The 56,216-nt window shown below is 54.5% G+C and overlaps 5 protein-coding genes across 6 annotated transcripts; 2 read left to right on the top strand and 3 right to left on the bottom strand.

The window, feature by feature from the left end:
• Positions 1–14,027: 14,027 nt before the first annotated feature.
• Positions 14,028–17,869, top strand: TYROBP (transmembrane immune signaling adaptor TYROBP). The gene is made up of 5 exons (XM_037518019.2): positions 14,028–14,200; positions 14,568–14,594; positions 14,715–14,849; positions 15,032–15,075; positions 17,654–17,869. The coding sequence occupies exons 1-5, from the start codon at positions 14,140–14,142 to the stop codon at positions 17,717–17,719; spliced, it is 333 nt and encodes a 110-aa protein (XP_037373916.1). The 5' UTR covers positions 14,028–14,139; the 3' UTR covers positions 17,720–17,869.
• A 213-nt stretch (positions 17,870–18,082) lies between these two features.
• On the bottom strand, positions 18,083–19,366 carry HCST (hematopoietic cell signal transducer). Its single transcript, XM_054697136.1, has 4 exons — positions 19,290–19,366; positions 18,847–18,870; positions 18,403–18,534; positions 18,083–18,191 (listed from the first exon to the last, which is right to left on the bottom strand). Exons 1-4 carry the CDS (start codon positions 19,330–19,332, stop codon positions 18,151–18,153), a joined length of 240 nt encoding a protein of 79 aa, XP_054553111.1. The 5' UTR covers positions 19,333–19,366; the 3' UTR covers positions 18,083–18,150.
• A 3,359-nt stretch (positions 19,367–22,725) lies between these two features.
• Positions 22,726–29,659, top strand: NFKBID (NFKB inhibitor delta). The gene is made up of 11 exons (XM_037515498.1): positions 22,726–22,851; positions 23,034–23,094; positions 23,791–24,011; positions 24,312–24,457; positions 24,553–24,658; positions 24,774–24,920; positions 25,036–25,087; positions 25,166–25,314; positions 27,943–28,059; positions 28,383–28,547; positions 29,011–29,659. Exons 1-11 carry the CDS (start codon positions 22,726–22,728, stop codon positions 29,086–29,088), a joined length of 1,368 nt encoding a protein of 455 aa, XP_037371395.1. The 3' UTR covers positions 29,089–29,659.
• Positions 29,660–36,237: 6,578 nt separating this feature from the next.
• APLP1 (amyloid beta precursor like protein 1) lies at positions 36,238–46,261 on the bottom strand. Of its 2 annotated transcripts, XM_037517899.2 has the most exons (17): positions 46,052–46,261; positions 44,994–45,137; positions 44,165–44,297; positions 43,843–43,955; positions 43,486–43,619; positions 43,197–43,378; positions 42,631–42,761; positions 41,914–41,988; positions 40,974–41,132; positions 40,770–40,898; positions 39,340–39,439; positions 37,851–37,958; positions 37,565–37,588; positions 37,305–37,375; positions 37,024–37,086; positions 36,779–36,922; positions 36,238–36,663 (listed from the first exon to the last, which is right to left on the bottom strand). In XM_037517899.2, exons 1-17 carry the CDS (start codon positions 46,196–46,198, stop codon positions 36,565–36,567), a joined length of 1,956 nt encoding a protein of 651 aa, XP_037373796.1. In that variant the 5' UTR covers positions 46,199–46,261; the 3' UTR covers positions 36,238–36,564. The 2 variants fall into 2 exon arrangements, with proteins under 2 accessions (XP_037373796.1, XP_037373797.1); XM_037517900.2 differs by lacking the exon at positions 37,565–37,588 and having other exon boundaries at positions 46,052–46,253.
• Positions 46,262–47,295: 1,034 nt separating this feature from the next.
• On the bottom strand, positions 47,296–55,797 carry KIRREL2 (kirre like nephrin family adhesion molecule 2). Its single transcript, XM_037515497.1, has 15 exons — positions 55,473–55,797; positions 55,109–55,255; positions 54,413–54,562; positions 54,092–54,252; positions 53,533–53,683; positions 53,186–53,291; positions 52,920–53,068; positions 52,499–52,626; positions 52,290–52,422; positions 51,927–52,027; positions 51,568–51,787; positions 51,008–51,112; positions 50,614–50,711; positions 50,196–50,261; positions 47,296–48,411 (listed from the first exon to the last, which is right to left on the bottom strand). Exons 1-15 carry the CDS (start codon positions 55,795–55,797, stop codon positions 48,076–48,078), a joined length of 2,376 nt encoding a protein of 791 aa, XP_037371394.1. The 3' UTR covers positions 47,296–48,075.
• Positions 55,798–56,216: the final 419 nt, after the last annotated feature.

Genomic DNA, 56,216 nt, shown 5'->3' with positions numbered 1-56,216 from the left:
ACCTAAAGGGAGCTGGGCTTTTTGGACTTTTTGGAAAACACCTGTTTACTCTGCATACGGAGTTCCAGAATGTTAGAAGTTCTGAAAACAGAACTTCTTCCCAGAATTGACTCCAGTTCTCTGAGGATGTGTTGGCTTCTGAGCATGTTCCCTACTAACCAGAAAAACTTGTTTTCAGCAGTCACTTATTAATCTGCACAAAACACAGTTGCGTGCTATTTTCTTTTTCCTTTGTTCATATCTTCAAAAAAAGCTTGGGCTGGGAGAGTGAACGGCAGAGCTGCTCTCCATGTCTCTCTCCAGCCTCCCCCCATTGTAAATTCATTTAGACTCCCGAGTCTTCGTTAACAGCAGAGAACACCGGCTGTCCTGTCTGCAGCACATAGGACCAAAACACCTGAATGTCAGTTAGCTTGGTAAAAAAATATGGATGACATGCTGAGATGATAGCATTTGGGATGTATTGCTAATAAGATATATGAGTGACATATTTGATTAAAATGGCTTTGACCTGATTTTACTTTTTAACGGGTGGCTATTAGAAAATTTCAGATCACAAATATGGCTCTCATATTTCTCTTAGAAAGTGTTTTCTACACCACTGTTGTCAAAGTGTGGTCTCTAGGCCCGCAGCTGCCACAGCGGCAGCAACATCACATGACAGCTTGTTAGAAATGCAAATGCTGTCTTGCCCCAGCCCCAGTGAACCAGAATCTCTGGGGACACGACCCAGCAGCCTGCATTTTAACAAGTCCTGCAGACCACGCCCATCTGAAAACTCCCCTCCTGGCTTCCGAACACAGCCCTCTCTCCCAGCCCACCCACGTCTCACGACCTTACTGTTAACACCTCTAATCTTGTGCCCTATTTGTCAGTCCTCTTGCCACAGCTGTGTTCACAAACATAAATCGGATCACGTTATTTCCCTGCTTAGAACCTTTAAATAACTTCTTATTGCTTAGAGTAAAATCCAGACTCCTTCCTGTGGCCCCTGCAGCACCTCTATCACGTGGCCACTGCAGCCATGGTGTCCCCCCCAAGCCTCCTTTACTCTTTTTTTTAAAAGATTTATTTATTTATGGGCCTCCCTGTGGCGCAGGCGGTTGAGCGCAGTGCTGTAAAGCTGTCCGCAGCCTCCTTAGTGCAGGTTCCATCTCAGCCGGCTGGGGAGCTACCAACATGGCACAGCAGACCTCTCCTGTCTCTCCCACTGCACTCCTCAGCAGTGTGTTTCAGTCAGTCTGCCTGTTCTGCTCCCCACACATCTGGCCTGTACCCTGGATCTTGTATGCATGAATAAATAAATCATGCATACAAGAACCGGGGTACAGGCCAGAGGTGCGGGATGGCGGTGGGGTTGAGAGGATTCACTGGAGACAGAGTGGGGAGCAGAACAGGTAGATCCACTGAAATACACTGCTGAGGGGAGCAGCGGGTGAGACAGGAGAGGTCTGCTGCGCCATGTGGGTAGCTCCCTGGCCGTGGATGGAACTGGTGCTGCAGAGGCTGCAGATAGCTTCACAGTGCTGTGCTTAACCCCTTGCGCCACCAGGCAGGTCCCCCAAACCCCCTTTACTCTTTCTGCTCCAACCATGCCACCCTCCCAGGGTGCATGCTACACACACTCCCAGGTCTTCCTGTCCCAAGAACTCTGCCGTGGCTGTCCATTCCTCCCCTGGGAACATAGTTTTCCCAGATCTCCCTTCAGGTCTCAGCTTCAGATGCTCCATCTCTGCCCTGACACATTGACAAAAGCCCGACTTCCCCACATCACCTTCCCAGGGCATTGCCTACCTCTCATTCTCTCCTTGGCACCTGCCCATGCTATTCTTCCTCCTCTTCAGTTTTCTGTCTCCCCGTCTAAGATGCAAGCATGCAAGGACGGGGTCTAATCGCTCTTGCTCACGACTTTGCCTCCGCTCCTCACAGTGACTGCACATCGTAGGTGCTCAGTAAAGGTCTCTGCTGACCCAGCCAGTGAACTGCCCCAGCTGCTCCTCCTCAGTCTCTCTTGCTGCCACCACCTACTCTGAGATGGGAAGATGGTTGGTATCCTCAATGTTGGAAATACCAGAGCATCCGACAGTCCTGATTTTTAGCATCTGCCACATTGGGTGTCTGACACCATGGGAGAGTGACTACCTGGGAAGGACTTCGTGGAGGAGGTGCCCCCAGACCTGTTTTAAAAATGAGTAGAAGACAGTCAGTCAAATGGAAGCATGTGTACCAAGATATGTAGGTCAGAATTCCTAAAGCTCAAATTAGATGACGCTGTAGCCAAATCAGGGTTCGCGTAATGGTGGAGGGGGAGTAACAGAGACCCTGGAAGCCACAGGAAGTCATCCAGCCTTCATCTTGAAGAATGGTGATTCCCAAACAGCAACCAGGAATCAGAATGTCTGATTCCAGATAAGGAATTCTGATTGTAAAGTATCTAAACAACGTAGTGGTGGTGATGGGGATGTCCAGTTGGTAGACATTCTCTACATCCAGAAAGTCTGGGGCCTCCCTGGTGGCCCAAGGGGTTAAGACGCAGCCTATGAAGCTGTTTGCAGCTTCTGCAGCACAAGTTCGCGAGTTCGATCCCCGGCCGGCCAGGGAGCAGCCCACGTGGCACAGCAGACCTCTCCTGTGTCGCCTGCTGCTCCCCTCAGCAGTGTGCTTCGGTCAGTCTGCCTGTTCTGTTCCCCCCTCTGTCTCTGGTGAATCCTCTCACCCTCCTGCACCTCTGGCCTGTACCCCAGCTCTTGTATGCATACATAAATAAATCTTAAGGGAAAAAAAAAAAAAAAAGAAAGTCTGGGCTGCAAATCGGGACTGAAGACGCCATCTTGAATGTTCTAGTCTCCGCTGACTTGGTGGAACTGAGATAAACCATCTCCGCTGTGTCATACCCAAGTTCTTGAAGCACAGGACAGTGAGAAATTAATGAGATAGTTGCTCTTTCAGGACACTGGTTTGGGGGGATTTTGTTCTGCAGTGATAGCTACCTGAGACAGTATGGAGTGAATTGTTTCTTGGAAGAGGAAGCAAGAGAAGATCATTGTTCTCAACATAAAGACACTCACTGCCCTGATCGGGACGGGTGTATTGTTTGCCTTTGTACGTTTCCTCAGTCTTTCATTCACTGTCGTACATTTTTCCACCAGATGTGTGTTGAGGTCCTTCCATGGGCCACTGTCTGTTCCAGGTGTTGTGGAAACACTGGTGACAAGATAGACAGAATTACAGATTTCATATATTTTAAAGTATAGCTTCAGTGTAGGAGCAATCATCCTGAAAACAGAGTGAAGAAAGGAAGACTATATTATCCAACAAGCATAATGTCACCTCAGTTGGATTTATGTCTCAGCCTTTTGGGGGAAAATAGCAGTTCAGAGCCTCATCTTGTATGATAAATGAAAACTAAATTGCAGATGGTCTAGAGTAAAATGTAGGAAGAAAACACACAATGAAAGTTTTAAAGATGAAATAAATATTTAATAACCTTTGGTAGAGAATGACTTTCTGAGCTTCAAAATGGAAAACAAATCAAGGATTTGACTGAGTTAAGAGTTGAATATTCCCTATATTCAAAATGGGCTTGACTGAAATAGTAGAGAAAAATATTTGCAAACGGTGTGATAGAAAGATGGTTTAATCCAGACTTCTTCTAAACTTTTTGTAAGTGGGAGCCATATTGTATATGACTTTTTTCTTTCACTCAGCATTTGTCTGTGAGGTAAATCCACTTCATGGCAAATATCATGACTACTGTTATTTATTCTCTGTGTCTAGTATACTTACTCTCATCACATAACATTCCGTTGTGTAAATTTGCTACAATGCTTGTGTCCATTTTCTTGGGATGGGCTGAGGGAAGGCAGGGAAGAGCCTTATTCCAGTTTCCTGGTGCCCATCCCCCAGTCTCTAGGAGGCAGAGACAGGGACCAAGTTCTGAGTCCCCAGAAGAGGCTGCACCCAGCTCTTCCCAAAGTGGTCAAACCTCTGTGCCCCTTCAGCAGTGTCTGAGATCCTGTTGCTTCACATCTTTTTTTTAAAGATTGATTTATTTATGCATACAAGAACTGGGGTACAGGCCAGAGGTGTGTGTGGGGGTGAGAGGATTCACCAGAGACAGAGTGGGGAGCAGAACAGGCAGACTGACTGAAATACACTGCTGAGGGGAGCAGCGGGCAAGACAGGAGAGGTCTGCTGCGCCATGTGTGTCAGCAGCATTCCCTGGCCAGCTGGGAATCGAACTCAAGTTGCAGAGGCTGAGGGTAGCTTCACAGTGCTGTGCTTAACCCCTTGCACCACCAGGGAGGCCCTTGAACGGAGATTAAACACAACTAGATACAACTGGAAAAAGAAAGGAGGTGGAAAGACACGATCCAGAATTCAGCAGAGACAAAAAATGAGAACTATGAAAAAAAAGAGAGAATTTCTAATTTATTTATTTTATGGTAGTCCCAGAAGAAAGGGGTAGAGGCAATATATGAGTAGAACATGACCAAGGTAGAGTTACAGCAAGAATGGAAAATTGTTGAATATTGGAAACTCAACGTAAATCAGCACATTTACAGGTTAAGAGAAAAAGCATACAACGACCTCAGCAGATACCAAGAAAGCATTTGATGCAACTCAACATCAATTCATGATTAAAATTCTCAGCAAAGTAGGAATAGAATTTTTAAATTTGATGACCAGCACTATCAAAATCTATAGCTAACATCATTTATGATTAAGTATTCAAACATAAAATGGTTAAATATTTAGAACTTTCTCTTTGAAAAGCTGATAAAAATACCCATTGCCACCACTGCGGGTCAATTTTGTCTTGGAGACCTTGATCCTGCGGTAAAGCAGAAAAACAGAAGTCATTAACATCGTTTTTGATAGATGATGAGTCTGGTTACAGAAGATTCAGAAGACTCCATAGACTAAGCTATTGGCATTCCTAACAGAATTTAGCCAGGCTGCTAGATATAAAATCAATCAACAAAAATAAATTTTATAGCTCTCTCCCAGTCATAGATCAAACAAAAGTAATCACTTACATTCATATAAATGGTCAGCCACTTAGTAATAAATCTACTAAAGTAGGTGAATATCCCGCATAGGAAAACTTCATAAAAGACTTTAAAAATCTAAATAAATGGTGTTATCTATAGCATCTCTTGTGATTGGATTGCATGTCAGCTTTCCTCTGAATTTACCTATAATTCAATCCATCCATAATCTGGATTCTAAAAGTTTTTTTTCCCCTGTGGACTTTGCAGGATCCTAATTTTATACAGAAATATAAAAACCCAAGTATAATCAAGATGTACAAAGAGAAGGTCTCACCCAACCTGATATCAAGACTTATCACAAAGCTATGGGAATTAATGACCGGTAAACTAGAATAGATCCAATTCCAGAAATATCCCCATGTTCATACTACCAACTGATTTTCAAATAGAGATTTTACTACAGAGCATGAGAGGAAAAGATGGCCTTTTCAATAAATAGGCTGAGTTATTTATCATCTAAATGAACAAAAATAACATTAGATTCCTACCTCATTATACATGCAACTCTCAGTAGACTGTGGATCTAGACTGAAAGGCAAAACAAAAGTTTTTAAAAGGATAGCATAGAAAAAATTCATAACCTTAAAGAAGGTCTTCATGAAAGACCACCAAAAGCACTAACTACAGATAGGTTGCTGGGGCCTCCCTGGTGGTACAAGGGGTTAAGTGTCAGCACTATGAAGCTATCCAAGGCCACTGCAGCACGAGTTTGATACCCTGCTAGGGAGCTACCCACACAGCGCAGCAGACCTTTCCAGTCTCGCCTGCTGCTCCCCTCAGCAGAGTATTTCAGTCACTCCACCTGTTCTGTTCCCCACTCTGTCTCTGGTGGGTCCTCTCATCACCCTCACCTCTGGCCTGTACCCCAGCTCTTGTAGTATGCATAAATCCATAAATTTTTTTAAAAAAATTCTCTGTTCAAAATATTCACTGGGCCTCCCTGGTGGCACAAGGGGTTGAGCGCCACACTATGAAGCTGTCCGCAGCCTCTGCAACATGAGTTCAATTCCCTGCCGGCCAGGGAGCAACTCACATGGCAAGGCAGACCTCTCCTGTCTCGCCTGCTGCTCCCCTCAGCGGTGTATTTCAGTCAGGCTGCCTGTTCTGTTCCCCACTCTGTTTCTGGTGAATCCTCTCACCACACCCCCACACCTCTGGCCTGTGCCGCAGTTCTTGTATGCATAAATAAATCTTTTTAAAAAATCCACTGAAGTATTTAATTTTAGTGACTGTATTTTTTGCTTCTAGATTGCTTTTTGTTTGGTATTCTAATATTTGTTCTCACTTTTATGGTTGCCGCTTCCCTGATTAAATTTTCAAACTTGACTTTTGTTTCCTTGAATATAGATGTGGTATATAGTCTGGATCCGATCATTCTGGTATCTGAAGCGTTTGTGTCGATGCTGTCCTCTCTGTCCATACTGCTGGTTCTTGTTCATAATGTCTGGGATTTGTAGGAAGAATCCAAAGACCTAATCGGGTATGAAACTCTACAGAGGACATTGGTTGCTTCTGTCAGACACCAGAACAGCCTCTTTTTTTTTTTTTTTAAAGATTTATTTGTTTATGCATACAAGAGAGCTGGGGTACAGGTCAGAGGTGCAGGGGGGTAGGAGGATTCACCAGAGACAGAGTGGGGAACAGAACAGGTGGATTGACTGAAATGCACTGCTGAGAGGAGCAGGGAGAAGTCTGCTGTGCCATGTGGGTAGCTCCTTGGCTGGGGATCAAACTCGTGCTGCAGAGGCTGTGGAAAGCTTCACAGTGCTGAAGCTTAACCCCTTGTGCCACCAGGGAGTCCCCAGGACAGCCTCTTAACCTAGGATGAGACCTCCTGCATTAACCTGTCTCACACAGGCCTACAAGTTTAAGCTGTAAGTTCACATAAAAGCTGGGGGCTTCTGGCTCACTCTTGCCCTGAGTGTTACAGGCCTCCAGATCTGAGCTTAAATGAACAGCCGGTTCCACTGCTCCAGCCTGGCAGACCTGGCCCTTTATTTGTGCTAGCCCACTAGGCAGACTGCTGTCTACTTGGAAAATGCCTTCACAACCAAGTTTGAGTTTGGAAGTTCCTCTCTTGTGCTGTTCTGGATTTGGGGCGCTATTTCTTTACCCTCTTAGTCATACATTGAAGCTTTCAGTAATCCTCCCCCACCCACACACACACACATTGTCATTTATGTGACACCTTCAGTGTTCACCTTCAATGTCATTTGTCAACTGCCCAGTGGAGGGCAGTTCCCAGCTTCTTAGAACACACTTACTGGCAACAAATGTCCTGTATTTTTTTTCTCCAACAAAATTGACATTATTTATTTATTGCGTTTTTCTGAACTGCCTTCATTTCTTCCTGATCATATAGGTTAAAAATGCTTCCTGAAAAAAAATTGAATTTTTTAAATAAAATATAAGTTATTTAATTTTATCACCCAGAGATACCACTTTTGAAATCCTTTTAAAACATTCACACTTTTTTCTATGCAGACCTGCATGGTTTTATATATATTTTATGTAAGTGGCATCATGTTATAGACAACGCTGTTATGTATTTCCTTTATTTTCTAACCTGTTTTGCTCTTATGCTTTCCTATCTCCTGCCCAGACCAGGTCACCAGTATTTTTTTTTTAAAGATTTATTTATTTATTTACACAAGCACTGGGTACAGTCAGAAGCGTGGGAGGGTGAGAAAATTCACCAGAGCCAGAGCGGGGAACAGAACAGGCAGACTGATGAAATACACTGCTGAGGGAAGCAGCAGGTGCGGCAGGAGAGGTCTGTCTCACCACGTGGGACCCTCGGCGGCAGCCGGGGATCGAACCAGCGCTGCAGAGGCTGCGGGCAGCTTCGCAGACAGTGCTCAACTGCTGCACCACCAGGGGAGGCACACTGGGTCACTAGTATTACCAACATTAGCAGCCTGAGGCATATCCTTTCATAGCTTTCTCTGCCATCATTCAAATATGCACAGACACACACATCTGTAAGGAATTCTTACTGGTCATTGTTTGAGACTCTATTATATTCACTTCTCTACATCTTGCTTTTCTCAGTTAAAATTCCCTTATAGAGTTCTAATTCATTTGTAATGACTGCATTCATAGTTCGGATAAACCACAGTTGATAAAGTTATCAAGCATGGCTTTAAATATACTTAAAGGCTTTCATTTTACAAATGAAAAGTCAGCTGTAGTGCTCTAAGATGGTGGCCCACATTCCAGCCAAGAGGCTGGATGGAGAAAGAGAGGGCACACGCTGCCTCTAGGGACACAACCTGGAATATTCCACTGGCCAGTTACAAGTCCTCATCTGACTGCAAAGAGGCCGAGAAACAGTCTTACTAGGGGTCCAGATGCCCAGTTATAAATTCTCTTTCAACAGGAGAGGAGGAGACAGTAATATTGGTGAGTAATGAGCTTTCTGCCGCAATCACCTTCTAGCAAGCTGGCACTTGCTGGCACTTTGCCACAAACCAGAATGGGAAACCCCTGGGTAGTTATCAACATCAAAACTGATAGGAAATAAAGAGAGAGAAATAGAGATGCCTGTTTCTTTGGGACTTACCATTTACATTTAATTAAAACTAATTATTTTTCTTTTGTTCAGGGTGTAATTTACATTGAATTAAGTTCATCCTTTTTAGTGTATTGTTCTGTGACTTTTGCCAAATGCATGCAGTGATGTGATGATTGTCATGATAAAAATAGAGAAGAATTCCATCACCCTGAAGGAGTTCCCTCATTCCCCTTTGCAACCACCATTCCCTTATCTTCCAGCCCCTGAACTGAGGTGGTTCTGTTCTCTGTCCCTATAGTTGGCCCTTTCTAGAATGCCATGTGAATGGAATTGTCTATGAAGACTTTTGAGTCTGGATTCTTCCACTTTGCATGATGTTATTCAGATTCATCTATTTTGCATGCATCAGTAGTTCGTTTCTTTTTCTTTTCTTTTTTTAAAGATTATTTATGCGTACAAGAGCTGGGGTATAGGCTAGAAGTGTAGGGGGGCCTGTGAGAGGATTCACCAGAGACAGAGTGAGGAACAGAACAGGCAGACTGACTGAAATACACTGCTGAGGGGAGCAACTGGCGAGTAAGGAGAGGTTTGCTGCGCCTTGTGGGTGGCTCCCTGGTCGGGGATCGAACTCATGCTGCAGAGGCTGCAGATAGCTTCACAGTGTGGTGCTCAACCCCTTGTGCCACCAGGGAATCCCCCTGATGTAGACATTTCTACATTTCTTTCTATCCAGACATCCAGAGTCTTTAAACCTCATCTCTACATTTTGGGAATTTCTTGCTTATGAGTTTGGCTTCCCTAATCTAGAAAGCAGAAACGTACTTTCCCAGCCTTCCTGTGGCTCAGGCATGTGTCCTGTGCCCTATCAATGAAATGTACCACATGCTGAAAAAAAAAAAAAAAACAAAACACCCTTATTTTGTAAAGAGAGAAAAGCACAAGAGTACAAAGGATCCTCAATAACCATTTATCCCTGAGAACAGTCTGCAGTGGCCTGCTCACCCCCGCTCCTCCATTATTTTGTAGCAAAACCCCAGACATCATATTTCAACTGTAAATATTTTGGTACTCACATCAGAATTTAATTTGAAAGCGAGTGAGGAGAGAGGAGGTTTTAGTGTGTGAGTGAGAGGCACGCTGGGACCCCCCAAACTTGCAGTCTCCAGAGGGGGTCTAGACATCTGTGCGCACAAAGACAAAGCAGACTCCTAGCGTGAAAGAACTGTAACAGAATTAGCATGCATAGAAAGAGAAGAGAAGAAAGGATAATTACCCTTCTGGTAAATGCTCAGCCTGACAGGATCCCCCTGAAGCTTGCCTCAAGCCCAGGGCCCCTTCTGGTGGGGAACCTTAGGAAGGGAGAGAAAGGGGCCAGACAAGTCTGAGACAAAAGGAGCAACACCGAAGTACAAATCAAGGTAACAGCCGCCATTGCCCCTCCCCCCCAGGTCTCTCTCCCATGGGTCTCTCCTCCATATGTCTCCTTCACAGCAGGGTGCAAGGGGGGTCATGAAAGCAAGAGCTTTCCCTTCGCTTCTGTCCCCAGAGCCCACCTGCCTTCTGTGTTCTGTATCACCTGGTCCCTGAGCCCCCTCCATCATATCCATTGAGAGGATATTGGGGGACACCAATATTCTTATATGCCAAGGGGATAATTCAAAAATAAACAGTGAGCAGTCTGGGACACGCTCAGCCTCTGCAGAGGGGAGGGGCCTTGTCTAATCCAGCCTGTTAGCGCTAGTGATCACTTAGTCCACTATCCAAAGAATGTTTATTGAACACCTACTATGTGCACGGGTGATACAACAGCAACCAAGGCAAAAAGGCCCCGACTCTCTTGGAGTTTCCATTCTAGAGGAAGCAGCAGACAATAGAAATGGGAACATGTAAATCAGAATTTCAGGTATGATGAATACAGGAAGAAAATGAAATTGGTGGTGGGAAGTGACCTCAGAGTGGTGTTCTCGGGACACCTCCATGAGGGTGTGACATTTGAGCCGAGACCTGGAGGATGAGAAGGAGCCAGACTTTGGGAACTAGGCAGGGAAAACTGCAGGCCCCAAAATCCCGAGGTAAGAATGAGCCTGACTTCTTGAAGCCACTGCAGCTGGGGCAGGGGAAGCAAGAGAGGCGCTGTGGGAGGGGAGGCCAGTGGGGAGGGCAGGACTTCATGTGAACCCCGGCATTGATTTCTCTTGGGTAAATGCCTGCTTCCGCGGAACTCCTTGGTCTCTGGGTACGTGACTTTCACTTTACAAGAAACGACCCCCCTCTTCTTCCAAGTGGGGGTTTGGTTTCGCACCAGCAGGGCTCGAGATTTTCAGTTGCGCCCACTTTGGCAACGCGTGAGAGGGTCAGTCTTTTTCATTTTACTCACTCCAGTGGTGTGTAGTGGTGTCTCATTGTGGTTTTAATCTGCATTTCCTTAATGACTATGTTATCGTGTTCTTTCTCACACACTTGCTGGTCACGCATGCCTTTTTTTTGTAAAGTGGTCAAATATTTGGCCATTAAAAAAGATTGGGTTCTTTGATTTTTCAAAAAACTGCCACTGACTGCTGTGGGCGTGGCTTAGAGGCAGAAGTGGGAGCAGGGGAGTTTGGGGAGGGGCTGTAGCTTCACACAGAGACTTGTCACAGGCTGGGGAGATGGCCTGCTTCTGGGAAAGTCAATTCCGGCTGCTGCCAGACACTTGACAGATCTAGGGAGGGGGCAGTCCTACTTCCTGGAGTGTGGCGTTGGTTGGGGGGGGGGTGGTGTGGGGGAGGTCCAGTCAGCTGGGTACCCTCCATTTCTTTCTTCACCAGTGGGGAGGACCTCATCCATGCTTAGAGGAGAGACCAGCTCAGGCCAGCACAGTCGTGCCAGTTGCTAAAATATTAAAAAACTTCACTTCTGGGGCCTCCCCTGGTGGCGCAGGTGGTTGAGCGCCGTGTTGTGAAGCTGTCCGTAGCCTCTGCAGCGCCAGTTCAAAACGATCCCCGGCCGGCCGGCAAGGGTCCCACATGGCGTGGCAGACCTCTCCTGTCTGGCCCGCTGCTCCCCTCAGCAGTGTATTTCGTCAGTCTGCCTGTTCTGTTCCCCGCTCTGGCTCTGGTGAATCCTCTCACCCTCCCACACATCTGGTCTGTACCCCAGTTCTTGTATAAATAAATTAATAAATAAATCTAAAAAAAAAAAAAAGAAAAACTTCACTTCTGCTTGGTTAACAGACTGTACCCCATATCCCACAAGCATCTGCCAACACCCAAGTCTGCTCCTTTGGGACATCTTGGACTTCCTGCGTCTCAGCAGTTCGAGGGGAGTCTCGAGCACTATGACCCTGCGCTGTGCCCACGCCTGTTCCTGCTGGGTGGGGCCTGCCAGGACCTGGCTGGAGCGGGGCGGGTCAGATCAGGAGGCTGAGGCTGAGGGGTGTGGGAGGCTTTAAGCACCAATATCACAATAATACGACATCCATTCAGCTTATAGAGTGTGCCGGGCGCGCATTATTTCAATAGACCTCGCAGAAACCTCACCGTGAACTTTCATGGCAGGAGCCCTCCCCTTCTCCCCCTCACATCTCTCCCCTCCCCACCACCCCAGTACCTCAAGTTCCTGGGACCCAGCTAGAAGGAACCTGAGAAACCGCATTCAGGTCAGGGGGCCCTCTGGCCCAGAGCCTCCTCTGGCCTCGGCTCCCAGCTCACTTCTGCTCCCGCAGTTAAGAGGCCTAGAGCGCCTACCAGGGGCGGGGCCTGGCGGTCTGGGGGAGGCTGTTGGTCCTCCAGTGACCAGACCAGACCAGGCCTGGACGAGAGTGGCATTTAGTAGCCAGAGCGTCTGGGCCTGGGCCCTGACCCTCCTGCAGACTCCAACTCCTACCCCCTCGCTCCCAGTATCCAGCCCGTGACCAACATCCAGTTTCCCCTTTTTTCTCCAAAGCCCAGGCCCAGGGAGCTGAGGGGGTGATGGGGGAGGTGGACTTCCTGCTACTGACCCATCCCCCAGGGCCCTAACCTCAGGTTCCTCCTTCCCCAGCCCAGGCGCAGGCTCCAGCTGAGGCTGAGCGTCCCTCTCTCCTCCCCAGTAGCCTCCCTCAGTCCTGCTTCCAGCCACTTCCTCATTTGGTGGGGCAGACAGGCCCGCCCAGCAGTCACCACACTGTCCCTCACCCACCCACCGCCTGTGCTACGCTCTGTGTTGCTGCCTCTGCCTGTTCCTTCTCTCTCTGCCTGCCTGGCCGGTGCTTTCTCCTTCCCTGGCTCTCATTTTGACTCACTTTTCCTTCGTCTCGCAGGGTCACATGTGCGTCTTGGGATCCTGGGTTCCATTTCCACATTTATTTCCGCGCGGCTTTGGCAGGTGTCTTTACCTTTCTGCAAAATGGGATGATTAAGAGCATCTATGTGAGGGGGTCAAATGAGTTAACCAGGGAGGCCTGCCCCTCACTGGTGTCCACACCCTGAGGCTTTCTTAATAGCCGAGGGGCAACAGCACCCATTTCTGATGATCAAATCATTAGTGTAGCTGGTGCTAATCACAAGCTGACAGGTGTCTGACCGTATTCTAGAAATACTAATTCATTTGAGTCCCCAACACCCTACAAAGTAGATACTATTTTAACTCCCGGTTTTACAGGTGAGGAAACTGAGGCCCAGAGAAACTGAGCAACTTGTTCGAGGTTGTCCAGTCAATAAGAGGCAGAGGGCCTACCTGGTGGCGCAAGGGGTTAAGCATAGCACTATGAAGCTATCCGCAGCCTCTGCAGCACGAATTCGATCCCCAGCCAGGGAGCAACCCACATGGTGCAGCAGACCTCTCCTGTCTCGCCCGCTGCTCCCCTCAGCAGTATGTTTCAGTGGATCCGCTTGTTCTGCTCCCCACTCTGTCTCTGGTGAGTCCTCTCACCCCCTCACACCTCTGGCCTGTGCCCCAGGTCTTGTATGAATAAATAAATAAATCTTTAAAAAAAACAAACAAGGGCCTCCCTGGTGGCAGAGGCAGTTGAGCACAGTGCTGTGAAGCTGTCTGCAGCATCTGTAGTGTCGGTTTGATCCCCGCAGGCCGCGGAGCAACACTCATGATGCAGCAGACCTCTCCTGTCTCGCCCGCTGCTCCCCTCAACAGTGTATTTCGGTAGGTCTGCCTGTTCTGCTCCCCACTCTGTCTCTGGTAAATCCTCTCACTCTCCCGCGCATCTGGCCTGTACCCCTGTTCTTGTATAAATAAAATAAATCTTTAAAAAAAAATACAAACAAGGGGGTAAATATTAAAAAGAAGAAGAAGAGGCAGAAATGGCTTTAACTGTGGTCAGTTGCAGCTGTCCTGTGACAGTGATGTCTGACCCCTAATTGGGAATGGAGGTCAAGTTGACGTATTTCCCATTTACCCTTCACATCCACCATTAGTGGCTGCGTCAGGGCTCCTGGGGTGTCTGGGTCTGACTCTTTCTGGTGTTATGTCTCTGTCCCTCCCCTTTGTCCCCTCCTCCCTCCTGCCGGCACCCACGTCAGACTTCCTCCTTCACTTGGCTGGACGCCATATCCCACTGACCCTTAGACTGTGGTGTCCCTCTGCATCGCCTGCGTCATGGGGGGCCGTGGACCCTCCAACCGGCTCCTGATCCTGCCTCTCCTTCTGACTCTGGCTGGTGAGTAGAGGGCTTGGGCTGCTGCCCCTTGAGCCCCTGGACTCCCCTTGGGGTAGGGCGGGGAGCAAGGCGGAAAGAGAGAACCAAAGGTGAGGATCAGGCTGGGAGCAGATCCCCAAACCCCCAAGCCCTGTGGGTCTCTCCCAGAACCTGACCCCCCAAGATTTGGCCTCTGGTAGAAGCAGGGGGAAGAGACGCTGAGGATGTTGCAACAGAACAAGTGGTTTAAGTCACACAGTCCCGCGGCCTAAATGCCGGCCCGCAGGCCCCACCAGACGCAGCTGTGGAGACCCACCCTCCCCAGTGACTACACCCACCTCCCGGTCGGAATCCCCTGCCTCAGCTTACCTTCTTTTTCTCTCCTCAGATCTCAGCCCTGTCCAGGCCATGCAAGGTAGGCTTAGACCCTGCAACTCCCTCCCTACCTCTCAAAGACCTCATCTCTGTCCTCCTGCTCACCCCTCCTCCCAATTCCCCACTTTCACTGACCTCCGCTGACCTGCCACATTCCCAGAATGCAAGTGCTCTGCGGTGAGCCCTGGTGTGCTGGCGGGGATCGTGCTGGGGGACCTGGTGCTGACTCTGCTCATCGCCCTGGCTGTGTACTCCCTGGGCCGGCTGGTCCCGCGGAGGCGAGCGGCCTCGGAGGGTGAGTGAGGCTGGCAGCGATGGCCCAGGACACTCTGAGAACTTGCCTGGCAGGGAGGGGTCTGCTCCCGAGTCACCAGCATACAAAGGGACAGTGATGGGGGGGGGCTTTTGCAATAGCAAAATGGCCCCGACTCATCACCCTGCCTGTCTCTGCACCTTGTCCACCCTTCCCCCCAACAGTGTCCCGGAAACAGCGCATGGCTGAGACAGAGTCGCCATATCAGGTGAGGAAACCAGCTTCTCTCCCTCACATCTCACTCCTGCCCTTTGGGGGGTCTGACCTAAATACTGCTCCCGGGCCCTTCAAACCTAGGCCCTGCAGCCACTTCGCAGGCAGCTCTCCAAACCCTTGAGGACAAGTGGGCCATCTGTCCAGAACTGCGTTCAGGGGCCGCTCCCAACCTGATGCTCCGCTTAAAAAGTGACAGGAAATATAGGGCTTGCTCTGCTTTGCCAGAAGGCAGGCTCCAAATTGTTCTGGAAATGGCTGCCCAGAACAAACCGATTTTGGCAGCAGCTCTCCAAAGGGCAGAGGACGTAATTTAGCCCTAGTTTGCTAACTCTAAAGAGGGGAGGGATCCTTCAGCCCCTGGAGAAAGTGGTGAAAGCTAGGAATTCCTCAAAAACATCCAATCAAGGAATACAAAATTGAGGGCCTCCCTGGTAGCACAGGTGTTAAGTCTCAGCGCTATCAAGCTATCAACAGCCACTGCAGCACGAATTCAATCCCCGGCCAGGGAGCTGACCCACATGGCGCAGCAGACCTCTCCTGTCTCACCCGCTGCTCCCCTCAGCAGTGTATTTCAGTCAGTCTGCCTGATCTGCTCCCCACTCTGTCTCTGGTGAATCCTCTTACCCACCCCACACCTCTGGCCTGCACCCCAGCTCTTGTATGCATAAATAAATCTTTAAAAATAAAAGGAAACACAAAACTGTGCCTATAATCAAGGGGGGGGGGTGCAAGTACCCTTGAAACCGATCTTCAGAACCACAATGCAGATGCAAGTCTAGATGTCAGCCACACCGTCCTTAACACTTTAGGGGGTCATGGGTCTTCTGAGAAGCCAAACAGACCCCTGCCTAGAAAGATGCACACCCAGACTGGTTGTGTGCATGTGTTTCAGGACCCTGTCTGAGGCCTTCCTCTCAGGGCACAGAACCTCCCCACCCCTCCAATCGTGAGCCCCGTTGTGCAAAGTCTGTTTTCTTTATCAGCAGCCGGCTTTGTTTTGCCTCACCTGTGGATAAAATGTCTCTCTGTAAAGTGTAAGGATCCTTTAGGAGTTAGGCCCTGAGGTCTGGAAGACTGAAGGGGCTTTTCAGCTACAGGGAGGCAGTGAGATTTCATTATTCTTTTAATGATTTGTTTATTTGTTTGTTTATGCATACAAGAACTGGGGTGTAGGCCAGAGGTGCAAGGGGTGAGAGGATTCACCAGAGACAGAGTTTGGGGGGCAGAATAGGCGGATCTATTGAAATGCACTGCTGAGGGGAGCAGCGGGCGAGACAGGAGAGGTCTGCTGCACTCTATGGGTCAACTCCCTGGACGGGGATCGAACTCCTGCTGCAGGCGCTGGCAATAGTTTCATAGTGCTGGGACTTAATGCCTGAGCCACCAGGGAGGTCCGGCAGTGATATTTTATTTTTGTTTTTGTTTTAAAGATTTATTTTTTATTTATACAAGAGCTGAGTTATAGGCCAGAGGCGTGGGAGGGTGAGAGGATTCACCAGAGTCAGAGAGGGGAACAGAACAGGCAGACAGACCAAAAAGCACTGCTGAGGGGAGCAGCGGGCATGACAGGAGAGGTCTGCCATGCCATGTGGGAATCTCCCTGGCCGGCTGGGAATTGAACCCGCACTGCAGAGGCTGCGGACAGCTTCACAGAGCAGCGCTCAACCCGCTGCGCCACCAGGGAGGCCCCGGCAGTGATATTTTAAAGACAAATATTACCCCAACTTATTCATTTCTTCAGTGGACTTTGCTGAACATACATATGTGCTAGGCCCTGGAGACACAGCAGCAGAGCTCATGTCCTGGTTGTGGAGACAGACTTGAAGTCGATTGACAAACATGATCATTTGGGAAGGCATCATGAAGGAAATAAAGCTGGCTGATGTGACAGTGACTGGGGTGTGGGGGGCAGAAGCTAGATGGGGAAATCAAGATGCCTCACGGGACTTACAGGGGGAGAAGGAACCATCTGTGGGCAGATCTAGGGAACTAGTGTTCCAGGCAAAGAAAACAGCAGCATGTGCAAAGGCCCTGAGGCTATCATCAAAATGATGACGCCAAGGAGAAAGGGGGACATTGAATGTACTTGAGTAAAATCCAGATCTTTTCCATGGCTACAAGGTTGGAGAAGCTGCCGGGAGACTTGCAGGTCCCTTGGAGAAAACGGTTTTATTTATTTATTTATTTATTTATTTATTTATTTGAAACATTGTAAGATTTGTAAATTACTTTTATTATTTATTTTTAATTTTTTTTTATTTTGTGTGGAAGAGCTGGGGTATAGGCCAGGAGGTGAGAGGATTCACCAGAGTCAGTGGGGAGCAGAACAGGCAGACCTAATACACTGCTGCGGGGAGCAGTGGGCAAGACAGGAGAGGTCTGCTGCCCCATGTGGGTAGCTCCCTGGCCGGGTATCAAACTCGGGCCGTAAAAGTGATGGTGCTGAGACTTTTTGGTGGCCCCTAGGCCACCAAAGAGGCCCTGGATTTAGTTTTTTAAGTATTTTTTGCTGAAACCCTTCTACTTCCGGTCCCCACCCTGACAATGCTGGTTCCTGTCTGCTTGTTTAGGAGCTCCAAGGGCAGAGATCAGATGTCTACAGCGACCTCAATATACAGAGGCAGCAGTACAAGTAAGCCTGAACCACAGCAGTCAACAGCCTAATGCCTGGATGCAGACATTCCTGCTGCCCATCCAGCACCCTATTTTAACCCCCACCAAGATGCGGATCCACAGAGTGTTCCCTAAACATCATACCTCTCCCCACTACTGTTTCCAAATAAACATGGAACACAAAACCACTGTCAAGTTATTCCACACCCTTGGGCTGAGGGAATGGAAATATACAAGGTTGCCGGGGGCGTAGGGGGGAGGTGGGGGGGGGTCTCACGAACTCAGAAACAGCTAAATGGGAGAGAGACTTTAGGGAACAATTCTTTGAAAAATTAGAACCAGAGGTATTTCAACTGGTATTTTATTCCAACACAAGAGTGGGCTTCCCATACCAACATCCACAATCCAGTGTGAGAGGGTCAGAAGTCAAAGGTCCCAGCTACAGGGGGGAGGGTCAGCCCCTGCCAGGCATGTTGATGTAGACTTTGCTTTCTTCTGGAGGCGGGGGAGAGAAATCATGAGGCCTGACCACCCACACTTACACATCGCCCCCTTCCTGGGGACCCCCTGTCTCAGGGGATTCCGCAGGAGTTCCCCTGAGCACCTTCCCCAGGGTTTCCCCAGCACCTCCTCCAGGGCTTCCCCAGGGGCCCCCTCCAAGGGACCCCCCCCTAGGGACACCACTCACCCTCAGACCTGTCCTCACCTTGGGTGGGCCTTGCACGTAGGCGAACATACACAAACACCGCGGCTAGGATCAGCAGCGACACCACCGCATCAGCTGCCACAAGGGCTGCCTGGAGCTTTGGGGACGGGGGCCCACATCCGGGACAGGAACCTGGAGGGGCGGGGACAAGAGAAGCAGGCAGCTGAGGGAGGTGCCAGACCCTAAGGACTGTGCTTTGGGCATAGCAGGGCCTCCCAAAGAGAGGCTGGGGGTCGCTGGCTTCAATTTGGTGATGGGGGTGGTGCTATGGGGAGAGCGTGCCCGGAGAGGGCTGCAGATCCTTTGCGGGCTCTGATTTGGGAGCCAGGGTGAGCGGGTGATCTGGAGAGCCTCTGAGGGTGTTCCAGGACTCCCTGGCCACGCTTTAAGGACAGAAGTAGTCCTAAAGTGGCAAATCGACAGCAAGGAGTGTTGACCTCTCACCTGGCACCATCTCAGCGGCTGCCACTGTGAAAAGAGGAAAAGTAGATCAGGGAAACAGGTGATTCTCGGAAAGTCAGGTGTAGGGAAAGGTGATGTCCCAAGAAAAAAACCTCCACTCTGGGGGGATCAAGTGAGAGAGGAGGGCCAGACTGGGGGATGGGGTGGGCGGAGCTCCCTGAGATCCAGGGAGAGACGAAAAACAGAAGCAGAGGCCCAGAGGCAGCAGTGAGTAGGGCAGATGATCAGGCAGCCTCCCCAAAGCCTCCCCAAATCTCAGCTGCTTTCCCCAAAGACTCAGGCTCTAAAGTCAAATGGATCACCAGGAAGTGAAGAGGCACTGGGAGCAGGACCCACCCTCAGCACCCACCCCTTCAGATGCGACCTGAATCACCCCTTTCACCAATACTCTGCCCGCCAGCCACCCCCATAACCGCTGGCTTCACCTGGGAGCAGAAGCAGCAGCAGGATTTTGCCTGGAGGGACCATGGTGGGCCAGGGCAGAGAAGTTCTAGGGCGCAGTTGTGACAGACAACGCAGAGGCAGAGAGCGGATGTCAACTAGTTGGTGGCAAGATCATTTGCTAGCTTCCTGTATTGGGGAGCGATAGAGGGAGGTTGAGAGGTGGTGGGTCTCAGTGACAGCCTCTGGGCACCAATTCAAGGGAGAATTGGAGAGACCAGGGAGGCTGCCATCATTTTCCAGGCGGGCAGTGACAGGTGGACCAAGGTGTGGGCGCTGGGGAGATTCTGGAAAGAATTTTGAAGTAGATGCAATCTGGGCACCAATTCAAGAGAGAATTGGAGAGACCAGGGGGGCTGCCATCATATTCCAAGCGGGCAGTGACAGGTGGACCAAGGTGTGGGCGCTGGGGAGATTCTGGAAAGAATTTTGAAGTAGATGCAATCGGCGGTGCGGGTGTGTTTGTGCGTGAGAGAGAGTGAGAGAGAAGGATCCAGGATGACCGAAGTTTCTGGCCTGGGCAACTGAAAAGCTGGAGTAACCTTTGACAGATGGAAAGGGAAAGTGCTGAGTTGGAAATGCCTGCGTAGAAGTCAAGTGGGATGACCGTGCATGCATTTGGGGTCCAGGGCCTAAGTCTGGCCTGGACATGTAAATTTGGGGGTTATGGCAAATGGATAGTATTTAAAACCACAAGACTGGATGAGATCACTGAGGAAGTGAGTAGACACCTCCTCCCTGCCGCCCCCAAACACAGACAGCAAGAGAAAAGGAGGAAACAGCCAGGGGAATGGAGAAGGCGCCACAAGGGAGGGAGGAGGAACAGGAGAGTGTGGAATCTTGAAAGCAGGGACAGATTCGGAGAACAGTCAGTGCTGGTGGAGGCACAGAAAGGGGAAATGAGAACCAGCCTCCCACTGGAATGCCAGTGGGCTTCAGGTCTGGGAATTCCTGCCGGTTTAACACACAACACCCAGCCAAGGGTGTAGCTGCAGTGATAATTATTTTTTTCATATTTTTTTAATTTATACAATAGCTGGGGTACAGGCCAGAGGCACGGGAGAGTGAGAGGATTCACCAGAGACAGAGTGGGAAGCAGAACAGGCAGAAAGCACTGCTGAGGGGAGCAGCGGGTGAGACAGGAGAGGTCTGCTGCGCCATGTGGGTAGCTCCCTGACAGGCCGCGAATCGAACCTGCGCTGCAGAGGCTGCGGACAGCTTCACAGCGCTGCGCTCAACCCGCTGCACCACCGGGGAGGCCCCTGCAGTGATAATTTTTTTTTTTTAAGAATTTATTTATTTACTTATTTATTATTTGTTTATTTATTTATACAAGCACTGGGTACAGTCAGAAGCGCGGGAGGGTGAGAGAATTCACCAGAGCCAGAGCGGGGAGCAGAACAGGCAGAAGGACCGAAGTACACTGCTGAGGGGAGCAGCGGGCGGCAGGAGAGGTCTGCGCGCCATGCGGGACCCTCCTCTGGTGGCCGGGGAGCAGCCGGGGATCGAACCGGCGCTGCGGAGGCTGCGGGCAGCTTCGTAAACCAGCGCTCAACCGCTGCGCCACCGGGGAGGCCCAGTGATAATTATTTTTAATGACGAATAAATAAATGCGAATGACCTCTGAAACAGAAGAGATGTGGGGATGAAGAAGAAATCTGAATCCACCTGTCCCACTCTTTCCTACAGCCCTTTCACTCCTGGGGCCCAGGAGGTTGGGGCTCCCAGCTGGCTCCAACCCAGAGCCCAGTAACACCGAACCCTCCCAGCCCAGGGCCAGGAGTTACGGCCTCCAGCACCCCCTTGCACAGAAACCCAGAAGTCCCGGCCCCCAGAGTTCTCCTTCAGGAGGCTGCTACCCCAGGCCCCTTAAAACAAAGATGGGGTCCCAGCTCCCTCATTCCCGGGAGAGCCGGGTCGGAGCTCAGGGGCAGCCCCGCCCCCCGAGGGTGGCTTTGCTGGAGTGTGACGTGGGGAGTCCCGGCCGGGTGGGTGGGGCTGATCCGGGACTGGGCGGTGTCAGAACCCCAGTTTAAAAACTCGCGGGGGCCCGACCCAAGAACGGGGACCCGGCGGCGGCTCCGCGGGGTAACAGCGAGGCTGGCGCAGCGCCGAGGCCGGGGCCCTGGGGGCCCGCCGTCCACGCCGAGGAATCCCAGAGGTAACGGGGGCGGGAGGCGAGGCCCGCTGGGCCTCCCCGAGAGCGAGGCGCCGGGAGTCGCGCCCTCAGGGCCCCGGGGCCGGGGCCGGGGCTTCCAGGCGGAGCCCCGAGGGGGGTACCCGGTGTTTGGAGGGGGCAGGCGGCCCGGACTTCTGGGTCTCGATGAAGCGGGGTTGGGACTCTGGACCCCCGAGTCCCGGGGGTGGGGTGAGGGGCGAGGGGGCGGGGGGGAGATCGGGGATCCGGGGTCCCGGGCGCCGCGTGCGTGAGGGCGGAGGCCCGGGTCCCGGGGTGCTGGGGGGGCGGGGGCCGGCGGCCGGGACCCCCGGTGGGGGAAGGGCCGGAGCGGGGCTGGGGGGCGTGGTCGCCTCCAGTCAGCCGCCGTCGCGGAGCGCAAGGTCGGGCGCCCGGCGCGGGGGTCCACGCCGGCGGGCGCCCCGTCCGTGCCCGGGGATTCCCGGCCGGGCGGGGTCCAGGGTCCCCAGCGGACCGGGAATTCCCCACGTGCGGGGATTCCACTTGCGCCACGCTCGGCCGGCGCCCCGCCCCGCGCCGGACACCTGCGGGGGGAAGGGGCGGGGGCGGGGAATGGAAGATTCCCTTGCGTGAGCGCCGTGACGTCAGCGCGTCGGCGACTCGGAGCCGGCCCTCCCCCGCTTAACCCTTCCCCCGCCGGAACCCGGGCCGCGTGGGCGCGGGCGCGGGCGCGGCGTCCGGAGAGTGGGCGTCCCAGATCGGGGCGCGGGCTCAGGGTCGTGGGGCAGCAGGGGCTCAGCTTCTGCGGGGTGCGCCCTCGACGCTTGGGTCTGAAGCTGAGGCGGGATCCGAACCTCCGGAGCCTGACGAGCTGGGGAACCCTGGACTCGCGGGCTCGGTGTCCTGAGAAAGCAGTGCCAGCTTTTGGGGTAAAGAGATGTTGGCATCTCCAGAGAGGGGTGCCCCGCGCCTCCCGGGGCTCAGGCAGGCCTGGGAGACTGGGGTGGGGGGCTGTGTTTTTCACGGAAGCGGACCGGGGATCGCCAAGGGGCGCCCTCCTCCTCCTTGCGCAGTTTCCACGACGCTGGTGGAAAGTTGGGTCAGGGGGAAAGTGCGGAGCAAAGGGAAGGAAGAGCGGAGGCGGGCCCCGCGCCCGAAATCTTCGATGGGCTTTGGAGCTAGTTCTCAGGCCGCAGCAGTGTGCCAGTTTTTCCGCGCGGGAGGGCGAGGAGGTCGCCCAGATCCACTCCCCCGCGCCCCCGGCGGGGGGACTTGGGGCGCTGATGACTTCCTTCCTGCCGCCAACAGTGAGCCGGAGCGAGCGCAGCCACTGCCCATCGCAGACCGTGAAGAAGCTCCTGGAAGAACAGAGGCGCCGCCAGCAGCAGCCTGCCGCTGGTGGGGTACCGGTGAGGCCCAGGAGCCCTGTCAATCTGGGAGCTGATGGCAACCCCCCACGAGGCCTCCTCCTGTTGGGCAGGGACCCACCCGACTTGCTGGCATGGGGAGAGATGCCCTGGGGGTGGGGAATGGCTGCTGAGAAATCCACCAGGTAAATTCACCCTTTTCCCTTTTTGTTTCTGCTCTCTAGGGACAGTTCCCGGCGCCCCTGGCTCAGTCCCTGACCCCATCTGTGAGTGAGGGTGAGGCTGGTAAGTCTGGGGACTCATCTGGTTCCCTCAACTCCTTCCCTCGCTTCCCTTAGAGCCTCTAACATCCCATCTCAGAACTTTTGGGAACTGACATGCCAGGCTCTCGTTCTTTTTTTTTTTTTTTTTAAAGATTTATTTATGCATACAAAAGCTGGGGTGCAGGCCAGAGGTGTGGGGGGTGAGAGGACACACCAGAGACAGAGTGGGGAGAAGAACAGACAGATCGACTGAAATACACTGCTGAGGGGAGCAGCGGGCGAGACAGGAGAGGTCTGCAGCGCCTTGTGGGTAGCTCCCTGCCTGGGGATGGAACTGGTGCTGCAGAGGCTGCGGATAACTTCACAGAGCTGTGCTTAAGCCCTCGCACCACCAGGGAGGTGCCAGGCTCTCATTCTTGCTGGGACCCCTTAGAAATTTGATCTCCAGGTTTCCCTGCTGATATCCTTTGGGGGACACTAGGTACCCAAGACTCCCAAGTTCATGGTGTTCCAGGAATCTGGGCCCTCCACCTCTCAGTGTCCCAGAAGTCCAAGCGTCTGCTCCTGGTGCCGCAGGATTCTGGGTTCCTTCCCCTTGTGTCACAGAAGCACTCGCTTTCTGTGCCTTGGGAACATCCAGATCCTCATCCAGCTGCTGCAGCTGTGGCTTGCCTGACTCCGGTAACCAGGTTGTCCCCGGCCCTCCTCTCACACGCAGGCCATACTCCCTACCCAGCTCACCAGGAGACTTTGGGCTCCGGACCCGGCAGCCTGGCTCCCCATCCAGGCTTTCCAGACTGGGATCCCAACACGAATGCTGCGTACGCAGACAGCCCCTACCCTTACCTTGCCTCCTCTGCTGCTGAAGGTTTCCTGACTCCTGACTTCTACCCGCCCTCGGACCTGGGGAGGCCGTGTCCGTTTTCCCTGGGAATGGAGGTGAGCTCTAGAGAGGGAATAAGATGCCAAGGGGGCCCCTAAATTTCCCAGTAACCTTCACGTAGCATTCTGAGATGTCTGGGATGGGGTTAAGGTCCCATTCCTCAGATGGGCAAAACTGAGGCCTAAGGGTCCAGAGTCACCTGGCACCAGTGAGACACCCAGCCATTCCCCTGGGCTTCTGTGTGTATGTGGTGGGTCAGGAAGAGGGGAGGGCATTCTTAAGACTGACTCTCCCCCCACTGGCATCCTTCAGGACCCCTGGATACCCGGCTCTATGCAGAACCTTCCCTGTCACAGGCAGGATCTTGGAGGGGTTCTGGACTCCCCTCAGGTCCCCCACAGTTGCCCCCTGTGGTCACCAGCACATCCCTGGACACAGCCCGCGCTCACATTCTGGCTTTGGGGCCTCAACAACTGCTGGCGCAGGATGAGGATGGAGACACGTGAGTATCAGGGAGTGGCCGGGGTGGGGTCTGTGGGCTCCTGGCGCAGCTGGGGGGCTGGCCATACTCACTGCTGCCTCCCCCCTTGTCCTCAGGTTCCTGCACCTGTTTGCTGCTCGGGGGCTGCGCTGGGCAGCATACGCTGCAGCTGAGGTGCTTCAGGTATACAGACGTCTGGACATCCGTGAGCATAAGGGCAAGGTGAGGCCTGGGGTCTGGACTACTGGCTGGATCTGAAGGCAGAGGGTAGGAGGCCTGGGATTTGTGGTTTTCAGAGGGGAGGAGCCTGAGATCTGACCTTTCCTGTCACCCACAGACCCCTCTCCTGGTGGCTGCTGCTGCCAACCAGCCCTTGATTGTCGAGGATCTGCTGAACCTGGGAGCAGAGCCCAATGCCACTGACCACCAGGGACGTTCTGTTTTGCACGTGGCTGCTACCTATGGGCTCCCAGGAGTCCTCTCGGTATGACTTGCTGGCAGGTGGGGTGAATGGGGTGGACAGGTGAGCTAGATCCCAGCTTCCAGGAGATGGAAGAGACCCTAATCCAGCACTCTGCCTTCTCTCCCCCCCGCCCCAGGCTGTGTTCAATTCAGGGGTTCGGGTTAACTTAGAAGCCAGAGACTTCGAGGGTAAGTTGAGCGGTGGCAGGGGGTGCTGGTGGGAGGGGGTGCTCCAGATGCAGAGCCCTCACTGCCTCCGTTCTGCAGGCCTCACCCCGCTCCACACAGCCATCTTGGCCCTCAACGTCGCTATGCACCCGCCTGACCTAGGCCCCCTGGCTCTGAATACCCAGGCCCGAGACAGGTTGACTTGCGTCCAGATGTTGCTGCACGTGGGTGCTGATCACACCAGCCAGGTGAGCTGGGCAGTGGACAGCTGGCCCCTCTGGGGTTTTGAGGTGGGGGCAGGGCACCTTGGTGCTCTACCTCTTCCCAGCGGTGTGGCCTTGAACACTATACTTCTCTGTGTTTCAGTGGAAATACTATTACTGGTCTTTATATATTTTTAAACTTTTAATTTTTTACATCATTGTTCATTTTTAAACTATATTTGCTTCCCCCTACCCCTTCAGGTGGAGTCCCCATAGAGTTTCCTTCCCCAGTGCACCCGTGCACCATCACCTCAGTGCCCTGTTCTCCTCCCTCTCTCCCTCTGATCCCTCTCCCTCCTCCTCCCCTGCAGGATGTCTCTGGTTTATAATTGTCTGGTTTTGCTTTGTTGTGTTTTGTACTGTTATTTTTTTGCACTGATGTCTTATTTGGTTCCCCTACATTCCTGCTATAAGTGAAACCATCTGATATTTTTCTTTATCCTTCTGGCTTATTTCACTGAGCGTAATTCCTTCTAGCTCCATCCTCATTGCTGCGAATGGCATGAGTTTATCTTTTTTGATTGCTGAGTAATATTCCATTGTGTACATATACCACATCTTGATGTAGTCATCTATTTCTGGGCATTTGGGTTGTTTCCAGGTTTTACCTATGGTAAATAGTGCTGCAATAAACATAGGGGTACAGGTGTTCTTTTGGATCAATGTTTTTGTGTTCTTTGGATAGATTCATAGGAGTGGAATTTCTGGGTCATATGATCTATTTTACTTCATTTTTAGTAGACTGAGGAACCTCCAGACAGCTTTCCATAGTGGCTGGACCATATTACTGGTCTTAGTTTATATTTATCAAGCACTGACTTCTCATCCAGCACTGAGCTTTACCGATTAGCTTATTGGCTCCCTAAAGATACCCTTGGATAGGTGTGCCATTGTTACTGATAGGGAAACTGAGGCACAAGGAATTAAAAATCTTATAGCTTGTGAGTTTATGAGAGGGGATTAGGACCCAAGTTTCTGACTTCTGAATCCTGCTCTTAACAATTCTATTCTTATATATTGTATGTATCTCTTCCTTCCCCTGATAGTAGTTTCTTCATCGGCTGGCTGAGAGAATTAAATATCCACTTAATGATTGGGGTGTTTTTAGCTAAAGAATTTTGAGCAAAGATAACGCGCAGAATTAGCACAATAAACTCCGCATATCTAACATCAATAACAATCAATTCAGCTGGTCCTGCTCCAAACATCCCTCTATTTAAGCAAATACCTCTATTTTTTTTAAAGATTTATTTATTTAAATATCTATTTATTTTTTATACAAGAGCTGGGGTATAGGCCAGAGGCGTGGAGGGTGAGAGGATTCACCAGAGACAGAGTGGGGAGCAGAACAGGCAGACGACCGAAATACACTGCCGAGGGGAGCAGCGGGCACAACAGGAGCGGTCTGCTGTGCCATGTGGGAATCTCCCTGGCTGGCTGAGAATCGAACCCACAGTGCAAAGGCTGTGGGCAGCTGCGCAGTGCTGCGCTCAACCCACTGCGCCACTGGGGAGGCTCCCAAATCTCTCTATTTTAAGTAAATCTAAATGTGTTAATTTTATCTGAATACTTGGTATCTTTGGGGCCTCCCTAGTGGCGCAGGGGTTGAGCGCTGGGCTGCGAAGGGGCTCGCAGCCTCTGCAGCACCGGTTCGATCCCCCGCTGCCGGGTGAGGGTCCCACATGGCGCGCAGGCCTCTCCTGCTGCCTGCTGCTCCCCTCAGCGGTGTACTTCGTCAGTCTGCCTGTTCTGCTCCCCACTCTGGCTCTGGTGAATCCTCTCACCCTCCCACGCTTCTGACTGTACCCAGTGCTTGTATAAATAAATAAATAAATCTAAAAAAAAAGGTATTAAAAAAATATACTTGGTATCTTTAAAAGATAACTCTTTTTACCTCAAAACCATTATTCCACCTTTGAAAATCAACAATCTCATATCCTGTGTTCAGATCTTTAGCTCCAAAGTGATGTATGTTCGTTTATTTTTTTAATGAAAACCCCTAGGACTCATGTAAAGCCATAAACCCCTCTATCACTGTTTTCTTTTCATGACTTACTTAGTGAGCCAACTAGGTTGGTCCTGCCCAAAAATACTTTTTTTTGCTGTTCATTTTCATTACAAACCCTTTTAAGACATCCCAAAGTTTCATTATGGAAATGTCTTTGTTTGCTCCAAAATACAGAGAACTGCTCCATATGGAAATGGAGTAAAGTTTTCTTATCCCACTGATTAATGCTGCCCAGCGCCCATCCTGGTAGATAAAGAACAGTCCATGTGGGATGTGGGTGTGCCTGTTACTATGCATAATGGAATATGGGGTGTCCAGGCTAGCTGCCAGCCCAGAGAGCCCCTCTAGAAGATTAGGAATTTCTTTCTCAAAGACACTTGGGCTGGACAGCTGTCACCGTAAGTGTACGTTCTGTGATGTGTGTGATGAGAACCGCAGCCCCTTGGATGCTGGACTCTTGTGCAGTGCGCAACACACGCAGCTGTGTAGGGTACTCCTGGGGGGGACTGGCGAAGGAGGAATCAGGGTCCTAAAGGCTCTTGGATCCTGTGAGAGGGCGCCTGGGTGTGAGGCCTGGCCTGACCTCTGTCATCCCCACCCTGCAGGAGATCAAGAGCAACAAGACAGTTCTGCACTTGGCCGTGCAGGCCGCCAACCCTACCTTGGTTCAGCTGCTGCTGGAGCTGCCACGGGGAGACCTGCGGGCTTTTGTGAACATGAAGGTGGGGGACTAGGTTGCGGCGTGCAGCTTGTGTGAGATACAGCAAGAGGGACAGTGGGATGTTGGGAGTCCTGTGGTGGTGACTGCAGAGGGGACAATGTGTGACATGCACGGGTGCTGTGTGGAATGGGGATGTACGCTGGGAGGTTAAGTGTGGGGCGTAGACAGAGGGGTGTGGCTGTGTGGGGGAACCGGATGTGAAAGGAGCACTTAGGATGTGGACACGAAGGCAGGGTCTGTGTGTGGGAATAGCAGAACAGGAGGTGTGGTGTCAAGGACTCAGCCTGGCTGCACACTTCCTTAGAGGCCTCTGTCTCTCCCCAGGCCCATGGGAACACAGCCCTCCACATGGCGGCCGCCCTGCCCCCGGGGCCGACCCAGGAGGCCATCGTGAGGCGCCTGCTGGCAGCTGGGGCAGATCCGACACTGCGCAACCTGGAGAACGAGCAGCCTGTCCATCTGCTGCGGCCCGGGCCGGGCCCCGAGGGGGTGAGTTCAGAGCCTACCTGGCTGCAGGGTGGCCTCTGACCTAACAGAGTGAACCCCGACCCCTCTCATTCCCAACTTTAGAGGGTGGATTATAACCTTAGAAGGTGATCTTGACCCTCACCCAGCGCCTACTTCAAAATGTCACCTTTGACCTCAGTATTTGACCCCTTACCTCATCATGGGGACTTTTCCTGACCTCCTTCCCTTTGACCCTTGACCCCCACTCCTCATTGCTAACCCCTGACCCCCAACACCTTTCCCTTCATCCTCAGTTCTGGCTCCGGGTCCTTCCTCAGTGTGGGAACTTCCCCTCCAGCTCAGCTTGACTCTGAGCCTCTGACCTTCAAACCCAACCAGCCCCACTCAGCTTCTCCCCCCTCTGACCCCCAGCTTGGCAGGGTCTGCCTCCCCCACCCTCCTTCCAGCCTTCCCACACTTTGCCCCCCCCTTGTCTTGTCTGCAGCTCCGGCAGCTACTGAAGAGGAGCCGTGTGGCGCCCCAGGCCTGTCCTCTTAGGACGCAAACCCAGAACCTGGACTGATTTTTCCAGTCCCCACAGTCCCGTTGGACGTCCAGCGTATGCGAATATTGCAAATCCTTGATGATGGATGTGGAACATCCTGCCATTGGGGTCTTACATTAAAACCTCAAAATGGCTCCTGGGGGGGGTGAACAGTCCCCAATATTTGGGGTACTGTGTTACTCCTCCCCCTCCCACAAGGAGCCCCTTAATGATTTCTGTGAAACTGAGGTCCCTTGATTGTTTCTGTGAAACACCCTGGAACAACCCTTGCCCCATTGGGGTCTGTTGTTTTTCCTTTCCCTAACTCATGTCTTCACACCTGGAACCCCGGATGTAATTTCCCTCCATGATATTTGGAGCACCCCAAAACAACTCCTAATACCATCCCGGTAGAGCTAGGATGACCCCCACCCTCCCCAGGACCCACACCTTTCAGGCCCTTCACCCTGTGACAGAGGAAGGTCTCCCTTAGATGAGCGCCTGTAGGGCCTACTGCTTTCTGATTCAGAGCTCAGCCGGCCCCTTTCCGGGACCCCAGCATTTCCAGTGAGTCCCTCCCCATCCAAAATTCCTATTAAACGCAGTCTGGACTAGACCTGTTGTCTCATCTCTGGGGCCGCTGCTGCGGGGGTGACTGGTGCCTGCGGGGTCATGTCTGGGTGTGAGCGCTGGGTGCCTGGTCTCAATCCTGCCATCCCCACCTCATGGTCTAACTCCAGAGACAGCACAGGAGTCTCTGCTTGTGGGCACTCCCAGACCACTGGTGCCCGCTCTGCCCCTGGTATGAGTGTGACAAGCCTTGAATGCCAGCCGTTCATGTCACTGACCACTCCCACAGCCCTCATCCAGTGGCTGATAAGAGACCGTGTGTCATTCTCCAGGTTCCTTACCTCCCTGTGGGCAACTCGGAAGTGTGTGGGTTTTTTTAAAGATTTATTTATGCATGCAAGAACTGGGGTACAGGTCAGTGGTGTGGGGAGGTGAGAGGATCCACCAGAAACAGCGTGGGGAGCAAAACAGGCAGATTGACTGAAATACACTGCTGAGGGCAGCAGCGAGTGAGTCAGGAGAGGTCTGCTGCGCCATGTGGATTGCTCCCTGGTCACCGGGGATCGAACTTGTGCTGCAGAGGCTGCGGATAGCTTCATAGGTTGCATCTTAATCCCTTGTGCCACCAGGGAGGCCCACGGAAGTGTTTTACGTGGACTTAATGTTCCCCATAGTGGCCCCCACCCCTGCTTGGCTGCTTTCCTTTCTGTGTCTTTTCCCCCTCTCAACAACCTTCACGCCTTCCAAAGAATGTTCTCAAATCCTTGCCTCAGTGTTTGTGTCGGAGGAAACCAAACCATACATACCCCACAGCTGTGCTCTGACCTCAGTTTCACCACCCAAAGCACCCCCACTCCAGAAAGCCCCCTGACCTGAACAGCTCCCCACTGCGTAATCTCTCATGGACAAAAACTAAGCTCCCTTTGGGCATAAACCGGTGTCTCCTATGGGGAAGGTAAAAGTAACAGGCTTGGGCCTCCCCGGTGGCGCAGCGGTTGAGCGCTGGGTTGCGAAGCTGCCTGCAGCCTCTGCAACCGGTTCGATCCCCGGCTGCTCCCTGGCCACCAGAGGAGGGTCCCACATGGCGCGCAGACCCCTCCTGCCGCCCGCTGCTCCCCTCAGCAGTGTACCTCGGTCCTTCTGCCTGCTCTGCTCCCCGCTCTGGCTCTGGTGAATTCTCTCACCCTCCCGCGCTTCTGACTGTACCCAGTGCATGTATAAACCAAACAAACAAATAATAAATAAATAAGACATGCCTCTAGAAAATTAAAAAAAAAAAAAAAAAAAAAAAAAAAAACAGGCTTTTCTGCCCTCCCGCCATTAGGATAGATGATGGAACCCTGCGGTCTTGAATGCATGCCTGATGGCGGGCACCTGGAGTGGGGCGTGGGCATATGTAGATGGGATTCACCTGGGCTGAGACTGGGCTTTTTTTTTTTTTTTTTTTTAAGATTTATTTATTTATTTATACAAGAACTGGGGTACAGGCCAGATGCGTGGGAGGGTGAGAGGATTCACCAGAGACAGAGCGGGGAGCAGAACAGGCAGACTGATGAAATACACCGCTGAGGGGAGCAGCGGGCGAGACGGGAGAGGTCTGCCGCGCCATGTGGGACACTCGCCGGTCAGCCAGGATGGAACCGGCGCTGCAGAGGCCCCAGACGGTTTCACAGTGAGGCGTTCAACCGCCTGCGCCAGCAGGGGAGGCCCAAGACTGGGCTTTTAAGGGTGGCGTCACGGGGATGGCAGCAGAAGCCAAGAGAGAAGAATGAACGGGAGAAGCAGAGAAGCAGAAGCAGAACCACGAGAGAGCAGAGCAGCAGAGACCACCAGAGAAGGCCAGAGAGCCCAGAAATTGTGAAGACTTGCTGGGGGCTGGGAGGCCTGTCAGCCTCCCGGGCTCCCAGTACCCCTGCCTGCTGTGTACCTGGTAAATCCCAATAAACGCCTGCAAAAGCCACTGAGGGCTCCAGGACTCCCTCCTCCTTTACCCCGTCTGCTTGGGTCATAGAAAACCTGCTCTGTCCCTATCCTGCCGTTACACTCCACATCAAAAGTTAAGGCTTAAAACAACTACCACTTACTTGTTCATGAATCTGCAGGCTGGGCTGGATGTCTTGCTCTGGCCATGCATGTGGCTGTGGTCAGCTGGAGGCCCAAGTGGGCTGGACAGCTTTCACTATTTTCTGGCTGCTCTGCGGTGATGGCTGGACCTGCTGGGTGCTGGGGGAGCCCTCCCTCTCCAGGTGGGAGGATAGATGGGTCTCTTCACAGGTGGCTCCAGGAGGGACTTTCCCTAGAAAATAAGCCCCAGTTGCTCCCTGCCCCACCCCTGTGCCTGCTGACATCCCATTGGTCAGTCACCAACCTCAGCTCAGGGGGGCAGGAGGCACTACACAGGAGCGTGAATCCTGGAGGGTAGTTAAGGGGGGGGACTCCCACGCCTGCTCCCTTGTGCCAGTACACACGTGCTGTGCTGTGACTCAGGTAGTGGCAATTGACCTGTGAAAAATTCATAGGAATTAGTTGTATTTCATCAATTCTAAGAAAATTGAAATCTCTCTTACTGCCAATTGGGGGTATAGTTTAATTGCTGCACCTTTTTTTCTTTGCAGTACATAAGTGGCATTTCTTTTCACTGATGACTTCTTAGTTTCTGTTGACGTGAGGTAGATATCCAGACACACACACACACACACACACACACACGTGCGCACAACCCTGAGATGATAAAATGTCTCTTAGGAGACGTGGCATTATTAAAAGAATTAACAAATCATTTTCAATTGTAAAGAAGGAGGGTTTATGGGCACAGAACACCAAATGAGCAATAGCAAAGTTATTTTTCCTATTAAACAATAACAGCTTTAAAATTAATTACGCTAAGTAGTGCCATTAAATTTTAAAGGTTACTAAGGAGTCGTGTGAGCATATTCAGCAATGTGGCCTTTCATTTCCTGTCCCATCTGCTTAATACTCTGTTAGCCTTTTGATCACTTGGCTGTGAAAACCCAAAGGCAGCTTCCCCCACCACCCCCAACCTCTTCCCAGCTGTGGTAGATTAGTCATAGATTTCTGATAGGGTACACCTGAACATATAACTCAGAATGATGTGGCAACTGGGTTCTCTAAGGAAACTGTGGCATTATATCCAATTTGCATCACATGGGCATCTTCCGCCCAATTTGCTACCAGGTCTGTATTTAATATGCATGACCTGTGTTTACATATATTTACGTATATGTCATGCAGTGCCACTGAGAGGATATAGGACCTTTGGGAGAATTAGAAATAGGTGCATCCCATTGGAGCAAAGAAAGTTTGTTCAATAAATGGTGCTGGGAAAACTGGGTCGCTACATGCAAAAGAATGAAGCTTGACCACTACCTCACACCATACACAAAAATCAACTCAAAATGGATTAAAGAACTAGACATAAGACCTGAAACCATAAAATACATAGAAGGAAATATAGGCGAAACACTACGGGATTTGCACATCAAAGACATCTTTACAGACACATCACCCAAAGCAGTGATAGTGAAGGCAAAGATAAACAGCTGGGACTACATCAAATTAAAGAGCTTCTGCACAGCAAAAGAGACAATAACAAAAACAAAGAGAAACCCCACCCACTGGGAGAACATTTTTGCACACAACACTAATGATAAAGGACTGATCACAAAAATCTGCAAAGAGCTGATGAGACTCAGCAACAACAAAGAAAATAATCCAGTCAAAAAATGGGCAGAAGAGCTAAAAAGAAACTTCTCTGAAGAGGAAATGCAAATGGCCAACAGGCATATGAAAAAATGTTCAACATCACTTGCAATCAGGGAAATGCAAATCAAAACTACCATGAGATACCATCTTACACCAGTGAGAATGGCACATATTAAAAAATCTAGCGGGCCTCCCCGGTGGCGCAGCGGTTGAGCGCTGGGTTGCGAAGCTGCCAGCAGCCTCTGCAGCGCCGGTTCGATCCCCGGCTGCTCCCTGGCCACCGGAGGAGGGTCCCACATGGCGCGCAGACCTCTCCTGCCGCCCGCTGCTCCCCTCAGCAGTGTACTTCGGTCCTTCTGCCTGCTCTGCTCCCCGCTCTGGCTCTGGTGAATTCTCTCACCCTCCCGTGCTTCTGACTGTACCCAGTGCATGTATAAACAAAAAAAAAACAAACAAATGAATAAATAAATAAATAAAAACATGCCTCTATTAAAAAAAAAAAATCTAGCAACAACAAATGTTGGCGAGGGTGTGGAGAAAAAGGAACTCTCCTGCACTGTTGGTGGGAGTGCAAACTGGTCCAACCACTATGGAGAGCTGTGTGGAGATTTCTGGACCTACTAAACATAGAGCTTCCATAGGATCCAGCAATTCCACTCCTAGGTATTTACCCAAAGGACACAGAAACATCAATTCCAAAGAACACCTGCACCCCTATGTTTATAGCAGCACTGTTTACAATAGCTAAGCTTTGGAAACAACCCAAATGCCCAAAAATAGATGACTGGATCAAGAAGATGTGATATATATATACCATGGAATATTACTCAGCATTCGAAAAAGATAAACACATGCAATTTGCAGCAACATGGATGGCGCTGGAAGGGATCATGCTCAGCGAAATAAGCCAAAAAGAAAAAGAAAAATACCGGATGGTCTCATTCATAGCAGGAATCTAGAAAACTTAAATAAGGGACCAGGAAAATGAATATAAGAAAGTGAAAAACAAAAATCAACAAAAAACTATGAACCAGAGACACTTTTTTGGGGGTGGGGGGCGGGAGGGGAGGGATTGGGGTCAGAATGGGGCATTTGCAATTGTATGGGGGAATATAAAAATAAAATTTATTATTTAAATTAAAAAAAAAGAAATATAAACATTTGAAAAAAAAAAAAGAAATAGGTGCATCCTCTTTAAGCTGGCTGTCAGGAAACTGCCCTGCTGATATTAGAACGTGGCACTTGACTGCCACCTGCAGGGAAGGTGTGGTAAAAACGCAAATCCACAAGTGTCTTGGAGGTGCACTAACTGAACACCATGGGGGACAGCCTGGAATTATTAGACAGCAGGTTCGCAAAATGGCCAAGAGTGTGGGTGCTGGAGCCAGGTTGCCTGGGTTGAAGTCCTAACTTTGCCCCTTCCTAGATAGTGTGGGCATATACTGTAACTTCTTACCTCGTTATTTTCCAATCTATAAGTGAGGGTAATTATGGGACCGACTTGATGGGGTAGAAGTCATGATTAAGTGTGCAAGGAATGTGGAGGGTTCAGAACCGTGCCTGGCCCAGGATGAGTGACATGAGTGTGCCCCCGTGGCATTTTTAAATATATGCAATAAATACTTGTGAAGTGGGAGGCACAGTTCAAACGTCTCCACAAATATTAACCCATATAAATCCTTATTACAACACTCTTGGGTCAAGTCACGCCATAGGTAGAGGGCTAACTCCAACAGGGCACAAGATGGCGAGGGTATAAATTTCTTTAGGAGCTTGCAGACATCCACGACCCTTTACGGGACGCGTGGCTTGGGAAGTCCATGCTTCAGGGAGAATCCGATGGCCTCCCCCAGAAGGGAAGATTTGGGAAAGGGAAGAGCGGTTCAAGACTCCCACTCCCTCATCAGGCGCTCAGGTTGGGTGTGGATGCTGTGTGCGATTGTGTGTGGGAGCAAGTGCTCAACAGTAGGCTGGGGCGGCCTCCCGGTGGCGCAGCAGTTGAGCGCTGGGCTGCGAAGCTGCCCGCAGCCTCTGCAGCGCCGGTTTGATCCCCGGCCGCCGGGCGAGGGTCCCACATGGCGCCCAGACCTCTCCTGCCGCCCGCTGCTCCCCTCAGCAGTGTATTTCGGTCCTTCTGCCTGTTCTGTTCCCCACTCTGGCTCTGGCGAATTCCCCACTCTGGCTCTGGCGAATTCTCTCACCCTCCCGCGCTTCTGACTGTACCCAGTGCTTGTATAAATAAATAGATAGATAGATAGATAGATAGATAGATAGATAGATAGATAGATAGATAGATAGATAGATAGATAGATAGATAGATAGATAGATAGATAGATAGATAGATAAATAAATAGTAGGCTGGGGAAGTGTGCCAGCATCCTTGGGCTTCACCCTGGAGCCCAGCGGAGCGAGGATCCGAAGGCGCGGCCAGTTCAGCACCCTGGAAAGCTCCCGGGCGCGTGGGCGAGCGGCTCTCCCGGCTCCCGCGCGCCCAGCCCCGCCCTCCGCATGGCCCCGCCCAGATTTAAAAGTCCGTTCCCGGGTCTCCCCGGTGGCGCAGCGGTTGAGCGCTGGGTTGCGAAGCTGACCGCGGCCTCTGCAGCGCCGGTTCGATCCCCGGCTGCTCCCCGGCCTCTCCTGCCGCCCGCTGCTCCCCTCAGCAGTGTACTTCAGCCTGTCTGCTCTGCTCCCCGCTCTGGCTCTGGTGGATTCTCTCACCCTCCCGCACTTCTGACTTTGCCCAGTGCTTGTATAAATAAATAAATAAATCTTTAAAAACAAAAATACTTAAAAAAAAAAAAGAGTCAGTCCAGCCCTTTAAAGGGGCGAAAGCGCCAGGGCTGGACTGGACAGCAGCTTCCAGAGCTGGCGATTCCCAACACCCCTCCCCTGCAGAGACGCGGGATGGACGGCAGGTGAGGAAGAGGATTTTATTGGGATGTTAATGGGGACACGTGGGAGGGTGAATTCCAGGGAACAACAGACACAGGAACCAAACAGGGGGTCACCTTAAGAACAATAAATTAACTGACAAAATAAATTAAAATGAGGCAGTCCCAAGCAGGGAGGCAGTCGGAATACCTGGGGATTTCTTAGGGGTGGACTTTGGAATTGGAAAGGGGAAGTAAGAATTTCCAGCCCCTTTACAAAGGGTGTGAAATGAACTTTTTCAAGACCCCCCTCGGGTTTCTGGCGCTCAGCCACAGGGTGCCTGGAGCTGGCTCAGGGTCGTTCCTCTAGGAAGCGGTAGGTGGGGTTCTCATAGCCGTGACGCTGCAGTTCACGGAGCTGCTGCTCCTCCAGGGTGAGCATGGGGTCCACCTGCAAGGGGCGCAGGGGCGCCAGCGTGAGGCAGCGGGTCACTGCTGCAGCTCTCACAGCCCACCCTGCCCAGGCCCTGGAATTCCTCCCCGAGCTGCGCCTCCGAGCCTCTCACCTCCACCACCCCGTGGCTGATGGCCCCATAGGGCTTCTTCCTGCGCAGGAGCAGCATGGAGAGGACAACCAGGGAGCCCCCACCCGCTCCCATGATCAGCAGCCCGGACACAGCCTCTCGGGACACCCCTGTCCCGGCTGGTGCCTGCAGGAAGAGAAGGTGGGGCGAGGGTCATCTCTGGTGTGTTCTGGGAGTCACAGCCTGGCTACACCCTCTAGGTAGAGCCAGAATATTCTTCCTCTTACCAGCTCATCTCTCTGGATCTCCGATGAGTGGAAAGGAAAACCCCTTGGAGCAGACACATTCACCTGGGGGAGCAGAAGGTGTCAGGGCTCCAGAAGCCTGTGCTCCACCCTCTTCCACGTGGGACAGAAGAGGGCACCCCCAGCCCTCTTCCCTAAAGCCTGAAGCCCATACCCTGGGTCCCCTCTTGTCAGACCAAGGAATCCAAACCCCTAGCGCCCTCCTCCTTCAGACCTGGGTGTTCAGGCCCCTGTCCCGTCCCCACTCAGGAACTCACACTCACCTTTCGCTCATGCTGCTCCAGGGGGGACATCTTCTCTTTCCCAGGGGATGCAGTGTCTTGTTCTGTGGACCCTGCCCCCCCCAAGTCCTATCTCATTCCTGAGAGTCTAGAGTGGTGTCACCCCTGCCTGAGGAGGGGGTCAGAGGGGCACCAGACTCCATCCCAGGAACTTTGGGTTCCCAATGTCTGGACCATTTCCATTCTGGGTTCAGGGACTCAGTGGGACTCCGTGGCTGGGGCCTGCTCTGTGTTGTACTCACCTTTGGGAGGAGCCAAGGGGGAGTCTGCTGGCAGGCAGAGGAGGCAAGGCAGGTGGAAGGGTGGAGAGAGCAGGGCATCGCTGAAGTCAGGGTGGAGGAACACCCTCCCGGGGGCCAAGGAGGAGGACCAAGGAGCCTACAGAGGCCTCCCCAACCCGACATTCCTTTCCATCCTTGCCTACTCCCTGAGCTGGCTGCGACACCCCTAGGCTTTAGGGGATTAGAATTGAGATGGGGGGGGGCAATCCACCAAAGTCTGAGGTTATCTGTATCTGAGGTAACTCACCGTCTTTGGAATCCGGAGACTGCAGGGCACCCTTGTCTTCACTGCTGCCCGCTGGGGCGGGGGCTTCCAAGTCACTGAGACCCAGGTGTTCAGCGTGGAGAAGCTCCTCTGAGGGGGACACGCACAAGGTGGTTGAGGGTGTGACTGGGTGAGTGGCTGGCACTCTAACAAGAGAGCGATGGGAGTGCCATGAGTATGACCCGGGGCCAGGGAGCACAGGATGGAGGCACCATTGGTAGGGAGGATAGAGGCTGAAGTTTCAAGAAAATACCCCGGGGGTTGGGCCCTCCCTGGTGGCTCAAGGAGTTAAGACGCAGCACTATGAAGCTATCCATTGCCACTGCAACAGGAGCTCAATCCCTGCCCAGGAGGTGACCCACATGGCGCAGCAGACCTCTCCTGGCTCGCCCACTGCTCCCCTCAGCAGTGTGTTTCAGTCAGTCTGCCTGTTCTGCTCCCCACTCTGTCTCTGGTGGATACTCTCACCACCCCCCACACCTCTGGCCTACATCCTAGCTCTTGTGTGCATAAATAAATAAATCTTTAAAAAAAGAAAAGAAAATGGCTTGGGGGCACTACAGAAATGGCAGCTCTCCTGCCCACCTTTGACGGCACAGGTGCCTCTTTTTTTTGTTGTTAATAAACCTGTCCTTTTAAAATGTAAAAAAAAGAAAAAGAGGGCCTCCCTGGTGGCGCAGGCAGTTGAGCACAGTGTTGTGAAGCTGCCCTCAGCCTCTGCAGTGCTGGTTCGATCCCCGCTGGCCTCGCAGTAACCCACATGGCGAGCAGACCTCTCCTGTCGCACCCGCTGCTCCCCTCAGCAGTGTATTTCGTCAGTCTGCCTGTTCTGTTCCCCGCTCTGTCTCTGGTGAGTCCTCACCCTCCTGCGCATCTGACCTGTACCCCAGCTCTTGTATAAATAAAATAAATCTAAAAAAAAAAGAAAAGAAAAGAAAAAGAAAACAGCCTGGAAAGCAGGTGAGTTAGGTTAGGAATGTGCCATCCAGCAGGACGTCACAGCGGGCCCAGGCTGAGGTAGGTCATGCTGTCTGAGTCCATGCTCTGGTGTAGGCCCCTCCCTTGGAATCTGGGCTGGTGGCTTGCTTTAGCTAACACAATGTGTGGGCTCAAATTTTAAGAAAACCTGGCAGCTTCCATTTTTGGGTTTTGGGGGCCTGTACCAGTATGTGGGAAATCGAGCTACCTACTGAGAGGCCAGGTGGGGAGGCTCTGGGCAAAGAGGCCCTGCGCTGACATGGCCTGTCTGTGCCAGAGCCCAGCCCCGCGCTGACCTCCAGCTGCACGCTTGTCTCCTGGCACAACCCAGCCAAACCCAGACCAGATGGTGGAATTATGAGCAAAGGACAGATTTAAGTTCACCCCAGTGAGTTCTGGGGTGGTTTCACAGGAAAACTGAAATGATGGGGGAGTGAAAGGCTGAGGGTCAGGATCTGCTTTGAGAGCTCTGGAGTGGGGCTGGGGCACTCACGGATCTGGGGCCGCAGCTCCTGCGCCAGGTGGGGGTTCTGGTCAAGCAGGCCCAGGCTCTGGTTCATTCTTTCCTCGATGACTTGCAGGTGGGTTTGCACCTGTGGGGGAGTAAGAGGGTGAACTGGGCGATGCAAGCTTGAGATGTGGAAATGGAGGCCGGAGGAAGGCGAAGGACAGCAGGGGTTGAGGAAAAGTAGCCCATGCAGTGGACAGCAAGTGGCACACACGGGTCAGGAACGGCTGTGGAGGGAGGCAATGGCGGGAGGAGGCGGAACCCAAAGGAAAGGGAAGGGTGTGCAGAAGGAAGAGCTTGGGAAAGAAAGTGGGGCACAGACTGGTGGCGCAGACGGTTGAACGCAGCGCTGTGAAGCTGTCTGCAGCCTCTGCAGCGCGGGTTCGATCCCGGCTGGCCGGCGAGAATCCCACATGGCACAGCAGACCTCTCCTGTCTCGCCCGCTGCTCCCCTAAGCAGTGTGTTTCGTCAGTCTGCCTGTTCTGCTCCCCGCTCTCTCTCTGGTGAATCCTCTCACCCCCCGCACTGCTGGCCTGTACCCCAGTTCTTGTATAAATAAATAATCTTTTAAAAAAAAGTGGGACACAGGGGACAAGGTAAACTCTGGACACGAAGAATAAAAGATGGGAAGTGGAGGTGGGGACAGTGGTATCTGCAGAGAATGAAGTGAGGTTTGAAGGGACCCCAGAGGAGGAGACAGACTGGTGGGGCAGACAGGGATGATGAGTTCAGGGGCAGGATCCAAAGCACAGCACTGAAGACTCGCAGTTGAAATACAGGACAAGAGGATCCAAGAAATGGAAATTAGCATCCGAGGGCATGGAACAGGGGTCCTGGGAAACCGAGAAGGGGTGGGGAGAAAGGAGAGTTGAGGGATGGATGGCAACAGGGTTCAAGGCTTTGGGGAGTGATTCTGGAAAAGGAAGCAGGAATCCAAAGGACAGGAAGGGGGTGAAAGGACAGGAAACAGGAGTCCAGGATAGGAAGGGGGACAAAGGTGTGTGAGGGGCAATGATCCAGAGTCAAGAAGTAGGAATCCAGGGCTCCCTGGTGGCGCAAGGTGTTCAGCATAGCACTGTGAAGCTATCAGCCGCGAGTTCGATCCCTGGCCAGGGAGCTACTACCCCCATGGCGCAGCAGACCTCTCCTGTCTTGCCCGCTGCTCCCCTCAGCAGTGTATTTCAGTCAGTCTGCCTGTTCTGCTCCCCACTCTGTCTCTGGTGAATCCTCTCACCCCCTGCATCTCTGGCCTGTACCTCAGCTCTTGTATGCATAAATAATCTTTAAAAAAAAAAAGAAAGTAAGTAATTCCAAGAGATGAAAAGAGGGTCTGAGGGATGAGAGAGGTCTGAGAGCCAGCTTCCCAGAGACTGGCTCTGAGGGAGAGTATTTAGGAGCTGGAGCACGTGGGTACCTGGAAGCGCATCTGCTGGGCTTTCTCGGGGTCCACCGCAGCCACATGCTGGTAGTGCCTCAGCGTGTGCCGCTGCTCCTTCTGCTCAGCACGCAGGTACCGCCGCAGGGCCAGCAGGACGCGCTCCGCCTGGGGAGGGATGAAGGTTGCCCAGGCCCGCCCCGCCCTTCCACCCTCTGCCCTCTGCCCCCGCAGCTCCCACACCTGGGGCGGGTCTCCCTGCAGTGCCGCCAGGAAACCTTCCAGGGCCGCCCGCCGCTGGTCGTTGATCAAGGCGATGACCCGCGTGGCGTGGGTCTCCACCAGGCGCTGCCGCTCACCAGACACCTGCTCCTCCAGCGTCTGCAGAATGGACTGGAAGTGCTGGAGAGGGCACGGGCAGGAGGTGGGAAAGGTGAAGGTGGTGAATGTTCAGGTCAAGGGCGTCAGGAAAGGCAGGCCCACAGGGCCAAATGGTGGGTCTAGGCCTGGCAGTCACTGCAGGTGGAACCGGACCACAGGAGGCTGATCGAAAGGGGTGGGGCCTGGGCCAGTGGAGGCAGCGGGCTGGGCCTACTGGTGCCCATCTGGGGGTGTAAACTGTATGAGGTGGGAACACCCTGAGGAGAGAACTGGCTTGTGTTAAGGTGGAAGAGACCCGTAGGAAGAGCAGGACGCAGGCCTAGCCAGGGCTAGCCAGACTTACAGAGACTGAGATGGTAGGAGGCAGAGTGAGCAATGGGGAGGGGGGGGGTTTCCTGGGGGGTGTCTGCAGGGGGTGGGGCTGCATCAAGGTGAGTTTGAGAGAGAGCAGAAAGTCATGAAGCTGCACCTACTGAGGACTGAATAAAAGTGAGAACAGAGGTACAAGGCCAGTCAGAGGCCGCTGAGCGCCAAAGAGGGGCTGGAAAGGACAGGGTTTATCTGCAGGGGAGCCAGAGGGCTATGTAGAGAGGATTCCAGAGCCAGCCCCTGGAGGTGAGGGGCAAGTTAAGACAGGGCAAATCTTGATCAATCTGAGCAGGAGCTTGGGCCGGTCACAGTAGACCAGGGGCAGAGCCAAGTGTGGTGGTGGGGGGGGCCTGGAGACAGCTTGTAAGTAGGAAGGGGTAGGACTAAGGAGGCTGAGAGCAGGAGCAGCCCCACAGAGGATTGTCCTACCTACCTCGTTCAGGGCCTGCCTGTCAGCTTTGGGCAGGTTCTTGGATTGGTTGTCCGCCATGGCCCATTCACGCATCACCTGCGGGTACGGGGAGTTTTAGGGTCCTTGAACCCACCCTTTTCACCTGGTGAGTTTCCTGATCCCCCCCCTTTTTTTTTTTTTTTAAAGATTTATTTATTTATTTATATAAGCACTGGGTACAGTCAGAATTGCGGGAGGGTGAGAGAATTCGCCAGAGCCAGAGCGGGGAACAGAACAGTCAGACTGACGAAATACACTGCTGAGGGGAGCAGCGGGCACGGCAGGAGAGGTCTGCGCGCCATGCGGGACCCTCCTCTGGTGGTTGGGGAGCAGCCGGGGATCGAACTGGTGCTGCAGAGGCTGCGGGCAGCTTCGCAACCCAGCGCTCAACCGCTGCGCCACCGGGGAGGCCCCTCTCCTGATCCCTCTTTAAGACTCTGGAAGCTCCGATTCCTTAAGCTCTGGGGGAAGACTCCGAAGGAATTTAAAATGAAAGTATATATTGACCAGAGTTTCCAAAGAGTCTGGTAGCACCTCAGTGGGATTCTAGGGGGGCTGTGATCCCTGTTTATCTGAGTGATCCCTATTCATCAGGCTGGAGGTGGATGGACGCCTGGGGCGCCTCAGTGCATCCCTGAGGAATTTCCTGTTATTTAGGAAGCTCCATGTTGGGGGGATCTTGGGACCCTGTGTCATCACCTCATTAATCTGGTGCATTCTACGCTCCTCCAGATCCATCTTGGCCCGAAGGAACCCCTCGTGCTCGCTGATTTCTCCAGGCATGCCAAAGTACACGTCTACACCGTCTGTGGGCCTCGGGGTAGGAGTCACTGCAAGACCAGAAGGCAGAGTCAGCCTGCAGCCCGCCTCCAGGTCCTCCTCCTACCTGGAGGATTTCAGTCCCCGAAGTGCACCGGATGCCGCGTGTATCCTTTCAGCAACCGCTGCTGCCTGGCATCTCGGGACAGGGGGAGGGACCGGACTGGGTCTGTTTTTACAAAGCTTAGGAATCCATTGCACCCTCTAAGCTTTCCCAAAATAATCCTTAATGGCTTCTCTGCTTCCAGGTAACCCCAACCACCCTACCACTCGCCTTCTTCACAGGCCAACCCCTCCACTTCTGCTTTAGCCAAAGCTACTCCCACTCTTTCTGTTCCCCGCCCCCTGTCTGTCCACTCCCCCATATGTCCTTCCTAAAAATGCCCCTAGAGAAAGGCATGTTCCCTCTAGGGTGGAGGGGCCTAGGGGTTCAGAGACCACCTCACCTTTACTGACCGCTGCAGGGGTCTGGGAGGCCGAGGGTGGGACCCTTTCCTGCTCATCTTCCTCCCCGACTCGTGGGGGTTCCACAAAGTAGTCATCCACTGGCTGCAGGAAGGATTCTTCTTCCTCATCTTCAGCCCCCTCTACCCTGCGCCCCGGGGGCCAGGACCGGGTGGAGGGGTCCCTGCAGGAGCAGGACAAGGTCCAAGGCAGTAAGAAAAGCGCAGGCCTCCAGGCTTGCGTCTCCTACCCAGGGGCCTTGGGGTGGGCAGAGGATTCCCTCCCACTTACCCGTCCGCTGTCCCTGCTGGGTCAGGGGTCGCTGGAGGTGGGCAGCACACATACTCCACGCCTCGGAACCGATCCGCACCACAGGGCAAGAGCATGCCTGAGCCGTGCAGGATGAGGCCCTGGGAGCTGCAGGCCTGCAGGAAGAGGGGTCTGGGTGCCAGGGTTGTGGGATAGGAGAGTCTTGAAAGGGCTCCTGGAAGCCGGGGTGGTGAGGGTTGATGGGGCTGAGAGTTTGGATTTGGGGTTCTGCCCGTGGGAAGAGCAGGTTGGAGAACCCAAACTTGGGTTCTGCAGGAGGGTGTTAAGGGACTGAATTCCACATTCTGGAATCGGGGATGAATGCACCAGCGTCCTGACCTCCTGTGCCTCCTGATGCCTCCGGGTTGAACTCTCGCACTGGTCCATGCGCTCCTGGTGTAGGAACCGGCAGCCTTCAGGTACCAGCAGGGCCTCGCTCACAAATTCACCCGCTGGGGAACAGGAGGGGGCGCCAGAGTGAGACCATCCCACAGCCACCAGCCTGGCCCTCCTCAGAACGCAGATGGTTTATCCTGGGAGGCGTGTCTGTTTCACCCTGTCCCCAAGCATCCAGTTCACTGATGTGGGCGTGAGTCTGGGGCCCAGAGCCTTGCCTCCTGGAGACCCACACCCCGCTCCCCTCACCCAGCCTGTGACTCACGCAGGCAGCGGAAAGGCACGACCTGGTGGTGGGGGTGGGCACAGCGCCCGCTCCGGACATCCCCACACCAGTGCTCCATGGGGATGGCCTGCGTAGCCTGTTCCACACGTGCAATCTGCAGCTCCGGGTACATCTGGGGGGACAGATTAAGGGCGATCAACCCACTGACCCGCCCGTGCCAACTGAGCTTCTGCACCTTTTTCAAAGCTCCTAAGCACTTCCCCAGGCACTGCTTCTCCAGATCTGGCCTCAGGCAGTTCAGTCCTGCTCGCCTATTGGCCAAGCCCCCTAACAGTTCTCCCTGCTAAGTCCCTCCATCTTTAGGCCTTTGTCCACATTCCTTTCAAAGGACCCCCTCATCTGCCCATAAATTCAGTCCCTCTCTTTAGACACCTTTGCTCCCTGCCCCCCCTCAGGGTTGGCTCCCTCCTCCTTTAAGCCCCCCCCCCCTTTCTTGATCTCTCAGTGTCTCTCTTTACATTACACCTGCCGAGCTTCTCACACCGGCTCTTCACCTTTTCCCCAGTGTGGCTGGTTCCTGAGGCCTTGTCTTAGCCCCTCTCCTTTGCTCACACCCACCACGCCCCAGCTCTTTAAGGAGGCCTGCACACGCTGCTACAAGCTTCACCTGATGCCTTCTGCAGCTGGCCTTTGCACAGCTCTCCCCCTTTCTAACCCAGTTGCTCCAAAACAAGCCCTGCCCTACGCTCACTTCGCTTCTTGGTGGCCACGGCCCCTCACCTCGCTGGGCCGTGCCTTTTGCACCAGCGACCGTGCCCAGCCTGCACCCACGTCGCCAGGGCCGCGGCCCCTCCCCAGGCGCGCCCACCTGTCTGCAGTACTCCAGCACGCGCTGCGGGTCCCGGAGACACAGCCGCGAGAGCTGCGGGTCGGGCTCCCAGCGGCCGGTGCGCAGGTCCCGGTGGAGGGTTAGGTGCCCGCATAGTCCAGTCACTTGGGCCGAGCCCGGCGCCTGGAGGTGGAGGCGGAGGGATCTGCAAGGGCTCGGGGGGGGGGGGGGGGGGGGCGCTGGCCTGTGGGTCACCCCGTCCTTTGCGCCCTAGGACCCAGATGCTCAGGCCCCCCAGCACCAGCCCCCCTCAGCCAAGGACCGCGCGCCCGCCTGCGGAGACGCGCGGTTCTCGAGGAAACAGCTCCCACTGGGCGGGGGCGCCCCAGCTCTCCTGTTGCTATGGTGACCAGGGTCCCCCGGGATTCTCACGGCCCTGTTGCCGCGGAGACAGGCTCCGCCCCCACCCGGCGCAGCCGCACTGTAGCCCGAAGGGGTTAAACCCGAATCGCGGGGGAGGCGGCCAGAACCCGGGCGCTCTGGCCCCTCCTCCCTCGAGCCCTAGCCCAGGCGCCCCTTCTCGGGTGCAGAGACCACAGGCCTGGCTTCAGGGCCCTGCGGGCCTGGACATCAAGTCCTTGGGGGCTGGGAGCTGCATCCGGAGGTCCGGGGGGCGGTGGCTGGAGGCCTGGACCCCCGAGCCCGGGAGGCGGCAGGGCCCCTCACAGCGGTGCAGAGGATGCCAGCGACCCGCGCCCTCCGGGACCTGGGTGCCCTGCAGCCTGGCGGGGCCCGCGTGCCAGCGAGAAGGGGCTGGGGCTGAGTCACCTAGATCAGGAGGGTCTGGGGGGGCTGGATCTCCGAGACCAGGGGCTCTTGAGAAGCCAGTTCCCACGCTGGGGGCGGGAGGGGGCTGGGCCCGCGGGGGGGGAGATGGGCCTGGACGCCTGGGGTCGTGAATGCCCAGTGCGGTTCGGGGCTCCCGGGGTCGGGCCCCCGGCTGGAGAGACCGCGCTTCCCGCCCGGGACGCGTCCGCTCGGGGCCTGGAGGCCGGTCCCGCCCCTTCCCCCACCCCCAGGGCCCGGCCGGGTCTCACCTCGGCCGCGCCGGGGCTCCCTCCGGCCGGGCTCCCGCCGGCGGGCCGCGCGCGCAGGAGCAGCAGCAGCAGCGGCAGCAGCGGTGACAGCGGCGGCGCGCCCCGGAGACGGCGCAGGCCGCCCGCGGCGGGGCTGGCGGGCCCCATGTCCCGGCGCTCGCGCCCTCGCGTCCCCTGCGCTCCCGCCCGGCCCGGCCCCGGCGGTGACAGGAGCTCCCAGCGCCGCCGCCGCCTCCCGCCGCCCCCGGGCTGCGCCGGCGCCGCCAGCCCCGCCCCGCCCGGCCCCGCCTTCCCGGCCAGGACAATAGCGCGGCGGCGCTGCGCAGAGTGGAGCTCGCGGGCGGGGGGCGCCTGCGCCAGCCCCGCCCCCTCCAGCCCGGGGCTCCCGCCCCGCGCGCGGCCTCGGCCTGGGCGGTGGGGCGGCCCCGCGCGCGCGTGGATCCGCCCCCGGCCCGCCCCCCGGCTCTCTCCCCCGCGGCGCGGCTCCCACCCCTGCCAGGGAAGCCGGGATGGGAGACCCCCGCGCCCCAACAAATAACTCTCCTGAGGCCTTCGAATAGGGATCTCCCGAATTTCCACAGTCGAGAACACGGCAGCTGAGACTCAGACTCCAGAGTCGGCCCCCCACCTTCTCGCTTACAGACCAAGCCCCCGGCCCTTTCTCGAGACCCAGGAATCCGGGCCTGCTGCTCTGCTCCCCAGGGACCCCTGGTGTCTGGGCCTTTACTTCCTAGTTCAAGTATCCGTGAACCAAAGCCCCCAGATCCTTTTTTTTTTTTTTAAGATTTATTTATTTATGCATACAAGACGGGGTACAGGCCAGAGATGGGGTGTGTGTGAGAAGGTTCGACACAGACAGGGTGGGAACAGAACAGGCAGACTGACTGAAATACACTGCTGAGGGGAGCAGCAGGTGAGACAGGAGAGGTCTGCTGCACCATGTGGGTTGCTCCCGGCCAGCCGGGGATCAAACTCGCGCTGCAGAGGCTGGGGATTGCTTCATAGCGCAGTGCTTAACCCCTTGCACCACCAGGGAGGCCCCCCCAGATCCTTTCTTAAAAGAGTCAGGTATCCAACACCTTATCCATCCAGGACCCAATAAGTACCTCAGGACAGGAGTCTGGACCCACATCTGTGCTCTAAGGACCAGGAAATCTCTCTTCCTCCCCACCCCCAGCCTCTCCCTCCCCTCTAGGGCTCCATGTTTTGTCACCTCAAATGACAGTGTAGATTCCTTTCTCCCCCTCCCCACCCCGGGGCTGACCCCGGTAACCCTGCCATGCACCTGCATCTGTGCATATGTATTTGTGCGGATGTATAGCAGAGGGCCCTGGAGACCTAACGGGACCTGAAGGTGGCTCACAGTTTTGCTCCTGTGGCTACTTGGGGATCTAGGGTAGAGGAAGGCCGCTGAGGCAGGTCTGATGACTTCCTTCAGCGATAGAGGGTGACCTCAAGAGGACCTCGAAGGCACACTCACTTCTTTGCCATTTTTTTTATTAAACATAAATATTCTCATCCCCAGATTTTCCTCCTTCTGCCCCATCCTTACCCCGTGGGTCCAATTCCTCTAGGACCTTTCAGGAAGATAGAAGGAATCAAGATGGTGGCCATACGGGTTTCCCAGGGAATGAACAGCCTTTTGGCTCCACTTCCTCAGGGAGAACCAGCACACGCCCTGGTCAGGCCTCCCTGAATCTTCTCAGTGTAGGTGGTCATCCTGAAGCTCCTCCTTTCAGTGTCTGGAAACGACTTCCACCCGTCACTTCCCTGTCCCCATCCTTCTGTGGCAGGCTCATGCGCCATCTTGAACCTCTTTGACATGGGGAAATAGGTGGACATGGCGGCCATTTTACTGTCATGTGGTACATCCATCAATGACTCAGACAACTGTCACGATCTTTCTCTCCCTTCGGTGTTCAATTTTGGAGGCGTGAGATCACCAACTTGGTGTGGTTCCTTGGAAATCAGGACAATCCAATACGGCAAGTTGAAGATTTCAGGACTCTTCCGTCGGAGATTTGTCATACATGAGTCTGGAGGCGCTGGTGGATGGGTGTGGGGAAGGGAGCATACGGGAAGGGGGGCGTCCCAGGGGCCAGATCTGGGGTTCCAAAGGTCGTGGGTTTGACGTAACTGGTGAAAGCTCGAGGGTGGGGTGTGGTGAGGTAACCTGCCCGCGCTCGGTACAGTCTGCAGGGGGGGGCCATGCCCAGGTGCGGGCTGAAGTCATAGAAGGTAGGAGCCCCTGGAGGCCCCAGCGGGGAGGATGGTGGCAGGAAGAGGCCGCCTCCGGGGGCTTCACCAAGACTCAGGCTCACACTGACCCCTCGCACTTTATAGTAGCCATTGGTCGGGTCCTGAGGAGACAAAGGGGACTTGGTAGGTGAGGGTGAAGGGGCGCGAGGGTCGCTGGAGGAGAGACCCTGGCATAGAGCTAGACCCAGACAGGGAGAAAGACAGAAACAGAAGCAGGCAGAGGCCCAGAGACAGAGACAGACACACAGACTGCCAGAAAGACAAAGTGAGACAGAAAAAATAGTGCAAGAGACAAAGAAACAGAAGGAGGTGGGCAGAGAAAGACAGAGACAGAGATGGAGGGACACAGGTTCACCCCCTCTCTGAAAGTAGAGTATTAAAGTGAAGAAACAATTGTCATTGATTTGTCTGGAAAAAATTTTGAGATTTTCCCAGCCCGCAAAATAACCTCCCAAACGTTACCCGGTAACACATAAGACCTAAACTAACACCGACATGTAGTAGCAGCAGGCGTGATATAATAATTGCACAGTCTGATTAAAGTAGTTCAAGGGAAGAAACTTTGGGGGCACTCTTTCAACTTGGGGTGTGCACTGCCTCCAGAATAGCTACTGCAAGCAGATGCTGAATGTGCCTTTTGTCCTAAAAGCAGAAATCCTCTTTGGATTTCTTTCTTTCTTTCTTTGAAGATTCATTTATTATACATACAAGAACTGGGGTACAGGCCAGATGTGGGGGGGGGGTGAGAGGATTCACCAGAGACAGAGTGGGGAACAGAACAGGCAGATCCACTGAAATACACTGCTGAGGGGAGCAGAAGGGAGACAGGAGAGGTCTGCTGCACCATGTGGGTAGCTCCCTGCCCAGGAATCGAACTCATGCTGCAGTTGCTGTGGAGAGCATCATAGGTTGCATCTTAACCCCTTGCGCCACCAGGAAGGCGCCTGGATTTCTTTCAGTTAACAAAAAAAGTACTAAAGTCAAGCTTTGTAAAGCCAAGTGGCCTATCTCAGACTTGCAAAAACCAGGGAAAGCTGGTCAGGCGAGCTGAAGGAATAGGAGAGACTGAGGCCAAGACACATTCATCTGCCCGGCAGCCCTGAGGCCTCGATTCTGTGTTCATCAGTGGGCTAGACCTGGCTTTGTCCTCCTGGAGATCTTGGGTCAGAGGGGAAATGACAAATCACCAGACACAGTCTGGAGGGGTCAGGGCTGGAGGGGGGTCTGGGCAGTGAAAAGGGAAACACAGACATGACAGGACTCGACACAGAAGCACAGGAAGAACACTGAGGCCGTGACACGGGGCCAGCAGAGTGCTGACTGTGATAAGTGAAACAGAATGATCAGGGCTGAGAGGAGGGAAGCAGGGGCTTCCTGGAGCAAGCCAAGTCTGAGCTGAGATCAGGAGGAGGGAGTCAGGCAGGCCCCGGGAGGGGGGAGTGTTTCAGGTGATGGGAGTAACATGCGCCAGTGCAGAAAACAGAATGGAGGGCTCTGGGCTGGGTGCTGGGGTCAAGTCTGTCCTGAGATGGGACCAAAAGGAGGGACAGGTTTGGGGAGATGTGAGGCCAGTGTGGGCCCTGCTGGGTGGAAGGGACCTGGGAGAAGTGACCAGGGAGCAACATCCGGGAACCCTGAAACAGGACTGTGAAAAGAAAGCACAGGCAGGGGGACCCTGATTTGGGGCTCAAGGTGGAGGCTGAGGCTGGGGCAGATACGCAAGTACAGCCAGCAGGTGGGCGAACCGAGGCTGTGGAGATGGGGAGACTATTCAGGGGGCAGGAGAAAGGGGTATGTAGGGGTTACTTCCAGCTCTGGGCATAACAGTATGAAAGAAGTGCGGGTAGACGTGGGGAGAGCTAGAGGAAGAGGGAAGGACACTGACCTTGGTCTCCAGAGCCCCCTCCTCATCCAGAACCAGGTCACTGTGGTCCGTGTGCACCATAGGGCCCTGGGGTGAAGTGATCAGTGAGAGGGAGTAGTCAGAGAACCTTCCTTCCCTAGGGCCAGACCCCTAGGACCTTCAACTGGGCAGCAGAGGGTCAGGCAGGAGGGCCAAGAGCACCTGGGAGCTGGGGTTCCAGCCTTGGGGCTAGGGACCATGGGACATAGAGAATAATTGGGTCTAGAGAATAATTTCATCTTGGGCATATCGGAACTTGGGGGACATTGAACTTGGGGTCACTGTTGGGACTAGGGCCTTATTTGAGTTTGGGGGTCTGGTTGAGAGGGGAGCACATTTGTGACTGGGCTGCTACTTGAACCTGGAGATGGGGCTGTGGCTGGGGACCCCAGCATCCTACCCGGTCCTCGCCGCTGCCGCTCTCCTCGGGGCACTGAGAACTGGAACCATCGCTGCTGCCTGGGATCCGCACCAGGTTCTTTTGCTTGGAGAAAGAGGCTGAAGCCAGGGACAGGTTGGGGGGTGGGGGTAGGACAGAGGTAAAGATGGGGCAGTGTCACAGTTTGTGGAGATGGAAGAGCAGGAAGAGAGGACCAGACTGGAACACGGAGGGAGGCTGGGAACGCGAGGATGAAGGCCTGGTTGGGTAAGGAGCTAGGGCTCCCTGAGGAACTGGAGCTAGGGCTGAGGGTGAACTCAGGGCCTGAAGGGGAGCCAAACCCTGTGTGGGGTGCAGAAGGGGAGACTGCAGCCAGGTCAGTGGGCAGGATGCCTGTGCGGGACTCGGTACTGACCTCTGCCGTGGTGCCAGCAGCAGAGGGCCACCCCGGTGACGACCATAAGGAGAGTGACGGCTGCAGCAGCCACCCCAGCCACGATCCGTAGAGTTGGCAGCCAGTCTGTGGGGAGAAGAGGGGTGTCCCGAGGGGCCAAGGGAAACGGGAGAGGAACTGCGGACAGAAGTGCAGAACTGGGGGGAATCTCTGGGGTCACAGGCCACTAAGGTTGAGGATTCCCAAGGTTTGTAGTCCCCGGGTTGAAAGGCTCAGAAATTTGGGATTTCACAAGGTCAGACTGCCTGGATTTAGGGGATGTAAGACTTTGAGGTTTTGGTTTTATTTTTCACTTTGCAATCCCCATATTTGAAGGTTCCCTCCTTTGGGGGCTCTAAGTGTGAGGACTCTCACGGCAGGATTCTATATTTGAGGGAATGAATTTGGGTCTCAGGAGTTAAGGAATGCAGTTCTGAGGTCCCCAAAGTTTGGGGGTCTGCATTTGGGGAACCTCAGTTTGGGGATTGCAGCTTTGGGATTTGGAGTTCTCAGATTTGGGGTCTTCTGGCCCAGGGTCCCACCTCTGCGGCCCAGGCTGACGTGGGCACCACGCTCTCCTAGGCGGTTCCGGGCAGTGCAGTTGAAGCCCTGGCTGAAGTCGGACTCCTGTGTTCCCGAAATGTGCAGCACAGACATCAGGCCTGGAACGTGTCCCCCGCTGCCCTCCGGGGCTGGGAATGTCTCCACCAGGAACCGGCCCCGCGACCCCGCCGCCAGGAAGCCCTCATCCCAAGACCAGACCTGAGACAAAGAAGTCATGGAGGAGACTGGGTAGGAAGGGGCAGGGTGGGTGGGGTGTGTGGGGGGAACAGGTGGTCATAGCAGTTTGGGGGACCCACTCACGGCGGCGTGGGCCATGTTAGTGGGGATGTTTCCTTACCACAGCTTCTGGGGTGGGGGAGGCGAAGATGAGACACTGGAGGCGGGCGGGACCCCTCAGGAAGGCGGGCGCAGAGTGGAGGGCAGTCACCACTGGGGGGGCTGGTTGGCACATGGTGGGCAGGTCAGATGACAACCCGGGGTCTCTCCTAAGCCCATTTCAGCTGGGCAGGGCCAGGCCACCCGCTGTCCGCCAGCCCCAGCCAGCCAGGTCCCGCCACACCCCTCAGAGGTCCTCTGGCTGCCACCCCCAGGCCGCTCCGTCTACAAATGTCCCCCTGTCAAGGTCGAGGCCACAGGACCTCGCCCGGCCCTCTGCCCACCCCCTGTGTCATGAACTGCCGCCTCAGGAGAACTTCCTCACCGTTCACTGTCAACCTAGCCTCCGCGGAGCCGCCCCCCAGGCCCGCGGGCCCCGGCTCAGCCCTGCACGAGTAGTCGCCCGCATCCTCCGGCCCCACCGACGGGAGTCGAAGTGTGGGCCCAGAGGCCAGCACCTGGGTTAAGAAAGGGGCGTCAGGGGAGGCCCTTGGGGGAAGCTCCGCCCACCCCGGGCCCCAGATCGCACCTCACCTGCCAGGACCCCCGGCGGGTCCAGGTGACCCGCGGGGACGGGTTCCCGCGCCAGGCGCAGCTGAAGGCCGCGTCTTCCCCCGCGTCCACAGACAAGGGCTGCGGCTTCGCCTGCAGAATCGGCCCGACTGGAGCAGAGAAAGGGGATGCGTCGCTCGGCGGGGAGGGATGCAACAGGTGGCCCCATCTGCGGCTCAGAGGCGCCACGCCCCAGAGCGCCCCAAGCACGGCCCCTCCCCGGGCCACCGCCCCTCGGCTCCCAAGGGGCCACACGCCCCGCCCTCGCCCCGCCCCTGCTCCCCCGGGCTCTGACCCAGCACAGAAAACCCAGCCTCTGGCCAACTCGGGGCCCTCCACCGCCTTCGCAGCCACGCCCCACTCCGGCCTCCCGCCCCCGCCCCGCGGCCCCGCCCGGGCTCACACTGCACGTCCAGCGCGGTGCTGCGGTTGGCGCTCCCCACCGCGTTGCTGACCTCGCAGGACACCGGCTCGGTCAGGAACGAGGCGTCCGCCACGACCTCCAACATTGGCCCTCGGGCTCCGAGCACCGGGGTGCCCCCCTTTGCCCATCTGCGGAGGTAGGGGGGCTGCAGTGCTGACCCTCTCCCCCAGACTCCCCTACTCAGTCCCAAGCCCGGCCCTCCCCAAGCTGAGCTGGGGGCTGGGAAGGATGACCTTGGTCCTCACCTGTAGCCGGTGACTGGAGGCTGCGCTGTGGCCTGGCACCGGAAGGTCACCTTCCCGCCCTCCTGCACCGTCTGCGGGTCTGCGGCCAGCGTCACCACGGGGGGGTCTGTGGAGGTGGGCCAGCGGTCAGCGCGCGCAAGGACCCGAAACCACTGATGACCTAGGGGGCCAGCTCCCTGCCCTCACCCCAGCATCCAGGGCCCCTGTCCTCTCTTCCCTTTGAGCCAGGAGTCCTGGCCTGTAGCTCCCAGCTCCTCCAGGGCTACAGCCCCCTTCTTTCTCATACCCCGGGGTTCCTCTCTCTCGGAGGACCTCAGGTCCAGGCCCCAACGCGCCTCTGCACTCACACTGCAGGCTCAGCGTGACCACTGTGTCCCTGCCCGCCGGCAGCGCCTGGCTCCGGGCCCGGCACACCAAGGTGGCTCCATCGTCGTGGCTGGAAGGGGTCAAGGATAGGACGCTCTCCACGGACCCAGTGGCCACTTCCCTCAGCAGGGTCTGGAGGTGATGAAGGATGATAGTGATGATGAGGATGATGATGGTTTCATCTACAGCTTATATAGTGCTTCCTACCTGGTAGGCACTCTTCTAGGTGTTTATAGACATTGCTTCATGTAATCCTCACAATTACCCTATGAGGTGCGTACTGCTACCCTCCCCCCCATTGTAATGGCACGGGATGGACAGATTAAGTCACTTAATCAAGCTCAATCAACTAGCGAGTGGCTGAGCCAGGATTCGAACCCAGGTAGCCCAACCCTAGAGTCCTTATCCCTAATCACATGGCGAGGGTCCCAATTCTCGAACCCCTGCCCTCCCGCGCCCTTCCTTCCTCTGGAAGACACTGAATGTCCTCAGGTGGACGCTGCATGTCACTGAATGTCACTGAATGCGCGAGGACCTCACCTGGTGGAAGGTTGCCCCATCCAGCCGGACCCCATCTCGGAACCACAGCAGCTCGGGGGTGGGGTGAGCATTCCCACGGCTCCGACAGGTCAGATTTGCAGGCATCCCAGCAACCAGAGACACAGAGGGGCCACCCAGGACCTGGGGGGGTTCTGGGGGCACTGCGAGAGTGGATTCGGGGGTCAGAGCTGGATCCAGGGCCCAAAGACCCTGGTCTTCCCAGCTCTAACCAAGCATTCCTCTGGGTTCCTTGGACTCTGGTACTCCCAGCTGGCACCAGCTGCCCCCAGGGGCCCCCAGGGGCAAGGACTGGGCTCTCACCCAGCACGTGCAGCCGGGCTGGTCTGGAGCGGAGGCCTGCTTGCGTGGCCTGACATTCGTAGGATGCTTGGTCCTCTAGCTCCACGGGCCTGATGTGGAGGTCGTGCTGGCCACTGGCTGTGCTCCCTGCTATCCAGTACCGGGACCACCCTGCAGCAGGGAAGAGGCAGTCATACCGTGGCTCCGGGTTCCTGGCCCCAGGGCCTTCACCCCATACATCCCACACCAGAGAGATGCCACCAAAAGTGGATGTGGGCCAGAGACTTTAATTTACCCCAATCCACAGTCACTGCAAACTTGGAGTGATAAAATTTAAAAAACAAAGCAAGAAAATAATCGCCATAAAAGTCAGAGTAGACGCTACTTCTGAGGAGGAGATGACTGATAGGGAAGGGAATAAAGGGGGTTTCTGAGGCCCTGGCAAGTAAACTGGGAAGACACCTAAGGGTGTCTACTTTATAATTACATGGCAAACCTTCCATTTGTTTTATCTGCTTTTTTGATTTATGCAATATTTACAACACAAATTTAAATGTCCAGGCCAAAGAGGAAGCTAAAAAATCAGGACCCTCAAATATTTGCCTGAGCCCATCCATATGTCAAACTTGAACAGGTCAAAGTAGAAACTTTAGCTATAGTTCCAGCCCAGCACCCTCACCCTGCAGCCAGACTCCCCAGGAGGGAGAGCAGCCTCACCTGGCAGATCCCGCTCACCCCCAAGAGCCAGCCCATCCTTAGTCCACTGGACCAGCCCCCAGTATGCCCCCAGGGCACAGGGCAGCCGCGCCTCATCCCCCAGCAGTACCACCTGGTCCTCCGGTTGTTGCAGGAAGTGGGGTGACCCTAGGAAAATGGGGGGCAACAGACCCGAACTTAGCACATTCAGGAACCAGGGGTCCAGGCCCCAACCTCCTCTTGCCTCAGACCCAGATGCCCAGCCACACCCCATCCCCCCGCAGAATTCTCCTTCCTTAGATCCAGGAGTCTGAACCCCCCAGCCCCATCCACCCTAGTAAAACCACCCCTCATATTCATCTGCTTCCCCCCAAAACCCAGGTACCTGCTTGCCCTCTGAGGCAGAAGAGGAGGACCAGAAGGGTGCAGACCAGCATCTTGAGCGCGTGTCCCCCAAGATCCAGCGGACTTGCGGTTGCACCGGCTTCCCTGCCAACTCCTTCCTTCAAGACAGGGCACCTCCCACCGCGTCGCCCCCCGACTTCCAGACCCCGCCGTCTCTGGGCTGCAGTTCCCCGAGTGTGCTCCGCCGCAGGCTCGGACGCTCTGAAACGCCGGGCAGTTCCGCGCGCTGGGGGCGCGAGACCCCAGGAGAGGCCGGTCGCGCTCACCCCGCCCCGGCGCGCCCCGGGGGCCCCGCCCCCTTCCATTGAGAAAGTCCCGCGGCCGCCGCGCCGCTGAATGGGGCCCCGCCGCGCCGGCTGCCCCCGCGGGCGCGCGCCGGGGCGCGCCGGGGGCCTGGGAGCCGGAACACCTGGGCCGACAGAGGGGGTCCCGGCTGCGCCGGACACCTGCACGCTCCGAGATTGGGGGGAGACGAGGGAGGAGCGGAGGCGGGAGGGGGCCGAGTGGAAGAAACTTGCTCAGCGCGCGCCCCGCGGGGACCGCGCCGAGTGGAAACGGAGCTATAAATGGGAGCCTCTGGGGCCGCGCTCGTTTCCGCGCCCTGGGGAGGCGGGGCGCGGGGCTCCCCGGGGGCTGTGGGTCAGGGAGAGGGCGCCCGGGTGCCGGGGAGGCAGCGGGACGCCGGGTAGGGGAAGGAGCTTCATCTCCAGACGCCTCGAAAGCG

This window comes from Talpa occidentalis, unplaced genomic scaffold (genome assembly GCF_014898055.3).
Source record: "Talpa occidentalis isolate TD23 unplaced genomic scaffold, MPIMG_talOcc4v2.1 talOcc4.17, whole genome shotgun sequence".
In the NCBI taxonomy this organism is placed as follows: Eukaryota; Metazoa; Chordata; class Mammalia; order Eulipotyphla; family Talpidae; genus Talpa; species Talpa occidentalis.
The sequence above is the reverse complement of the archived record's forward strand: the minus strand, read 5'-3'. Positions and strand labels throughout refer to the sequence as shown.

Bases quoted from the DNA above. Each gene is read 5' to 3' on its own strand.
- TYROBP (XM_037518019.2), top strand. From the start codon at position 14,140: ATGGGGGGCCGTGGACCCTCCAACCGGCTCCTGATCCTGCCTCTCCTT. The intron at 14,201-14,567 runs GTGAGTAGAGGG...TTCTCTCCTCAG, and splicing joins TCTCCTTCTGACTCTGGCTG to ATCTCAGCCCTGTCCAGGCC. The intron at 15,076-17,653 runs GTGAGGAAACCA...CTGCTTGTTTAG, and splicing joins AGACAGAGTCGCCATATCAG to GAGCTCCAAGGGCAGAGATC.
- HCST (XM_054697136.1), bottom strand. From the start codon at position 19,332: ATGGTCCCTCCAGGCAAAATCCTGCTGCTGCTTCTGCTCCCAG. The intron at 18,871-19,289 runs GTGAAGCCAGCG...CTCTTTTCACAG, and splicing joins GCTGCTGCTTCTGCTCCCAG to TGGCAGCCGCTGAGATGGTG. The intron at 18,192-18,402 runs GTGAGGACAGGT...CCCCGCCTCCAG, and splicing joins ACGTGCAAGGCCCACCCAAG to AAGAAAGCAAAGTCTACATC.
- NFKBID (XM_037515498.1), top strand. From the start codon at position 22,726: ATGACTTCCTTCCTGCCGCCAACAGTGAGCCGGAGCGAGCGCAGCCAC. The intron at 24,659-24,773 runs GTGAGGCCTGGG...TGTCACCCACAG, and splicing joins TCCGTGAGCATAAGGGCAAG to ACCCCTCTCCTGGTGGCTGC. The intron at 25,315-27,942 runs GTGAGCTGGGCA...CCCACCCTGCAG, and splicing joins GTGCTGATCACACCAGCCAG to GAGATCAAGAGCAACAAGAC.
- APLP1 (XM_037517899.2), bottom strand. From the start codon at position 46,198: ATGGGGCCCGCCAGCCCCGCCGCGGGCGGCCTGCGCCGTCTCCGGGGC. The intron at 43,956-44,164 runs GTGAGTCACAGG...CCTGTTCCCCAG, and splicing joins CGTGCCTTTCCGCTGCCTGC to CGGGTGAATTTGTGAGCGAG. The intron at 42,762-43,196 runs GTGAGGTGGTCT...CTGGTCTTGCAG, and splicing joins CCCTGCAGCGGTCAGTAAAG to TGACTCCTACCCCGAGGCCC.
- KIRREL2 (XM_037515497.1), bottom strand. From the start codon at position 55,797: ATGGAAGGGGGCGGGGCCCCCGGGGCGCGCCGGGGCGGGGTGAGCGCG. The intron at 54,563-55,108 runs GTGAGGCTGCTC...TCCCTGCTGCAG, and splicing joins GGGTGAGCGGGATCTGCCAG to GGTGGTCCCGGTACTGGATA. The intron at 52,423-52,498 runs GTGAGGTGCGAT...TTCTTAACCCAG, and splicing joins CCCGCCGGGGGTCCTGGCAG to GTGCTGGCCTCTGGGCCCAC.